Source organism: Triticum urartu, chromosome 6 (genome assembly GCF_003073215.2).
Source record: "Triticum urartu cultivar G1812 chromosome 6, Tu2.1, whole genome shotgun sequence".
Lineage (NCBI taxonomy): Eukaryota > Viridiplantae > Streptophyta > Magnoliopsida > Poales > Poaceae > Triticum > Triticum urartu.
The window spans coordinates 36,072,247-36,144,335 of record NC_053027.1 but is presented as its reverse complement, the minus strand read 5'-3'; the positions used below and the strand labels follow the sequence as shown (position 1 = coordinate 36,144,335).

General features: G+C 44.1%; 1 protein-coding gene across 1 annotated transcript; it reads left to right on the top strand.

Moving 5' to 3' along the window:
- Positions 1-54,087: 54,087 nt before the first annotated feature.
- On the top strand, positions 54,088-57,655 carry LOC125517417 (S-(+)-linalool synthase, chloroplastic-like). Its single transcript, XM_048682613.1, has 7 exons — positions 54,088-54,360; positions 54,731-54,956; positions 55,199-55,571; positions 55,764-55,982; positions 56,384-56,522; positions 56,978-57,217; positions 57,378-57,655. Exons 1-7 carry the CDS (start codon positions 54,181-54,183, stop codon positions 57,648-57,650), a joined length of 1,650 nt encoding a protein of 549 aa, XP_048538570.1. The 5' UTR covers positions 54,088-54,180; the 3' UTR covers positions 57,651-57,655.
- The last annotated feature ends 14,434 nt before the right edge of the window (positions 57,656-72,089 follow it).

The window sequence follows — 72,089 nt, the reverse complement described above, 5'->3', positions numbered from 1 at the left end:
TTTTGCTATGCATGATACTTATGATGAAACTACTTCTACACTTGATACTACTGTGCCACTTGGTAAATTTCTTGATGAACAACTTGCTAGGGTTAGAGATAAAGAAATTATTGAAACTGATTATATTGAAGATAGTGATGATGAAGACTCTCCCCCTAATACTTATGAATTGCCTGTTGTTCCTGAGGGTTATGTTCTGGATGAAGAATCTGCTAGAGCTATTCTTGCTTGTAATGATAGAAGTGATCTTAAGAAATTATTAGCTAAATGGAAGCAGCAATCCCTTAATGCTAGAATGAAACCTGACCCTGCTTTTTCTACCTCACCTATCTGTGTTACTGATAAGGATTATGAATTCTCTATTGATCCTGATATAATTACTTTGGTTGAATCTGATCCTTTTCATGGCTATGAATCTGAAACTGTTGTGGCACATCTTACTAAATTAAATGATACAGCCATCCTGTTCACTAATGATGAGAGAACTCGCTACTTTTATATCCTTAAAATATTTCCGTTCTCATTAAAGGGTGATGCTAAGATATGGTTTAATTCCCTTGATCCTGGTTGTGTGCAAAGTCCCCAGGATATGATTTATTACTTCTCTGCTAAATATTTCCCTGCTCATAAGAAACAATCTGCTTTAAGGGATATATATATATATATATATATATATAGTTTTTTGCAAATTGAAGAAGAGAGTCTCCTACAAGCTTGGGGGATGCTTCTCCAATTACTTAATGCTTTGCCTGATCATCCTCTTAATAAAAATGAAATACTTGATATCTTTTATAATGGACTAACCGATGCTTCCAGAGATTACCTGGATAGTTGTGCTGGTTCTGTTTTAAAGGAAAGAACACCGGATGAAGCTGAAATTCTATTGAATAATATGTTGACAAATGAAAATAATTGGACACCTCCTGAGCCTATTCCTAAACCAAATCCGAAGAAGAGAGGTGTTCTATTTCTCAGTCCTGAAGATATGCAAGAGGCAAAGAAATCTATGAAGAAAAAAGGTATTAAGGTTGAAGATGTTAAGAATTTACCTCCGATTGAAGAAATACACGGTCTTAATTTACCGCCTGTTGAAGAAACATATGATCTTAATCCTTCACCTATTGAAGAAACTGATGGTCTTGATAACCCGACACAGGTAGTAAAGGTAAATTCTCTCTATAGATATGATAGAGCTGAAATCCCATTTACCAAGTTTGCTAGTCCATGCTTACATGAGTTTGATAAATTTATGTTTAAGCAAGAAGATTTTAATGCTTATTTTGGTAGACAATTGAAATACAATTCAAATATGCTTGAACACTTGGGTGATTATATGGCTAATGTCAAAGGTGAACTTAAACTTATTAGTAAACATGCTTCTATGGTTACCACTCAAGTAGAACAAGTACTTAAAGCTCAAATGATTTGCTTAATGAATTGAATAGTAAGAATAATGATTATGCTGTTAGAGTGGCTACTAGAACTGGTAGAATGACTCAGGAACCTTTGTATCCTGAAGGCCACCCTAAGAGAATTGAGCAAGATTCTCAGAGAAATAATATAGATGCACCTAGTCCTTCTAAAAGGAAGAAAAACAAAAATGATAGTACTTTGCATGCTTCTAGTGAACCTATTACTGAAACACGTGAGAATCCAAATGACATTTCTATTTCTAATGCTGAAACACAATCTGGCAATGAACCTGAAACTAGTGATAATGGTAATAAAAATGTTCATGATGATGCTCAACCTAGTAATGATAATGATGTAGAAATTGAACCTGCTGTTGATCTTGATAACCCACAATCAAAGAATCAACGTTATGTTAAGAAAGACTTTGTTGCTAGGAAACATGGAAAGGAAAGAGAGCCTTGGGTTCAGAAACCCATGCCTTTTCCTCCCAAACCATCCAAGAAAAAGGATGATGAGGATTTTGAGCGCTTCGCTGAAATGATTAGACCTATCTTTTTGCGTATGCGGTTAACTGATATGCTCAAAATGAATCCTTATGCTAAGTACATGAAAGAAATTGTCACTAATAAAAGAAAGATACCGAAAGCTGAAATTTCCACCGTGCTAGCTAATTATACTTTTAAGGGTGGAATACCAAAGAAACTTGGAGATCCAGGAGTACCCACTATACCATGCTCTATTAAAAGAAACTATGTTAAAACTGCTTTATGTGATCTTGGAGCCGGTATTAGTGTTATGCCTCTCTCTTTATATCGTAGACTTGATTTGAATAAGTTGACACCTACTGAAATATCTTTGCAAATGACTGATAAATCAACTGCTATACCTGTTGGTATTTGTGAGGATGTGCCTGTTGTGGTTGCAAACGTTACTATTTTAACGGACTTTGTTATTCTTGATATTCCCGAGGACGATAGTATGTCTATTATTCTTGGAAGACCCTTTTTGAATACTGCAGGGGCTGTTATTGATTGCACCAAAGGCAATGTCACTCTTCATGTTAATGGTAATGAGCATACGGTACACTGTCCGAGGAAACAACCTCAAGTCCACAGTATCAATTCTACTGGAAAATTCCATCGATTATTTTTGGAGGTTTTGAATTTCCTCGTCCTACTGTTAAGAAGAAATATGATATTCTTATTGTTGGGGATGTGCATATCCCCGTTGAGGTAACATAGTGTATTTTGATATTTCTCCGGTTCCATGTTATTCTGAATGAGTTCGTTAACAAGACTTGATCAACCTTGTTAGTGGATTCCTTTTGATGAGCATGAAATTGATGAAACTAGAAGGCACAACCTTCTGTACCCCACTTTTACTTTCTGTTATCTATATTAAATAAAATAAAAATAGTATTTTCTGTCTGTTATCTGAATTATCTGTGCAATATAATTTTTTCTAGAATATTTGAGAATATTTGGCACTAAGAACACAACATGAGGAGCTGGCACCTGGCCACCAGGGTCAGGGGCGCGCCCTACTCCCCTGGGCGCGCCCCCTGCCTCATGGGCCCACGGTGGCCCTCCTCCACTTATCCTTGCACCCACATACTCCTTCTTCATCCCACAAACACGAATATCCAGCTCAAACCCGAGTCCAAGCTCATTTTGCTGCCATTTTCGATCTCCTTGCTCAAAGCACCTCTCACAAAACTGCTTGGGGAGATTGTTCCTTGGTATGTGACTCCTCCATTGGTCCAATTAGTTTTTGTTCTAGTGCTTTATTCATTGCAAATTTGTGCTGCCTGGGTGACCATGTTCTTGAACTTGCATGCCAAATTTATATGGTTCCGAGTAGTTTTGATGCATGATATAGGCTCTAGGCAATTGTAGGAGTAGTTGCTATCAATTTTCCTGAGTTTGGTTCACTTTTATTTTGAAGTTACTAAATTCAGAATTTTTTCTAGGAAGAAATATGCTTAGGAAAATGTACCAAGGTGGTTCTTCAAGGAAGCAAGGACCCAGGCTTGCAATGCGTGATGCTGATGAAGAGCCACAAGAGACCGCTCCAGTACGTCCTTGTGAATGGTCTTCGGAAAAATTTATGGATCGAGCGGGAATTAAGGAAGAATTTTAACGCATATTTGTGTAACGCTTGATCTTGTGAGCTTCGAGGAAAAAGTGCCGCCGCCAGTACCACTATCTCACCAGTACCTTTGTGAGGAGGTTTGAATTTTCATCTTCACGTAATTCTCCCAATGTCCTGTTTTTGATCTCTATGAAAAATCTTATACTATGGACTTAGAGGATTTACCACTGCCTGCAAACTTTCCACAATGGGGTAGTGCTCTAGTGAACCCGCAAATCTGAATTTACAGATTTTCTTGCTAGCATAACTGTGGGGGAATCTAGAGATATAACACAAGCTACCATAGGAGCATCACTTTCTGCTATTATTTATTTTGCTCTCTTCATAGGTAGGTGCATAAATGGTAAGATGAGCATTGTCATATGTGTGTCCCTTGACCTCAGTATTCTTAGGAGTGCTTGTGTTAGGGGACAAATCCTAATTTGTGGGAGCCATTGTTGCACGTAGGTGCATTAATAATAGATTTAATGGAGATTTCTTCGGTGGAATTTATGCAACTCCACTTAGCGGATTTTTCTCGGTGTAACCATACGTTGAGGATGATATTGAATTGCCTCCCGCTTACCTAGATTTAATGCTATGGTTCACCACCAGTTTGTTGAGAGGAGTGAATTCACCTCTCCAGTATCGACTAATCTTTGACAGTCGATGTGCTGTCTGTATTACTCTCCCTGCTTTTGCCTTCTTTGATTATCAGGCAAAAAGGAAGATATGTTATTTACCAGAGAGGAGGCAGATGAGTGCGAGAGGAGGGCGAAGGCCGCTCGTCACCACGCTGCAGCTTAGGAGGCGATAGCCGCTTCTCAGTACGACCCCAACTATTATTATGGATATCCGCAGCCGTGGCCATAGACCAACTTAGGCCAAAAGCCTAAGCTTGGGGGAGTACGTATTTCCCACCGACATTGCATTTATGTTCACACACTCATTGCTATATGTCGGTGCTCATACTTTTTCATTGTATCATCCATGCTAGTTTATTTCCTTTTTATGCTTTCTTCTTGTGTGTTTAATAAACCTTAAGAAAAACCACAAAAAATTAGTTATAGCTTTTAGCTAGTTTTAATTTCCGTGCTTGTAGTAGTAATTAAAGATAAAACCCAAAAAGATTTCTTGTTCTTCCTTTGCTTGTTGGGAGCTTTCCCGTGTAAATAGTTTTATTTCCTTTCTTTGGGGGTCGATAAGGAGAAGACCATGATTAAATGTTGAAGTGGCTCATATATGCATAATTGTTGATCTGACAAAAGAGCCCATATTGCCTTGTCTTCTCCTGTGTTATATGAAATGCTTGCAGATTCCCAGCTTAGTCCCAATGCACCTGCAACTCTTAATATTATTCACATTGGTCGTGCAAGTGAAAGGCAATTATGATGATATATGATGGACTGACTGAGATGAGAAAAGCTTGTATGAACTCGACCTCTCTTTGTTTTGTAAATATGATTAGTTCATCGTTCTGATTCAGCCTATTATGAATAAACATGTTTGCAATGACAACTAGAGATCATAGTTTCTTGTGCCATGCTTGATTAGCTAGGAGCTTATAATGGTTTACCTTGCGTGCCAACATGCTATTAAAATGGTTGTGAATGTGGTATGATAGGGTGGTATCCTCCTCTGAATGATTTAAGTGACTTGACTTAGCGCATGTTCACGCATGTAGTTGAAACACAACATCAACATAGCTTTCACGATATTTATGTTCATGGTGGATTATATCCTACCTCATGCTTGCATTCGGTTGTTTGATTTAATTTTAATGCATGTTCATGAGACTGTTGTCGTCTCCTAGCTGTCCGCTTCCCAGTCTTTTGCTAGCCTTTCACCTGTACCTAAGCGTGGAATACTACTTGTGCATCCACTCCATAAACCCCAAAGTATTCCATTGAGTCCAACCATACCTACCTATATATACGGATCATACCTGCCGTTCCAAGTAAATTTGTATGTGCCAAACTCTAAAACCTTCAATAAATATCATGTTTTGTATACTCGAATAGCTCATGTAAATACGGGCTTGTCTGTATCTCCATGTTAGGCGGGATTATTCCTCAAGAGGTGGACTCCGCTCCTCACTCACAAGAAAGGGCTGGCTACCGGGAATGCCCAGTCCCATGCTTTATGCAAATTCAAATCAAAAAATTGCAAACAACTCCCCTGGGACTCTTGTTAGTTGAAGGCACTCGTTGTTTTGAGCAAGCCATGGATTGAGGCTTGTTGGTGGAGGGGGAGTATAAAACTTTACCATTCTGTTTGGGAACGCCTATAATGTGTGTAGCAATGGAAAGATATAGCCATATCTTGGTTGTTATGTTGACAAATGAATGTATAACCCGCTGAAAATATTATTCACCTCTATTTCCAAAACGAGCTCTGGCACCTCTAACAAATCCATGTTTCCCTCTGCGAAGGCCTATCTAATTTAACTTTTCATGTTGAGTCATCATCCTCTTATTAAAAAGCACCAGTTGGAAGAGCACCGCTGTCATTTGCATTTCATACTGTTAAGTTTACATTGAAGTATGACTTGACTTGGATCTCTTTTAACCATGAATTACAATGTCTAGTCAGTCCTTGATCTTTAAAGGTGCTCTGCATTTATGTTTTGCGGTCTCAGAAAGGGCTAGCGAGATACCTTCTTTTTATATCATATTATGATTTGTTTTGAGAAAAGTGTTGTCATCCGAGATTTATATTATGCTCGCTGTTGAGATTATGCCCATTGAATATGAGTAAACATGAGACCTATGCGTATTGGTGAATATGGTTAGTTCATAATCTTTGCCTGAAACTTGAATGCTGGCTTTACATATTTACACCAAACAAGAGAAAACAGAGTTTGTAAAAAGTTTTTCTTTTAATCACTTTTCAGTTTATCAACTGAATTGCTTGAAGGACAAGCAAAGGTTTAAGCTTGGGGAGTTGATATGTCCCATGTCGTATCTACTTTCAAAAACTTTTGGCCCTTATTTTGGACTCTAACTTGCATAATTTGAATGGAACTAAACCCGGACTACACGTTTCAGAGGATTGACCATGGTGTTATTATGTGCAGACATAAGTTCTCTGAATGAACCTGAATCTTCACGAAACGTCTATTTTGGAAAATAATAAAAATCTTGCAAAAGATGAGACCAGGGGGCCCACCACCTGTCCACGAAGGGTGGGGGCGTGCGCCTGCCCGCCTAGGGCGGCCCCCCTACCCCGTGGGCCCCTGGAGCTCCTCCGACTCAAACTCCAACTCTATATATTTGGTTTCGAGGGAGAAAAAATCAAGGAGAAGGAGATTCATCGCGTTTTACGATACGGAGCCGCTGCCAAGCCCTAAAACCTCTCGGAGAGGCTGATCTGGAGTCCGTTCGGGGCTCCGGAGAGGGGAATCCGTCGCCATCGTCATCATCAACCATCCTCCATCACCAATTTTCATGATGCTCACCGCCGTGCGTGAGTAATTCCATCGTAGGCTTGCTGGACGGTGATGGGTTGGATGAGATTTATCATGTAATCATGTTAGTTTTGTTAGGGTTTGATCCCTAGTATCCACTATGTTCTGAGATTGATGTTGCTATGACTTTGCTATGCTTAATGCTTGTCACTAGGGCCCGAGTGCCATGATTTCAGATCTGAACCTATTATGTTTTCATCAATATATGAGAGTTCTTGATCCTATCTTGCAAGTCTATAGTCAACTATTATGTGTTATGATCCGTTAACCCCGAAGTGACAATAATCGGGATACTTACCGGTGATGACCGTAGTTTGAGGAGTTCATGTATTCGCTATGTGTTAATGCTTTGGTTCGGTACTCTATTAAAAGGAGGCCTTAATATCCCTTAGTTTCCGCTAGGACCCCGCTGCCACGGCAGGGTAGGACAAAAGATGTCATGCAAGTTCTTTTCTATAAGCACGTATGACTATATTCGGAATACATGCCTACATTACATTGATGAATTGGAGCTAGTTCAGTGTCATCCTAGGTTATGACTGTTACATGATGAACCGCATCCGGCATAATTCTCCATCACCGATCCATTGCCTATGAGCTTTCCATATATTGTTCTTCGCTTATTTACTTTTCCGTTGCTATTGTTACAATCACTACAAAATACCAAAAAACATTACTTTTGCTACCATTACCACTACTATCATATTACTTTGCTACTAAAAACTTTGCTGCAGATATTAAGTTTCTAGGTCTGGTTGAATTGACAACTCAACTGCTAATACTTGAGAATATTCTTTGGCTCCCCTTGTGTCGAATCAATAAATTTGGGTTGAATACTCTACCCTCGAAAACTGTTGCGATCCCCTATACTTGTGGGTTATCAGATACCTCTGCGATAGACGGAGTGAAAAATTCTAATCTCGATCTATGCCAACTCAACAGACACCATCGGAGACACCTGTAGAGCATCTTTATAATCACCCAGTTATGTTGTGACGTTTGATAGCACACATGGTGTTCCTTGATACGTCTCCAACCTATCTATAATTTTTGATTGCTCCATGCTATATTATCTACTGTTTTGGACATTATTGGGCTTTATTATCCACTTTTATATTTTTTTGGGACTAACCTATTAATCGGAGGCCCAGCCCAGAATTGCTGTTTTTTTGCCTATATAGGGGTTTCGAAGAAAAGGAATATCAAACGGATTCCAAACGAAATGAAACCTTCGGGAACGTGATTTTCTCAACGAACTAGACCCAGGAGACTTGGACCCTACGTCAAGACACAAGAGAGGAGGCCACGAGGTAGGGGGGCGCGCCTACCCCCCAGGCGCGCCCTCCACCCTCGTGGCCCCCCTGTTGCTCCACCGACTTACTCCTTCCTCCTATATATACCTACATACCCCCAAACGATCTGATACGGAGCAAAAACCCTAATTCCACCGCCGCAACTTTCTGTATCCACGAGATCCCATCTTAGGGCCAGTTCCGGAGCTCCGCCGGAGGGGGTATCCATCACGGAGGGCTTCTACATCAACACCATAGCCCCTCCGATGAAGTGTGAGTAGTTCACCTCAGACCTACGGGTCCATAGTTAGTAGCTAGATGGATTCTTCTCTCTTTTTGGATCTCAATACAATGTTCTCCCCTCTCTTGTGGAGATCTATTCGATGTAATCTTGTTTTTGCCGTTTGTTTGTTGAGACCGATGAATTGTGGGTTTATGATCAAGTCTATCTTTGAACAATATTTGAATCTTCTCTGAATTCTTTTATGTATGATTGGTTATCTTTGCAAGTCTCTTCGAATTATCAGTTTGGTTTGGCCTACTAGATTGATCTTTCTTGCAATGGGAGAAGTGCTTAGCTTTGGGTTCAATCTTTCGGTGTCCTTTCCAAGTGATAGTAGGGGCAGCAAGGCACGTATTGTATTGTTGCCATCGAGGATAACAAGATGGGGTTTTCATCATATTGCATGAGTTTATCCCTCTACATCATGTCATCTTGCTTAAGGCGTTACTCCGTTTTCATTAACTTAATACTCTAGATGCATGCTGGATAGCGGCGATGAGTGGAGTAATAGTAGTAGATGCAGGCAGGAGTCGGTCTACTTGTCTCAGACGTGATGCCTATATACATGATCATACCTAGATATTCTCATAACTATGCTCAATTCTGTCAATTGCTCAACGGTAATTTGTTCACCCATCGTAGAATACTTATGATCTCGAGAGAAGCCACTAGTGAAACCTATGGCCCCCGGGTCTATCTTCATCATATTAATATCCCAATACTTAGTTATTTCCTTTTGCTTTTACTTTGCTTTTATTTTACTTTGCATCTTTATCACAAAAATACCAAAAATATTATCTTACCATATCTATCAGATCTCACTCTCTTAAGTGGCCGTGTAGGGATTGACAACCCCTTTATCGCGTTGGTCACGAGGATTTATTTGTTTTGTGAAGGTGCAAGGGACTCGCGCGTAGCCTCCTACTGGATTATTACCTTGGTTCTCAAAAACTGAGGGAAATACTTACGCTACTTTGCTGCGTCATCCCTTCCTCTTCGGGGAAAACCAACGCAGTGCTCAAGAGGTAGCAAAATGGATTTTTGGCGCCGTTGCCGGGGAGGTCTACGCAAAAGTCAATATACCAAGTACCCATCACATACCCTTATCTCCCGCATTACATTATTTTCCATTTGCCTCTCGTTTTCCTCTCCCCCACTTCACCCTTGCCGTTTTATTTGCCCCCCCTCTCTCTATCGTCCATCTCTTTCTCTATTCTCCTTCTTCCCTTATGTATCCTTGTTTGTGTTTCCTTGTGTCTTCTATTTGCTTGCATCTTTTCTTGATAAAAATCTATTGATATGGATCCACTTAAAGTGTTGTACTTAGATCATCTTCGGTCCTTATGCGCTCGTGCTGAAACCCCAACTAGCCTAGTTGATGGGAAATATTAAGATGAGCATGCTCATTTTGTGCGTCACCGTTTGTCTGAAAAAGGGAGACTCTTATGGAATCAAATAAACAGATTGCTGTGTTATGCTTGGAATATTTGTGAAATTTGTGATTTTACTTGTTGCTCTAAGAACCCTGAAAAACACCTCCCCTACCTATGTAAGTTTAATGATATTGAAATCTTATCTTCTTATGCAAAAGGTGTTTATAGTTACTACGATATCAAATGAATTGAAGAATTTGTTGCTTTTAAGGGTGCTTATGAAGTTGCTTCTTTGATTGAAAAATATGATATTACTCTCTGCGAATCTGAAAATTTTTACATACTTAAATATTGCTATGAAAACTATGCTCACAATGTCTATGTCAAAGAATTTATTGAAAGAATGACCGTTGCTTCGGAAGAAAATAATGATATGCATGAATCTATAGATAATTATGATTCCGATGATTTGATTGAAATATCCCTTGATGAACATGATGCTTGCTATTCTTGTGGCCACGATGCCAATATTTATGAAGATGAATTTGCTATAGTTCCTTATGATAAACATGAGATCGTTGCTATTGCACCCATACTTAATAGTTCCTTCGACGAAAAGCATGATTGCAATGATGTTATTATAAATTCCTTTAATGTCAACTGTGTTAATGATATGCAAAACCCTAAGCTTGGGGATGCTAGTTTTGCTAGGACTACTATTTGTTGCAATGATCATGATTGGGGTGATTCTTCTTTTGATCTTGAAAATTTATTTAAGCCCTATGATGAATATGAGATTGATAATAGTGTTTGCAATATTATTGAAAGTGGGTTTGGAATAGTGTCAACTTTAGATCCCGCATATTTGGAGAATGTTCAATCTTATGAAGTTTTTGATAAAAGTGGGCTTGGAGAGGTCATGACTTTAGTTAATGTTAATCCCACTATTTTGGAAGAGTGTCAACTTTGCATGCATGTAGATCATGTTGAAAATATTTTATGTGATAGCTATTTTGTTGAATTTGCTTATGATCCTACATGTAATTATTATGAGAGAGGAAAATATGGTGGTAGAAATTTTCATGTTACTAAATTATCTCTCGTTTTGTTGAGATTGCTATTGTTTCTTTCCGCTTCCTTGCATATGCTAGTTTTTGCTTGCCTTGATAATTTGTTTGCCTATAAGATGCCTATGCATAGGAAGTATGTCAGACATAGATGTGTTTGTCACGTGTTTTATGATGCTCTCTTTGTGCTTCAATTCTTGTCTTTCATGTGAGCATCATTGAAATATTATGCCTAGCTAGGGGTGTTAAACGATAGTGCTTGTTGGGAGGCAACCCAATTTTATTTTTATTCCTTACTTTTTGCTCCTGTTTAGTAATAAATAATTTATCTAGCCTCTGTTTACCTTGTGTTTTTTGTGTTTAATTAGTGTTTCTGCCAAGTAGAACTGTTGGGAAGACTTGGGGAAAGTCTTGTTACACTTGCTGTAAAAAACAGAAACTTTAGTGCTCACGAGAACTGCTGCCAGTTTTATTTGGAAAGTGATATTTAGTTAATTCTTTTTGCAGATGATTAATAGATAAATTCCTCACGTCCAGCAATTTATTTTAGAATTTTTGGGGTTCCAGATCTTGCGCTAGCTACAGATTACTACATACTGCTCTGTTTTTGACAGATTCTGTTTTTGTGTGTTGTTTGCTTATTTTGATGAATCTATGGCTAGTAAAATAGTTTATAAACCATAGAGAAGTTGGAATACAGTAGGTTTAACACCAATATAAATAAAGAATGAGTTCATTACAGTACCTTGAAGTGGTCTTTCATTTTCTTTCGCTAACGGAGCTCATGAGATTTTCTACTTTGAGTTTTGTGTTGTGAAGTTATCAAGTTTTGGGTAAAGATTTGATGGATTATGGAACAAGGAGTGGAAAGAGCCTAAGCTTGGGGATGCCCATGGCACCCCCAAGATAATCTAAGGACACCTAAAAGCCAAAACTTGGGGATGCCCCGGAAGGCATCCTCTCTTTCGTCTACTTCTACTGATAACTTTACTTGGAGCTTATTTTTATTCACCACATGATATGTGTTTTGCTTGAAGCATCTTGTATGATTTGAGTCTTTACTTTTTAGTTTACCACAATCATCCTTACTGTACACACCTTTTGAGAGATCCATACATGATTTGGAATTTGTTAGAATACTCTATGTGCTTCGCTTATATCTTTTGAATTATATAGTTTTGCTCTAGTACTTCACTTATATCTTTTAGAACACAGTGGTGGATTTGTTTTATAGAAACTATTGATCTCTCATGCTTCACTTAGTTTATTTTAAGATTCTTAAATAGCATGATAATTTGCTTAAAATCCTAATATGCTAGGTATTCAAGATTAGTAAAATTTTCTTATGAGTGTTTTGAATACTAAGAGAAGTTTGATACTTGATGATTGTTTTGAGATATGGAGGTAATAATATCAAAGTCGTGCGAGTTGAGTAGTTGTGAAATTGAGAAACGCTTGTGTTAAAGTTTGCAAGTCCCGTAGCATGCACGTATGGTAAACATTATGTAACAAATTTGAAACATGAGGTGTTATTTGATTGTCCTCTTTATGAGTGGCTAGCTAGGCCGCAAGATGAGACCACTAGTCAGTTTCTCTACGACTGAAATAGCTTTGGACGATCGCTCCAGGTCCCAGTATAGCTCCACTGCCCAGGATGGATGGATGGTTAGAAACTAGATCCACGTGTGCATGTATTCCTGCTAGCTAGCCGCACTAGTAGATGTAGATCAAAACCCTAGCTTCATTTCGCTAGCTGGCACCTTTATTTTGATGACATATGTATGTGACATATAGTTCTTTCCTAGATATAAATACCAGTTCGAGTGGAGCACCCAGCTAGCGAAACACAGGTGATCTCCTGCTCTGAACGGCTCGCGGCTCTTCTAACGTACTGCCTACACATTGACGTGTGGATTCGGACCCACATGTGTGGCTCAATGTCAGGGGTCGTACGTCAGGGGATCCGGCTCCCCTGCCGAATGCCATGGCTAGAAACATCACCGTGGACGTGTTCCTATGGCGTTGGCGCTGCTCCTCCTCCATCTACAAATCTATCCTCAAAGCATGTGTGACCACTGAATCTGATTGTGCTGAAGTGATCCATACGTATACAATAACCAATGAATACGGCTGTGAACGGAGACATTTGAAATGCCAGATTTGAGGCATGACTGTAGATGGTCTAGTATGGTAGCCCAACTTGGGCTCAAGTGGGAATGAGATCGAGGCTTGTGGGAAGACTTGTGTCCTAACTCCTAGGGGCATCTCCAAGGCAGACCTCAGACCTCATGTATATGTCCAGACCGCAATATTTAGATCAGTTTTGCCATCCTATCAAGTCTTTAAAATCTCTGTGTATCAGTCTGGATGCCCAAAATCTGATATAGTGGAAGCAAATTTGTGTGTGGTTTACAGGGGTTGGGACATTCCCAACGAAAAGTCCCCACATGATCCTCCTCTCTTTTCTCTCTTCTCTCCCTTCCCAACCACACACCTCAGACACACATGTCTAACCAAAAGCAACCACATGCATGTCTCTGTTTTTTCTCTCTCTCCTCCTAACCGAACAAATGAGGTTTATTAGTGAATAAGCGTTGGATGGCTCCCTCTCGCATCCCTGTCCACGACTGGTTCTATACGATGTCCCATTTGAAGGTCAGTGTTAGAGATGTTCATGTCCAAATCCTTTGTCCATAGCTATGTACGCAAGTCACCGAGTATACATGTGGCGAAATTATTAGCAGCTGGCAGCTGATGTCATACACCACGTTCCTGCCCCGTCGTCACTTGACGCAAGTGCACGGCCAACGGGAGTCTGGTGCCCCCGGCCAGCCATAGAGAGCTGGATCCGGCTTGCCTGCTCCCTCTTCATACTTCCATCCGTGCTCCCACCTCATCCTATGGCTGTTTTTTTTCCTTTTTTTCTAATTTAATCATCTCCCCCTGATTTTAAGAAGGTGGGACCGGGTCTTATTTTATTCCAATCAAATCAAGCCACGTATATTGAAGCACGGATGGGCGCACAAGTAGGGACTAGGGAGCAGGCAAGTCTCGTCCATAGAGAGCTTCCCGTGTGAGCTGGGCCAGGGAAAGAGGATATCAAGCAACCAATAGTAAGAGAAGCTCCTTATCTTCAATCCGTATGTTCCTTTCCAACCTGGAATCCCCCGTTTCTACAAGATGGAGAGATATCCGAGAATGAAAATGGCATATATGCGCAAGGACCAGAAAATGCAGGTGCATTCGGGTTTGTGGTTATTATTATTTTTCGCGGTGTAAGGGTGCCCTACAGCAAGCTTAAAAATCGACAGAAAGTGTGTCTCTCTCCATATCAAATATTTTTCACTGGCTTCTGGTACATCGATCCGGTACACGAAAGATCGAAGGCAATTTCTACGTATCTATAATAAATTCTGAAAAAAAAATCCTGCACGATGTACCCACCGTGTCATAAAGTCCAACCTTCTCCTTCCCCACGGAGTTGTTGGAAGCGGGTCGGCAGTCGATCGGGCGTACTCACCCTCATTTGTCGGGCCGTACCAGAGCTGTGCACCTTCCTATGTTTTGGTCTGCAAGGGCGGAGGCGATGGTGGCGCTGCACGGCCACTGCCATGCGATAGCATAATAGAAGGAAGGCCCCATGTCAGTTTCTCGAATGCAGACCGAAACATAGGAAGGAACTATGCATCATAGAAGGAAGGCCCCATGTCAGTTTCTCGCCTAGGCCTGGGACGCGCTGCTCATGGCCCAGTCGGGAGCAAAGATCTTGTTCTAATGAGCTCTTTTATGGTACCCTATACTGCTTGGCGTGAGCGGACCAGTATAATTAAATCCCACCGTTGAAACGGGATTGTTGATGGACCAAGATGCCAGCCTATTTCGTAGTAATAGCTTGTAATCGGCATCGCCTGCTCGCTCCCATCGCCGCCATGCTCTCCTCACATACATACATGGAACCAACACTTGGTGACCACGGCTACGTCAACGCCCTCCTCCATCCTGCCTGGCCGTCATGGACGGGACGACGAACTTCTGCACATGGCAAGCCTCCGCATTGACGGACAACGGCACCAAGTGGTTTCCTCGCCGCCGTTGTGAACCAAGACAAAACGAGCGCTCAGCCAGCCATGGGAGGAGCCCAAGCCAATGCCTCATGGCCGTCCTGTCGGACCTATTGGAGAAGAAGAGCATGGTCTGGGCCGAGGCCTACGCCACGCAGTCGAGCGCCAGATCCATGCACGGCGGTGGCCACCGGAACTCTACCACAGTCCGTAGAGAAGAACAACGGGCAGGGTGGGTCGGTGCGAGGTGAATCGTATAAGTCCCAGAATGCCCTCAGAACATGTATACTGGTTGGTCCGGTGCTACTAATACTGCCCGCCATGTTGTTGGCCTGATTGCAGCAATACAGGTCGGTCATGGCCATTTGATTTCGCGGATGGACGGCCCTTATTCACTACGGGGTACCCTAAAAAAGCTCTGTTCTAATAGACCGAGTTGTTGAGTTGCTTCCAGTCTGTGCAGTTTGTCCTAACAAAACGAAATTCATCTTCTACTTACGAGCACAAATGAGCTTCCGATGAACAGTAAATTCCAAGAAGATAGAAAACAAATTGAAAAAAACCAGATTTTTTTGTGGTAAACTTTGACAGATGTTTACAGTGTATAAAGTTTCATCAGACAAAATGACATTCGTCCAAGTCGTGAGAAAAATCAACACTCCAAAATGCTTTTGGAAATAGGATTTCTGAAGCATCTATTTTTTTGCCACGACTTCGATGAATTCATTTCATGATGAAATTTATGGGCACTCAAAGTATTTGTCAATGTTTTCCAAAAAATAATAGTTATTTTTTTGCATTCTTTCAGATTTTACTATTCATCTGAGCTCATTTGAGCTCGAGCTCAGAAACACCGCGTCCTTAACAAAACTTCTATGAGAATCAGACGGATTCCTTGGTGACGTCGACAGCAAGGACCTTGTTGCAAGGTGTGCTTGTTCTTTACTCCTTGTACATTCGTGTGCCTACCAACTTTGTACATTGTACTTGTACGCTTTCGTCGATTATCTGAGTAAGCGTATCCTTTCTATAGACAGGTCTTCCCCTCAGTGGCGCTGAAATCAAGCTCGCATATGGCTCCCACCGCAGGCAGCCTCCGGGATGGTTGGCTACTGAACAACCTGCACCGTGAGCCACATGCTATCCACAGTCAGACAGGAATATATCTGAGGCAGCGACTCTAGTTGTGGCCAAACAGTAGCTAGTCGCCTAGTCGGATGCTTCATGCATGACGACCATACATATATATATCACCATGCTTTTCACGCACTGTTGTCATATCTGTGACGCCGGCCATCGCATGACATGCCAAACGTTCGAGATCCACAAGTGCCCAGCTAGCTAGCCACTAGCTAGAAAGTAGAGACATCATTTGCAGATTCCCGGAAATATCACTCGGGGACCAGCTAGCTAGCGACCCCGATATATATATTTTAGAAAACGGAAGATTTTATTGCCTCAGCCTCACTTAACTATTACTACAAATTTAAGTTCATCTCACTAAATCATTAAACGAAGCCCAGTGAGGTTGATGTTTCATTTACGTCTCTCACGCAGCCGCCTCCTTCCCTAAGAAAAGCCTATTGTTTCTCTGCCTTCCGCCGGCACCGCCGCTGGTCCGTCTCGTCTTAGGTGACCTTATGCACATGGCGGCGGTGGATCCGGACCCTTGCCAGCGGGAGGGTTCTATTGTTTGATATTTCTTCGAGTTTTGTTAGGGTTTGTGTCATGTGCAGAAAGATGACATGACGGAGGCTCCCTGAAGATGGAATAAGGTTGTCCCTACCAAGCCCCATTCTCGGTGGGGTGTCTAGCGTCGTCGATGGGCGTGTGGAGGTGTGTCACCGACGACCTGTCCTTGATGGATTTGCTCGGATTTGGTCATAGTTCGTCTATGTTCGTGTGTCTTCAAGTTGAATCCTTCCTATCTACGCTACTCTTCATTGGCGACGGTTGTTGTTCTGCTGCACTGGTCCTATGGGGTCTTAGTATGACGACTCCTAACTGTTTACTACAACAAGTTTTGTCCGGCTCCGGCGAGGGAGGGGCAATGATAGCGGTGCGTCTTCGGCTCGCTTCAGTGCTTGTAATCGTCGCTAGGTGGTTTATGGATCTGCATGTAATTTTTATTATTTTTGATGTCCGTTGTATTGCCATGATTGAAGATGAAATAGACTGAAAGCTTTCTAGAAAAACTCTAGTGGCAGTGCATGATCCAATCCATAAGCCGTTTCTTGGGGCCAAGATCTGTCTGACCTTTGATCTGGAAACGTGATAGGATATTCCACCGTCATAGCTAACCGAGACACAGTAGCAAAACCTGCATAGAGAGAGAACTTTTTTCCTGTCATCGGTTAAGTCATTTTGCATAAGCGAATGAAGATACTTTTTAACATCCTAGTGCCGATACCCAAAATTAAGGGGCATGCTACGAAGAGGAGTAATTGCAAATGCAAAAGAAACAATACACCAAGCAACTCACACTACAGGACAATGTGGAAATAGATGATGAATAGTTCTTGTTCAAAACCAAATGAATAACTCATATACCTAAACAAGTTACATTTAGATGAATTTCTTTAGTGTGGATAACCTCCAAAGAGAGAAAACATAGGAATACCTAAACAGGTAATTAAAGCATCTGATGTCCACCATATACTTGAGCATCAGACATAGCTTCATTCATATCTTTATCTATATCTATATCTACATATACTGCTTAGAAAGAATGTAAGATTTCATATTTTATTTTTCTTTTCACGTGAAAGAGCTGAGCGGGCTGGCCGGCGAAGGCGCCGGTGGCGTACTCTGAAGATGATGATAGTCCTGCTCCAGGGTGCTTTTCTGTTGTTGATGATAGATAGCCCCTCGCCTGCATGTGTCTGTGTACTGCACCGCCCTTCGGTGATGCCGTGTGTGTCAGTTCTGTTTAGTTGACGACCCCGCCGGACGCCCGTGCTTCGTAGACCGGCCGTATCTCCGCTGTTCTTCAAAATCGCTGCTCGTTGTACGAGTATGCCATTAGCCTGTGTTACTTTGTGTTTCCTTTATGAGTAGTTTCACTTTGCTCAATTGTTACGTGCGGGGTCACAACGATCCTGCACGTAGGTGTGGGGTCAACTCCCTAGTTCTGCAATCGCGCTGCTCGGTGCTTTGCTTGCAAGAGACCAAAGTCGCCGCATTTTCTGCCGCGTCCTTGCTCGAGGTGACCGGCTGCGCCCTTGCCGGCAACGCCATTCCGCCGGCGGTCGGCACGCGGGGAGACATACTTCTTGTCTGGGATCCGGACGTGTTCGGCATTGACCAGCTGGAGATTACCGGGCACGCCATCTCGGCGCGGTTCTCACCACGTGATGGAGGAACACCGTGGCACCTGACCACTGTCTACGGCCCGTGTGACGACGCTGAGAAGCTGTTGTTCCTCGAGGAACTAGCGGCGGTCCGTGCCCGCCGGTCGGGTCCCTAACTCGTCCTCGGTGACTTCAACCTGATCTACGAGGCACACGACAAGAGCAACTCAAACCTTAATCACCGCATGATGTCTAAGTTCCGGGCGGCGCTCAACGCTGGTGAACTACGCGAGATCCCATTGCATGGGCGCCGTTTCACCTGATCTAACGAGCATGACGAACCTACCCTCTGCTGGGTAGACCGGGCCTTTTGCGACATGTACTAGGAGCTGCTGCACCGCTTGGTTTGCCTCGCACCTTTGGCCACCGGAACGCCAAAGCCCGCTCGTGCTCACTTGTGAGCACCCCGGCCGGCGTAAGTTCAGGTTTCGTTTTGAGGCTTTCTTGGTTCACCTTCAAGGTTTCTCTGACGTCGTCTCCATGTTCTGGAATGAGCCTTGCCCGCCGTTGGACGCGCTCGCACGATTGGATTTCAAGTTTAAGCGGGTTGCCCGTGCGCTGCGGCTCTAGAATAAATACTCGGTCAGTGACACCAGGCTACAACTTCTCATGGCCCAAGACACCGTCTTGCTTTTAGATGAGGCCCAAGAGTCGCGCCAGCTTGAGCTGGACGAGCTGGAGCTCCGAAAAGCCCTCAAGGCTAGGATCTTGGGGCTTGTTGTCATCGAGCGGATCAAGGCCAAGATGCGGTCGCGTGTGCGTTACCTTCGCTCTGGAGATGCAAACACCAAGTTTTTCCATCTTAAAGCAAACGGCTGCCGCCGGAAAAACTTCATCGCCTCTCTTCGGACTCCCAGTTCGATCGGACAGCCGTCTAGCACGTCGCTCACCCTAGATTGGGACAATCTAGGCCACCGCGGGAAAACCTGGAGGATCTCAAAGCGCCTTTATCTTCAGACGAGATTCTGCAGGCCATCAGGGGCTTGCCGGAGGATCATGCACCTGGCCTGGACGGCTTCTCCGGTGGGTTTTTCAAGGCCGCAGCTCCGATCATCATGCCGGACCTACTACTCGCTTTTTGCCAAGTATACCTATTGAACCGTTCCAGTTTGCAGAAGCTCAACGGGGCACACATCGTTCTTCTCCCTAAGAAAGCGGACGCGGCCGCCATGGGCGACTACAGGCCAATCAGCCTTTTGCACAACATTGCCAAGCTCATCATGAAGGTCCTAGCGACCAGGCTAGCGCGACACATGACTCGCTGATTTCCCACATTTCTGCGTGGGCGGTGCATTCAGGACAATTTCCTCCTCGTCCGCGGTCTAGCCAGGCATTGTCATCGGGTCCGACGGCCGGCACTCTTCCTAAAGCTCAATATCGCCAAGGCATTCGATTCGATGTCTTGGCCATATCTGCTGAGCATGCTGCGTGCGAGGGGTTTTGGAAGGCGGTGGTGTGAATGGATGACCATGATGCTATGCACCGCTTCCTCCCGTGTGCTTGTCAATGGCCAAGTGGGCGAACTCATTCAACACCGTTGCAGCCTTCGACAGGGCTATCCGCTCTCGCCTTTCCTTTCATCTTGGCGATGGAGCTGTTGCAACCCACTCTGGACCTTGCCATCGCCGCGGGCTCCATCTCACCGCTCAGAGGCAGCATCCCCCGGTTTCGTACTTTGCTTTATGCGGATGACGTTGCCCTTTTTCTCAACCCCGTCCGATCTGAGCTGGCTACGGTGTGCGCCATTCTCACTTCCTTCGGTCTGGCCTCGGGGCTCCATGTCAACTTCTCAAAGAGTGCGGTCATACCGATCCACTGTGAGCTTCTGGATGTGCAGGATATCACCATGCCGCTTGGGGAGGAGGTTACCTCCTTCCCATGCAAGTTCCTTGGGCTGCTACTTTCCCTTCGGCGGCTGTGCAAGATCGAATGGATGCCCCTTCTGGACAAGATCCGGGCGCGCCTGGCCTTCTGGAAGGCAAAGCTGCTTTCCATGGTGGGCAGGTTGGTCCTTAATGCGGTGCTCTCTGCCTTCATGGTCTACTGGTTGTCCATGTTCAAGCTGCCACCTTGGGCGTGCGCCGAGATCGACAAGTTGCGACAGGCATGGCTAAGGAGGGGCGAGGAGTCTTTCCACGATGGACACTACAAGGTCGCCTGGGTGATAATCTGCCGGCCGCGCCAGCTCGGAGGGCTCAGTGTGATTGACCTGGTGAGTTTTGGCACCGCCATGCGGCTCGGGTGGCTGTGGCAGGAGCGCGTCTCCCCGGTCAAGCCTTGGATTGGTCTCCCGACGCCATGCACGATCGCTGACAGAGCCATCTTCGCAGCGGCAACGCGGGTGACCATTGGACCTGTTGGGGAACGTAGTAATTTTAAAAAATTTCCTACGCACACGCGAGATCATGGTGATGCATAGCAACGAGAGGGGAGAGTGTTATCTACGTACCCTCGTAGACCGAAAGCGGATCCGTTAGCACAACGCGGTTGATGTAGTCGTACGACTTCACGATCCGACCGAATGCACGGCACCTCCGAGTTCAGCACACGTTCAGCTCGATGACGTCCCGTGAACTCCAATCCAGTAGAGCTTCACGGGAGAGTTCCGTCAGCACGACGGCGTGGTGACGATGATGATGTTCTACCATCGCAGGGCTTCGCCTAAGCACCGCTACGATATGATCGAGGTGGATTATAGTAGAAGGGGACACCGCACACGGCTAAGAGATCTAGAGATCAATTGTTGTGTCTATGGGGTGCCCCCTGGCCACGTATATAAAGGAGTGGAGGAGTAGGGGGCCGGCCAAGAGGAGGAGGCGCGCCCAAGGGGGGCAATCCTACTCCAAGTAGGTTTTGCCCCCCCCTCCTATTCCAACTAGGAGAAGGGGGAAGGAGGTGGTGGAGACACTAGTAGAAAACAGGGCTATGGTCCAGGCCGGCTCAGCCCATTAGTCCCGGTTCAGTCTAGAACCAGGACCAATGTGGGCATTGGTCCCGGTTCGTGAGCCCAGGGGGCCGGCCGGGCCACGTGGGCCATTGGTCCCGGTTCGTCTGGACCTTTTGGTCCCGGTTGGTGGGACGAACCGGGACCAATGGGCCTCGCTCCTGGCCCAGCACCATTGGTCCCGGTTGGTGGCTTGAACCGGGACCAAAGGCTTCCCTTTAGTCCCGGTTCATGTCATCAACCGGGACCAATGAGGTGCCTATATATACCCCCTCGCGCAAGAGCAGAGCACAGTGCTCTGTTTTTTCTGGCCGAGGGGGAGAGGGCTTTGTGGTGCTCTAGCTCCCCTCCTATGCACATGAGGTGTTCGATGGAATGCCCGAGCCACACTACTTAAGCTTTCTCCTCTCGAAGCTCGACCTCCAACCTCCATTTTCCTCGATATTTGTCTAGATTTAGCGGTCCGTCATGCCCCGTCCCCGTCTTCACCGCCGTCGATCACCCGCGCCGATCTCATCACCGACACCACCGTGGTGAGCCTCTTGTTCTTATCTTCTTTCTGAAAGGAAAAATATTCTTACTTGTATGTTTAGATAGATACTTGTATCATTTTCTTACATTTATTATTGCATCTTATATAGTGCTATGGTTTTGGTATCCGCCCCCGTCGGCCCTCGTCCTGTCTATGATTCGGATTTGGTATGTATATTATCTTTATAACTATTGGTTCATTTATTGTTTATGAAAATTATGCCGACCAACGTGACATAGATTTTATTTAACTAGGATGTATGTGAATCGGAAATGCCAACCGACCCTATTGTCGAGAGGTTAAATTTAGTTGAAGAAGAAAACAATTTGTTGAAGGAAAAAATAAAAAAAATTGAGGAGGAGAAGATGATATTTGAGTTGCATGTTGCGGATGTCGTCAGTGATCACAAGATCAAGATGGATGCAATGCGCTTGAAGATTAGAAAGATTAGAAAATATGCCATTCATACCGAGGCTTGGTATCATTATGCCGTTGGATCAATTGTTACCTTGGTTGCGATTATGATCGCATTTGTTTTCGCATTGAAATGTTTTACATAGTTTCAATGTATAGTTTAATTAATTAGATGCTCTGGAGAGCTATATGTTATTAGATGAGAACTATGTATGCACTTTGGTTTTAATGTGATGATGAACTTCTATTAATTTGGACACTTAATTATATATAATGCACGCAGATGAACCGGCAATGGATGTACGGTGACAGACACACCCGCGAGTACATTAAGGGCGTGCATGAGTTTCTCTATGCGGCTGAGGCAAACAAGCAGAATGGTTTTATGTGTTGTCCATGCACTGAATGTGGGAATACGAGGTCTTACTCTAACCGGAAAATCCTTCACTCCCACCTGCTTTACAAGGGTTTCATGCCACACTATAATGTTTGGACGAGGCACGGAGAAATAGGGGTTATGATGGAAGACGGCGAAGAAGAAGAGTACGATGACAACTATGTGCCCCCTGAATACGGTGATGCTGCAACGGGGGGAGCTGGTGAAGATCAAGAGGAACCAGACGATGTGCCCAATGATGCTGCCACGGGTGAAGCTGCTGAAGATCAAGAGAAACCAGACGATGTGCCCGATGATGATGATCTCCGCCGGGTCATTGTCGATGCAAGGACGCAATGCATTGTCGATGCAAGGTCGCAATGCATTAGTCAAAATGATTAGACCTATCTTTTCGCGTATGCGGTTAACTGATATGCTCAAAATGAATCCTTATGCTAAGTACATGAAAGAAATTGTCACTAATAAAAGAAAGATACCGGAAGCTGAAATTTCCACCGTGCTAGCTAATTATACTTTTAAGGGTGGAATACCAAAGAAACTTGGAGATCCAGGAGTACCCACTATACCATGCTCTATTAAAAGAAACTATGTTAAAACTGCTTTATGTGATCTTGGAGCCGGTATTAGTGTTATGCCTCTCTCTTTATATCGTAGACTTGATTTGAATAAGTTGACACCTACTGAAATATCTTTGCAAATGACTGATAAATCAACTGCTATACCTGTTGGTATTTGTGAGGATGTGCCTGTTGTGGTTGCAAACGTTACTATTTTAACGGACTTTGTTATTCTTGATATTCCCGAGGACGATACTATGTCTATTATTCTTGGAAGACCCTTTTTGAATACTGCAGGGGCTGTTATTGATTGCACCAAAGGCAATGTCACTCTTCATGTTAATGGTAATGAGCATACGGTACACTGTCCGAGGAAACAACCTCAAGTCCACAGTATCAATTCTACTGGAAAATTCCATCGATTATTTTTGGAGGTTTTGAATTTCCTCGTCCTACTGTTAAGAAGAAATATGATATTCTTATTGTTGGGGATGTGCATATCCCCGTTGAGGTAACATAGTGTATTTTGATATTTCTCCGGTTCCATGTTATTCTGAATGAGTTCGTTAACAAGACTTGATCAACCTTGTTAGTGGATTCCTTTTGATGAGCATGAAATGGATGAAACTAGAAGGCACAACCTTCTGTACCCCACTTTTACTTTCTGTTATCTATATTAAATAAAATAAAAATAGTATTTTCTGTCTGTTATCTGAATTATCCGTGCAATATAAAAATACCCCGAAAATAGAAGTTCTACAAATGCCCTGAAATTTAAATATGATTTTTCTAGAATATTTGAGAATATTTGGCACTAAGAACACAACATGAGGAGCTGGCACCTGGCCACCAGGGTCAGGGGCGCGCCCTACTCCCCTGGGCGCGCCCCCTGCCTCATGGGCCCACGGTGGCCCTCCTCCACTTATCCTTGCACCCACATACTCCTTCTTCATCCCACAAACACGAATATCCAGCTCAAACCCGAGTCCAAGCTCATTTTGCTGCCATTTTCGATCTCCTTGCTCAAAGCACCTCTCACAAAACTGCTTGGGGAGATTGTTCCTTGGTATGTGACTCCTCCATTGGTCCAATTAGTTTTTGTTCTAGTGCTTTATTCATTGCAAATTTGTGCTGCCTGGGTGACCATGTTCTTGAACTTGCATGCCAAATTTATATGGTTCCGAGTAGTTTTGATGCATGATATAGGCTCTAGGCAATTGTAGGAGTAGTTGCTATCAATTTTCCTGAGTTTGGTTCACTTTTATTTTGAAGTTACTAAAAATTTCAGAATTTTTCATAGGAAGAAATATGCTTAGGAAAATGTACCAAGGTGGTTCTTCAAGGAAGCAAGGACCCAGGCTTGCAATGCGTGATGCTGATGAAGAGCCACCAAGAGACGCTCCAGTACGTCCTTATGAATGGTCTTCGGAAAAATTTATGGATCGAGCGGGAATTAAGGAAGAATTTAATGCATATTTGTGTAATGCTGATCTTGTGAGCTTCGAGGAAGAAAAGTGCCACCGGTACCACTATCTCACCAGTACCTTTGTGAGGAGGTTTGAATTTTCATCTTCACGTAATTCTCCAACTGTCCTGTTTGATCTCTATGAAAAATCTTATACTATGGACTTAGAGGATTTTACCACTGCCTGCAAACTTCCACAATGGGGTAGTGCTAGTGAACCCCGCAAATCTGAATTTACAGATTTTCTTGCTAGCATAACTGTGGGGGAATCTAGAGATATAACACAAGCTACCATAGGGAGCATTCACTTTCCTGCTATACATTATTTTGCTCTCTTCATAGGTAGGTGCATAAATGGTAAAGATGAAGCATGTCATATGTGTGTCCCTGACCTCAGTATTCTTAGGAGTGCTGTGTTAGGGGACAAATCCTATAATTTGGGATCCATTGTTGCACGTAGGTTGCATAATAATAGATTTAATGGAGATTTCTTCGGTGGAATTTATGCAATCCGCTTAGCTGATTTTCTCGGTGTAACCATACGTGAGGATGATATTGAATTGCCTCCCGCTTACCTAGATTTTAATGCTATGGTTCACCACCAGTTTGTTGAGAGGAGTGAATCACCTCTCCAGTATCGACTAATCTTTGACAGTCGATGTGCTGTCTGTATTACTCTCCCTGCTTTTGCCTTCTTTGATTATCAGGCAAAAGGAAGATATGTTATTACCAGAGAGGAGGCAGATGAGTACGAGAGGAGGGCGGAGGCCGCTCGTCGCCACGCTGCAGCTCAGGAGGCGATAGCCGCTGCATCTCAGTACGACCCCAACTATTATTATGGATATCCGCCAGGCCAGCCGTGGCCATAGACCAACTTAGGCCAAAAGCCTAAGCTTGGGGGAGTACGTATTTCCCACCGACATTACATTTATGTTCACACACTCATTGCTAGATGTCGGTGCTCATACTTTTTCATTGTATCATCTATGCTAGTTTATTTCCTTTTTATGCTTTCTTCTTGTGTGTTTAATAAACCTTAAGAAAAACCAAAAAATTAGTTGTAGCTTTTAGCTAGTTTTAATTTCCGTGCTTGTAGTAGTAATTAAAGAGAAAACCCAAAAATATTTCATGTTCTTCTTTTGCTTGTTGGGAGCTTTCCTGTGTAAATAGTTTTATTTCTTTTCTTTTCTTTGGGGGTCTATAGGAGAAGACCATGATTAAATAGTTGAAGTGGCTCATATATGCATAATTGTTGATCTGACAAAAGAGGCCATGTTGCCTTGTCTTCTCCTGTTTATTGAATGCTTGCAGATTCCAGCTTAGTCCAATGCACCTGCACTCTTAATATTATTCACATTGTTTGGTCGTGCAAGTGAAAGGCAATTATGATGATATATGATGGACTGACTGAGATGCGAAAAGCTTGTATGAACTCGACCTCTCTTGTGTTTGTAAATATGATTAGTTCATCGTTCCTGATTCAGCCTATTATGAATAAACATGTTTGCAATGACAACTAGAGATCATAGTTTCTTGTGCCATGCTTGATTAGCTAGGAGCTTATAATGGTTTACCTTGCGTGCCAACATGCTATTAAAATGGTTGTGATGTGGTATGATAGGGTGGTATCCTCCTCTGAATGATTTAAGTGACTTGACTTAGCGCATGTTCACGCATGTAGTTTAAACAAACTCAATATAGCCTTCACGATATTTATGTTCATGGTGGATTATATCCTACTCATGCTTGCATTCGGTGTTGATTAATTTTAATGCATGTTCATGACTGTTGTCGCTCTCTAGCTGGTCGCTTCCCAGTCTTTTGCTAGCCTTCACCTGTACTAAGCGTGAATACTACTTGTGCATCCAACTCCATAAACCCCAAAGTTATTCCATATGAGTCCACCATACCTACCTATATATACGGTATCTACCTGCCATTCCAAGTAAATTTGTATGTGCCAAACTCTAAACCTTCAAATAAATATCATGTTTTGTATACTTGAATAGCTCATGTATCAACTAGGGCTGTCTGTATCTTCCATGTTAGGCGGATTATTCTCAAGAGGAGTGGACTCCGCTCCTCACTCACAAGAAAAGGGTTGGTTACCGGGATGCCCAGTCCCATGCTTTATGCAAATCAAATCAAAATAATTGCAAACAAAACTCCCCCTGGGACTCTTGTTAGTTGGAGGCACTCTTTGTTTTGAGCAAGCCATGGATTGATGCTTGTTGGTGGAGGGGAGTATAAACTTTACCATTCTATTTGGGAACCGCCTATAATGTGTGTAGCATGGAAGATATCGCCATCTCTTGGTTGTTATGTTGACAATGAAAGTATACCGCTGAAAATATTATTCACCTCTATTTCAAAACTGAGCTCTGGCACCTCTACAAATCCATGTTTCCCTCTGCGAAGGGCCTATCTATTTACTTTCATGCTGAGTCATCATCCTCTTATTAAAAAGCACTAGCTGGAGAGCACCGCTGTCATTTGCATTCATTACTGTTAGTTTACATTGAGTATGACTTGACTGAATCTCTTTTACCATGAATTACAATGTCTAGTCAGTCCTTGATCTTTAAAGGTGCTCTGCATTTATGTTTTGCGGTCTCAGAAAGGGCTAGCGAGATACCATCTTGTTATATCATATTATGATTGTTTTGAGAAAGTGTTGTCATCCGAGATTTATTATTATTGGTCGCTGGTTGATTATGCCATTGATATGAGTAAACATGAGACCTATGCGTTATTGTGAATATGGTTAGTTCATAATCTTTGCTGAAAACTTGAATGCTGGCTTTACATATTTACAACAACAAGAGCAAACGGAGTTTGTAAAAGTTTTTTCTTTATCACTTTCAGTTTATCAACTGAATTGCTTGAGGACAAGCAAAGGTTTAAGCTTGGGGGAGTTGATACGTCCCCGTCGTATCTACTTTTCCAAAAACTTTTGCCCTTATTTTGGACTCTAACTTGCATGATTTGAATGGAACTAACCCGGACTGACACTGTTTTCAGCAGAATTGCCATGGTGTTATTTATGTGCAGAAACATAAGTTCTCTGAATGACCTGAATCTTCACGAAACGTCTATTTGGAAATAATAAAAAATCCTTGCAAAAGATGAAGACCAGGGGGCCCACCACCTGTCCACGAGGGTGGGGGCGTGCCTGCCCGCCTAGGGCGCGCCCCCCTACCTCGTGGGCCCCCTGGAGCTCCTCCGACCTCAACTCCAACTCTATATATTTGGTTTCGGGGAGAAAAAAATCAAGGAGAAGGATTCATCGCGTTTTACGATACGGAGCCGCTGCCAAGCCCTAAAACCTCTCGGGAGGGCTGATCTGGAGTCCGTTCGGGGCTCCGGAGAGGGGAATCCGTCGCCATCGTCATCATCAACCATCCTCCATCACCAATTTCATGATGCTCACCGCCGTGCGTGAGTAATTCCATCGTAGGCTTGCTGGACGGTGATGGGTTGGATGAGATTTATCATGTAATCATGTTAGTTTTGTTAGGGTTTGATCCCTAGTATCCACTATGTTCTGAGATTGATGTTGCTATGACTTTGTTATGCTTAATGCTTGTCACTAGGGCCCGAGTGCCATGATTTCAGATCTGAACCTATTATGTTTTCATCAATATATGAGAGTTCTTGATCCTATATTGCAAGTATATAGTCACCTGTTATGTGTTATGATCCGTTAACCCCGAAGTGACAATAATCGGGATACTTACCGGTGATGACCGTAGTTTGAGGAGTTCATGTATTCGCTATGTGTTAATGCTTTGGTTCGGTACTCTATTAAAAGGAGGCCTAATATCCCTTAGTTTCCGCTAGGACCCCGCTGCCACGGCAGGGTAGGACAGAAGATGTCATGCAAGTTCTTTTCTATAAGCACGTATGACTATATTCGGAATACATGCCTACATTACATTGATGAATTGGAGCTAGTTCTGTGTCATCCTAGGTTATGACTGTTATATGATGAACCGCATCCGGCATAATTCTCCATCACCGATCCATTGCCTACGAGCTTTCCATATATTGTTCTTCGCTTATTTACTCTTCCGTTGCTATTGTTACAATCACTACAAAATACCAAAAAACATTACTTTTGCTATCATTACCTTTTGCTACCATTACCACTACTATCATATTACTTTGCTACCAAAAACTTTGCTGCAGATATTAAGTTTCTAGGTGTGGTTGAATTGACAACTCAACTGCTAATACTTGAGAATATTCTTTGGCTCCCCTTGTGTCGAATGAATAAATTTGGGTTGAATACTCTACCCTCGAAACTGTTGCGATCCCCTATACTTGTGGGTTATCAGATACCTCTGCGATAGACGGAGTGAAAAATTCTAATCTCGATCTATGCCAACTCAATAGACACCATTGGAGACACCTGTAGAGCATCTTTATAATCACCCAGTTATGTTGTGACGTTTGATAACACACATGGTGTTCCTTGATACGTCTCCAACGTATCTATAATTTTTGATTGCTCCATGCTATATTATCTACTGTTTTGGACATTATTGGGCTTTATTATCCACTTTTATATTTTTTTGGGACTAACCTATTAATCGGAGGCCCAGCCCAGAATTGCTGTTTTTTTGCCTATTTAGGGGTTTTGAAGAAAAGGAATATCAAACGGATTCCAAACGGAATGAAACCTTCGGGAACGTGATTTTCTCAACGAACTAGACCCAAGAGACTTGGACCCTACGTCAAGACACAAGAGAGGAGGCCACGAGGTAGGGGGGCGCGCCTACCCCCCAGGTGCGCCCTCCACCCTCGTGGCCCCCCTGTTGCTCCACCGACGTACTCCTTCCTCCTATATATACCTACGTACCCCCAAACGATCTGATATGGAGCAAAAACCCTAATTCCACCGCCGCAACTTTCTGTATCCATGAGATCCCATCTTGGAGTCAGTTCCGAAGCTCCGCCGGAGGGGGTATCCATCACGGAGGGCTTCTACATCAACACCATAGCCCCTCCGATGAAGTGTGAATAGTTCACCTCAGACCTACGGGTCCATAGTTAGTAGCTAGATGGCTTCTTCTCTCTTTTTGGATCTCAATACAATGTTCTCCCCCTCTCTTGTGGAGATCCATTCGATGTAATCTTGTTTTTACCGTTTGTTTGTTGAGACCGATGAATTGTGGGTTTATGATCAAGTCTATCTTTGAACAATATTTGAATCTTCTATGAATTCTTTTATGTATGATTGGTTATCTTTGCAAGTCTCTTCGAATTATCAGTTTGGTTTGGCCTACTAGATTGATCTTTCTTGCAATGGGAGAAGTGCTTAGCTTTGGGTTCAATCTTGCGGTGTCCTTTCCCAGTGATAGTAGGGGCAGCAAGGCACGTATTGTATTGTTGCCATCGAGGATAACAAGATGGGGTTTTCATCATATTGCATGAGTTTATCCCTCTACATCATGTCATCTTGCTTAAGGCGTTACTCCGTTTTCATTAACTTAATACTCTAGATGCATGCTGGATAGCGGCGATGAGTGGAGTAATAGTAGTAGATGCAGGCAGGAGTCGGTCTACTTGTCTCAGACGTGATGCCTATATACATGACCATACCTAGATATTCTCATAACTATGCTCAATTCTGTCAATTGCTCAACAGTAATTTGTTCACCCATCGTAGAATACTTATGATCTCGAGAGAAGCCACTAGTGAAACCTATGGCCCCCGGGTCTATCTTCATCATATTAATATCCCAATACTTAGTACATTGGTATGTGATGCGGGAGATAAGGGTATGTGATGGGTACTTGGTATATTGACTTTTGCGAGGGGTTTTGGAAGGCGGTGGTGTGAATGGATGACCATGATGCTGTGCACCGCTTCCTCCCGTGTGCTTGTCAATGGCCAAGTGGGCGAACTCATTCAACACCATTGCAGCCTTCGACAGGGCTATCCGCTCTCGCCTTTCCTTTCATCTTGGCGATGGAGCTGTTGCAACGCATTCTGGACCTTGCCATCGCCGCGGGCTCCATCTCACCGCTCAGAGGCAGCATCCCCCGGTTTCGTACTTTGCTTTATGCAGATGACGTTGCCCTTTTTCTCAACCCCGTCCGATCTGAGCTGGCTACGGTGTGCGCCATTCTCACTTCCTTCGGTCTGGCCTCGGGGCTCCATGTCAACTTCTCAAAGAGTGCGGTCATACCGATCCACTATGAGCTTATGGATGTGCAGGATATCACCATGCCGCTTGGGGAGGAGGTTACCTCCTTCCCATGCAAGTTCCTTGGGCTGCTACTTTCCCTTCGGCAGCTGTGCAAGATCGAATGGATGCCCCTTCTGGACAAGATCCGGGCGCGCCTGGCCTTCTGGAAGGCAAAGCTGCTTTCCATGGTTGGCAGGTTGGTCCTTAATGCGGTGCTCTGCCTTCAAGGTCTACTGGTTGTCCATGTTCAAGCTGCCACCTTGGGCGTGCGCCGAGATCAACAAGTTGCGACGGGCATGGCTAAGGAGGGGCGAGGAGTCTTTCCACGATGGACACTACAAGGTCACCTGGGTGATAATCTGCCGGCCGCGCCAGCTCGGAGGGCTTAGTGTGATTGACCTGGTGAGTTTTGGCACCGCCATGCGGCTCGGGTGGCTGTGGCAGGAGCGCGTCTCCCCGGTCAAGCCTTGGATTGGTCTCCCGACGCCATGCACGATCGCTGACAGAGCCATCTTCGCAGCGGCAACACGGGTGACCATTGGACCTATTGGGGAACGTAGTAATTTCAAAAAAATTCCTACGCACATGCAAGATCATGGTGATGCATAGCAACGAAAGCGGAAGCGTTAGCACAACGCGGTTGATGTAGTCGTACGACTTCACGATCCGACCGAACGCACGGCACCTCCGAGTTCAACACACGTTCAACTCGATGACGTCCCGTGAACTCCAATCCAGTAGAGCTTCACGGGAGAGTTCCGTCAGCACGACGGCGTGGTGACGATAATGATGTTCTACCATCGCAGGGCTTCGCCTAGGCACCGCTACGATATGATCGAGATGGATTATAGTGGAAGGGGACACCGCACACGGCTAAGAGATCTAGAGATCAATTGTTGTGTCTATGGGGTGCCCCCTGGCCACGTATATAAAGGAGTGGAGGAGGAGGGGGCCGACCAAGAGGAGGAGGCGCGCCCAAGGGGGGCAATCCTACTCCAAGTAGGTTTTGCCCCCCCTTTCCTATTCCAACTAGGAGAAGGGGGAAGGAGGAGGTGGAGAGAAGGAAGGAGAAGAGGGGCCGCGCCCCCTTCCCTTTCCCAATTCGGATTGGGGCAAGGGGTGCTGCGCGCCACCTCCTGTTGCCTCTCCTCTTCCACTACTTTGGGCCCATGAGGCCCAATAACCCCCCCCCCCCGGGGGGGGGGGGGGGGGGGCTTCCGGTAACCCCCCGGTACTCCGGTATATATACGATAACCCCCGGAACCATTCCGGTGTCCGAATATAGTCGTCCAATATATCAATCTTCACGTCTCGACCATTTCGAGACTCCTTGTCATGTCCGTGATCACATCCGGGACTATGAACAACCTTCGGTACATCAAAACTCATAAACTCATAATATAACCGGCATCGAAACGTTAAGCGTGCGGATCCTACGGGTTCGAGAACTATGTAGACATGACTGAGACATGTCTCTGGTCAATAACCAATAGCGGAACCTGGATCCTCATATTGGCTCCCACATATTCTATGAAGATCTTTATCGATCAGACCGCATAACAATATACGTTGTTCCCTTTGTCATCGGTATGTTACTTGCCCGAGATTTGATCGTCGGTATCTCAATACCTAGTTCAATCTCGTTACCGGCAAGTCTCTATACTCGTTCCGTAATACATCATTCCGCAACTAACTCATTTAGTTGCAATGCTTGCAAGGCTTAAGTGATGTGCATTACCGAGAGGGCCCAGAGATACCTCTCCGATAATCGGAGTAACAAATCCTAATCTCGAAATACGCCAACCCAACAAGTACCTTTGGAGACACCTGTAGAGCACCTTTATAATCACCCAGTTACGTTGTGATGTTTGGTAGCACACAAAGTGTTCCTCCGGTAAACGAGAGTTGCATAATCTCATAGTCATAGGAACATGTATAAGTTATGAAGAAAGCAATAGCAACAAACTAAACGATCAAGTGCTAAGCTAACGGAATGGGTCAAGTCAATCATATCATTCTCCTAATGATGTGATCCCGTTAATCAAATGACAACTCATGTCTATGGTTAGGAAACATAACCATCTTCGATCAACGAGCTAGTCAAGTAAAGGCATACTAGTGACACACTGTTTGTCTATGTATTCACACATGTATTATGTTTCCGGTTAATACAATTCTAGCATGAATAATAAACATTTATCATGATATAAGGAAATAAATAATAACTTTATTATTGCCTCTAGGGCATATTTCCTTCAGTCTCCCACTTGCGCTAGAGACAATAATCTAGATTACATTGTTATGATCCTAACACCCATGGAGCCTTGGTGCTGGTCATGTTTTGCTCGTGGAAAAGGCTTAGTCAACGGGTCTGCAATATTTAGATCCGTATGTATCTTGCAGATTTCTATGTCTCCCACCTGGACTAAATCCCGGATGGAAATGAAGCATCTCTTGACGTGCTTGGTTCTCTTGTGAAATCTAGATTCCTTCGCTAAGGCAATTGCTCCAGTATTGTCACAAAAGATTTTCATTGGACCCGATGCACTAGGTATGACACCTAGATCGGATATGAACTCCTTCATCCACACTCCTTCATTTGCTGCTTCCGAAGCAGCTATGTACTCCGCTTCACATGTAGATCCTGCCACGACACTTTGTTTAGAACTGCACCAACTGACAGCTCCACCGTTCAATAAAAACACGTATCCGGTTTGCAATTTAGAATCGTCCGGATCAGTGTCAAAGCTTGCATCAACGTAACCATTTACGATGAGCTCTTTGTCACCTCCATAAACGAGAAACATATCCTTAGTCCTTTTCAGGTACTTCAGGATGTTCTTGACCGCTGTCCAGTGATCCACTCCTGGATTACTTTGGTACCTCCCTGCTAGACTTATAGCAAGGCACACATCAGGTCTGGTACACAACATTGCATACATGATAGAGCCTATGGCTGAAGTATAGGGAACATCTTTCATTTTCTCTCTATCTTTTGCAGTGGTCGGACATTGAGTCTTACTCAATTTCACACCTTGTAACACAGGCAAGAACCCTTTCTTTGCTTGATCCATTTTGAACTTCTTCAAAACTTTGTCAAGGTATGTGCTTTGTGAAAGTCCAATTAAGCGTCTTGATCTATCTCTATAGATCCTAATGCCCAACATGTAAGCAGCTTCACCGAGGTCTTTCATTGAAAAACTCTTATTCAAGTATCCCTTTATGCTATCCATAAATTCTATATCATTTCCAATCAATAATATGTCATCCACATATAATATTAGAAATGCTACCGAGCTCCCACTCACTTTTTTGTAAATACAGGCTTCTCCAAAAGTCTACATAAAACCAAATGCTTTGATCACACTATCAAAGCGTTTATTCCAACTCCGAGAGGCTTGCACCAGTCCATAAATGGATCGCTGGAGCTTGCACACTTTGTTAGCTCCCTTTGGATCGACAAAACCTTCCGGTTGCATCATATACAGCTCTTCTTCCAGAAATCCATTCAGGAATGCAGTTTTGACATCCATCTGCCAAATTTCATAATCATAAAATGCGGCAATCACTAACATGATTCGGATAGACTTAAGCATCACTACGGGTGAGAAAGTCTCATTGTAGTCAATCCCTTGAACTTGTCGAAACCCTTTCGGAACAAGTCGAGCTTTGTAGACAGTAACATTACCGTCAGCGTCAGTCTTCTTCTTGAAGATCCATTTATTCTCAATTGCTTGCCGATCAATGGGCAAGTCAACCAACGTCCACACTTTGTTCTCATACATGGATCCCATCTCAGATTTCATGGCTTCAAGCTATTTTGCGGAATCTGGGCTCATCATCGCTTCTTCATAGTTCGTAGGTTCATCATGATCTAGTAGCATGACTTCCAGAACAGGATTACCGTACCACTCTGGCGCGGATCTTACTCTGGTTGATCTACGAGGTTCAGTAATAACTTGATCTGAAGTTTCATGATCATCATCATTAACTTCCTCACTAATTGGTATAGTTGTCACAGGAACCGGTTTCTGTGATGAGCTACTTTCCAATAAGAGAGCTGGTACGGTTACCTCATCAAGTTCTACTTTCCTTCCACTCACTTCTTTCAAGAGAAACTCCTTCTCTAGAAAGGATCCATTCTTAGCAACGAATGTCTTGCCTTCGGATCTGTGATAGAAGGTGTACCCAACAGTCTCCTTTGGGTATCCTATGAAGACACATTTCTCCGATTTGGGTTCGAGCTTATCAGGCTGAAGCTTTTTCACATAAGCATCGCAGCCCCAAACTTTAAGAAACGACAACATTGGTTTCTTGCTAAACCACAGTTCATAAGGAGTCATCTCAACGGATTTCGATGGTGCCCTATTTAACGTGAATGCGGCCGTCCCTAAAGCATAACCCCAAAACGATAGCGGTAAATCAGTAAGAGACATCATAGATCGCACCATATCTAGTAAAGTACGATTACAATGTTCTGACACACCATTACGCTGTGGTGTTCCGGGTGGCGTGAGTTGCGAAAATATTCCGCTTTGTTTCAAATGTAGACCAAACTCGTAACTCAAATATTCTCCTCCACGATCAGATCGTAGAAACATTATTTTCTTGTTACGATGATTTTCAACTTCACTATGAAATTCTTTAAACTTTTCAAATGTTTCAGATTTATGTTTCATCAAGTAGATATACCCATATCTGCTTAAATCATCTGTGAAGGTGAGAAAATAACGATATCCGCCACGAGCCTCAACATTCATCGGACCACATACATCTGTATGTATGATTTCTAACAAATCTGTTGCTCTCTCCATAGTACTAGAGAATGGCGTTTTAGTCATCTTGCCCATGAGGCACGGTTCGCAAGTACCAAGTGATTCATAATCAAGTGGTTCCAAAAGTCCATCAGTATGGAGTTTCTTCATGCGCTTTACACCGATATGACCTAAATGGCAGTGCCACAAATAAGTTGCACTATCATTATCAACTCTGCATCTTTTCGCTTCAACATTATGAATATGTGTATCACTACTATCGAGATTCATCAAAAATAGACCACTCTTCAAGGGTGCATGACCATAAAAGATATTACTCATATAAACAGAACAACCATTATTCTCTGATTTAAATGAATAACCGTCTCGCATCAAACAAGATCCAGATATATGTTGGGGAACGTAGTAATTTCAAAAAAAATTCCTATGCACACGCAAGATCATGGTGATGCATAGCAACAAGAGGGGAGAGTGTTGTCTACGTACCCTCATAGACCGAAAGCGGGAGCGTTAGCACAACGCGGTTGATGTAGTCGTACGTCTTCATGGCCCGACCGATCAAGCACAGAAACTACGACACCTCCGAGTTCTAGCACACGTTCAGCTCGATGACGATCCCCGGACTCCGATCCAGCAAAGTGTCGGGGAAGAGTTCCGTCAGCATGACGGCGTGGTGACGATCTTGATGTTCTACCATCGCAGGGCTTCGCCTAAGCACCGCTACAATATTATCGAGGATTATGGTGGAGGGGGGCACCGCATACGGCTAAGAGAACGATCACGAAGATCAACTTGTGTGTGTATGGGGTGCCCCCCACCCCCGTATATCAAGGAGTGGAGGAAGGGGAGAGGGCCGGCCCCTATGGCGCGCCCTGGAGGAGTCCTACTCCCATCGGGAGTAGGATTCCTCCCTTCCCTAGTTGGAGTAGGAGAGGAAGGGAAGGAGGAGTAGGAGAGAAGGAAAGGGGGGGCCGCACCCCCCAAACCTTCTCCAATTCGGCCTCCTACCCAAAGGGGGCGCACCAGCCCCTTGTGGGCTGGTGTGCTTCCTTCTTATGGCCCATAAGGCCCATAACTTCCCCCGGGGGGTTCCGGTAACCTCCCGGTACTCCGGAAAAATGCCTAAACCACTCGGAACCCTTCCGATGTCCAAACATAGTCATCCAATATATCAATCTTTACGTCTCGACCATTTCGAGACTCCTCGTCATGTCCCCGATGTCGTCCAGGACTCCGAACTTCTTTGGCACATCAAAACTCATAAACTCATAACATAACTGTCATCGAAACCTTAAGCGTGTGGACCCTATGGGTTCGAGAACAATGTAGACATGACCGAGACACGTCTCCGGTCAATAACCAATAGCGGAACCTGGATGCTCATATTGGCTCCCACATATTCTACGAAGATCTTTATCGGTTAGACCGCATAACAACATACGTTGTTCCCTTTGTCATCGGTATGTTACTTGCCCGAGATTCGATCGTCGGTATCTCAATACCTAGTTCAATCTCGTTACCGGCAAGTCTCTTTACTCGTTCCGTAATACATCATCCCGCAACTAACTCATTAGTTGCAATGCTTGCAAGGCTTAAGTGATGTGCATTACCGAGAGGGCCCAGAGATACCTCTCCGACAGTCGGAGTGGCAAATCCTAATCTCGAAATACGCCAACCCAACAAGTACCTTCGGAGACACCTGTAGAGCACCTTTATAATCACCCAGTTACGTTGTGCCGTTTGGTAGCACACAAAGTGTTCCTCCGGTAAACGGGAGTTGCCATAATATCATAGTCATAGGAACATGTATAAGTTATGAAGAAAGCAATAGCAACAAACTAAACCATCAAGTGCTATGCTAATGGAATGGGTCAAGTCAATCACATCATTCTCCTAATGATGTGATCCCGTTAATCCAATGACAACTCATGTCTATGGTTAGGAAACATAACCATCTTTGATGAACGAGCTAGTCAAGTAGAGGCATACTAGTGACACTCTGTTTGTCTATGTATTCACACATGTATTATGTTTCCGGTTAATACAATTCTAGCATGAATAATAAACATTTATCATGATATAAAGAAATAAATAATAACTTTATCATTGCCTCTAGGGCATATTTCCTTCAGTCTCCCACTTGCACTAGAGTCAATAATCTAGTTCACATCACCATGTGATTTAATACCAATAGTTCACATCACCATGTGATTAACACCCATAGTTCACACCGACATGTGACCAACACCCAAAGGGTTTACTAGAGTCAATAATCTAGTTCGTATCGCTATGTGATTAACACCCAAAGAGTACTAAGGTGTGATCATGTTTTGCTTGTGAGAGAAGTTTAGTCAACGGGTCTGCCATATTCAGATCCGTACGTATTTTGCAAATTTCTATGTCAACAATGCTCTGCACGGAGCTACTCTAGCTAATTGCTCCCACTTTCAATATGTATCCAGATTGAGACTTAGAGTCATCTAGATTAGTGTCAAAACTTGCATCGACGTAACCCTTTACGACGAACCTTTTTTCACCTCCATAATCGAGAAACATATCCTTATTCCACTAAGGATAATTTTGACCGCTATCCAGTGATCTACTCCTAGATCACTATTGTACTCCCTTGCCAAAAATAGTGTAGGGTATACAATAGATCTGGTACACAACATGGCATATTTTATAGAACCTATGGCCAAGGCATAGGGAATGAGTTTCATTCTCTTTCTATCTTCTGCCGTGGTCGGGCTTTGAGTCTTATTCAGTTTCACACCTTGTAACACAGGCAAGAACTCTTTCTTTGACTGTTCCATTTTGAACTACTTCAAAATCTTGTCAAGGTATGTACTCATTGAAAAAACTTATCAAGCGTCTTGATCTATCTCTATAGATCTTGATGCTCAATATGTAAGCAGCTTCACCGCGGTCTTTCTTTGAAAAACTCCTTTCAAACACTCCTTTATGCTTTGCAGAATAATTCTACATTGTCTCCGATCAACAATATGTCATTCACATATACTTATGAGAAATGATGTAGTGCTCCCACTCACTTTCTTGTAAATACAGGCTTCACCACAAGTTTGTATAAAACTATATGCTTTGATCAACTTATCAAAGCGTATATTCCAACTCCGAGATGCTTGCACCAGTCCATATATGGATCGCTAGAGCTTGCATATTTTGTTAGCACCTTTAGGATTGACAGAACCTTTTGGTTGCATCATATAAAACTCTTCATTAATAAATCCATTAAGGAATGCAGTTTTGTTTATCCATTTGCCAGATTTCATAAAACGTGACAATTGCTAACATGATTCGGACAGACTGAAGCATAGATACGAGTGAGAAACTCTCATCGTAGTCCACACCTTGAACTTGTCGAAAACCTTTTGCGACAATTCTAGCTTTGTAGATAGTAACACTACTATCAACGTCCGTCTTCCTCTTGAAGATCCATTTAATCTCAATGGCTCGCCGATCTTTGGGCAAGTCAATCAAAGTCTATACTTTGTTCTCATACATGGATCTCATCTCAGATTTCATGGCCTCAAGCCATTTCGTGGAATCTGGGCTCACCATCGCTTCCTCATAGTTCGTAGGCCCGTCATGGTCAAGTAACATGACCTCCAGAATAGGATTATCGTACCACTCTGGTGCGGATTTCACTCTGGTTTACCTACGAGGTTTGGTAGTAACTTGATCTGAAGTTACATGATCATCATCATTAGCTTCCTCACTAATTGGTGTAGTAGTCACAGGAACAGATTTCTGTGATGAACTACTTTCCAATAAGGGAGCAGGTACAGTTACCTCATCAAGTTCTACTTTCCTCCCACTCACTTCTTTCGAGAGAAACTCCTTCTCTAGAAAGGATCCATTCAAAGCAACGAATATCTTGCCTTCGGATCTGTGATAGAAGGTGTACCCAACATTTTCTTTTGGGTATCCTATGAAGACGCACTTCTCCGATTTGGGTTTGAGCTTATCAGGTTGAAACTTTTTCACATAAGCATTGCAACCTCAAACTTTTAAGAAACGATAGCTTAGGTTTCTTGCCAAACCATAGTTCATACGTGAAGGAAATATGCCCTAGAGGCAATAATAAAGTTATTATTTATTTCCTTATAATCATGATAAATGTTTATTATTCATGCTAGAATTGTATTAACCGGAAACATAATACATGTGTGAATACATAGACAAACAAAGTGTCACTAGTATGCCTCTACTTGACTAGCTCGTTAATCAAAGATGGTTATGTTTCCTAACCATGAACAATGAGTTGTTATTTGATTAACGAGGTCACATCATTAGTTGAATGATCTGATTGACATGACCCATTCCATTAGCTTAGCACACGATCGTTTAATATGTTGCTATTGCTTTCTTCATGACTTATACATGTTCCTATGACTATGAGATTATGCAACTCCCGTTTACCGGAGGAACACTTTGGGTGCTACCAAACGTCACAACGTAACTGGGTGATTATAAAGGAGCATTACAGGTGTCTCCAAAGGTAGATGTTGGGTTGGCGTATTTCAAGATTAGGATTTGTCACTCCGATTGTCGGAGAGGTATCTCTGGGCCCTCTCGGTAATACACATCACATAAGCCTTGCAAGCATTACAACTAATATGTTAGTTGTGAGATGATGTATTACGGAACGAGTAAAGAGACTTGCCGATAACGAGATTGAACTAGGTATTGGATACCGACGGTCGAATCTCGGGCAAGTAACATACCGATGACAAAGGGAACAACGTATGTTGTTATGCGGTCTGACCGATAAAGATCTTCGTAGAATATGTAGGAGCCAATATGGGCATCCAGGTCCCGCTATTGGTTATTGACCGGAGACATGTCTCGGTCATGTCTACATTGTTCTCGAACCCGTAGGGTCCGCACGCTTAAGGTTACGATGACAGTTTCATTATGAGTTTATGCATTTTGATGTACCGAAGGTTGTTCGGAGTCCCGGATGTGATCACGGACATGACGAGGAGTCTCGAAATGGTCGAGACGTAAAGATTGATATATTGGAAGCCTATGTTTGGACATCGGAAGTGTTCCGGGTGAAATCGGGATTTTACCGGGTTACCGGGAGGTTACCGGAATCCCCCGGGAGCCATATGGGCCTTCATGGGCCTTAGTGGAAAGGTGAAAGAGCTGCCCACAAGGGCTGCGCGCCTCCCCCCTTCCCCTAGTCCTATTAGGACTAGGAGAGGTGGCCGGCCACCCCTCTCTCTCTTTCCCCCTCGGGGAATCCTAATTGGAATAGGATTGGAGGGGAGTCCTACTCCCGGAAGGAGTAGGACTCCTCCTGTGCCTCCCTCCTTGGCCGGCCAGCCTCCCCCCTCTACTCCTTTATATACGGAGGCAGGGGACACCTCTAGACACAAGTTGATCCACATGATCTATTCCTTAGCCGTGTGCGGTGCCCCCTGCCACCATATACCTCGATAATACTGTAGCGGAGTTTAGGCGAAGCCCTGCTGCTATAGTACATCAAGATCGTCACCACGCCGTCGTGCTGACGGAACTCTTCCCCGACACTTTGCTGGATCGGAGTCCGGGGATCGTCATCGAGCTGAACGTGTGCTCGAACTCGGAGGTGCCGTAGTTTCGGTGCTTGATCGGTTGGATCATGAAGACGTACGACTACTTCCTCTACGTCGTATCATCGCTTCCGCAGTCGGTCTGCGTTGGGTACGTAGACAACACTCTCCCCCTCGTTGCTATGCATCACATGATCTTGCGTGTGCGTAGGAATTTTTTTGAAATTACTACGAAACTCAACAATACGGTGTCGTCTCAACGGATTTAGATGGTGCCCTATTTAACATGAATGCAGCTGTCTCTAATGCATAACCCCAAAACGATAGTGGTAGATTGGTAAGAGACATCATAGATCGCACCATAACTAATAAAGTACGGTTATGACGTTCGGACATACCATTACACTGTGGTGTTCTAGGTGGCGTGAGTAGTGAAACTATTTCACATTGTTTCTAACTGAAGGCCAAACTCGTAATTCAAATATTTTACTTCTGCGATTATATCATACAAACTTTTATTTTTGTTACGATGATTCTCCACTTCACTCTGAAATTCTTTGAACTGTTCAAATGTTTCAGACTTGTGTTTCATCAAGTAGATATACTCATATATGCTCAAATCATCTGTGAAGATCAGAAAATAATGATACCTGCCGCGAGCCTCAATATTCATGGGACCACATACATCAGTATGTATGATTTCCAACAAATCTGTTGCTCGCTCCATTGTTTCGGAGAACGGAGTCTTAGTCATCTTGCCCATGAGGCATGGTTCGCAAGCATCAAGTGATTCATAATCAAGTGATTCCAAAAGTCCATCAACATGGAGTTTCTTCATGCGCTTTACACCAATATGACCTAAACGGCAGTGGCACAAATAAGTTGCACTATCATTATTAACTTTGCATCTTTTGGTTTCAATATTATGAATATGTGTATCACTATGATCGAGATCCAACGAACCATTTTCATTGGGTGTGTAACCATATAAGGTTTTATTCATGTAAACAGAACAACAATTTATTCTCTTACTTAAATGAATAACCATATTGCAATAAACATGATCAAATCATATTCATGCTCAACGCAAACACCAAATAACACTTATTTAGGTTCAACACTAATCTCAAAAGTATAGGGAGTGTGCGATGATGATCATATCAATCTTGGAACCACTTCCAACACACATCATCACTTCACCCTTAACTAGTCTATGTTCATTTTGCAACTCCTGTTTCGAGTTACTACTCTTAGCAACTGAACCAGTATCAAATACCGAGGGGTTGCTACGAACACTAGTAAAATACACATCAATAATCTCTATATCAAATATACCTTTGTTCACTTTGCCATCCTTCTTATCCGCCAAATACTTGAGGCAGTTCCGCTTCTAGTGACCAGTCCTTTTGCAGTAGAAGCACTCAGTCTCAGGCTTAGGTCCAGACTTGGGCTTCTTCACTTGAGCAGCAACTTTCTTGCCGTTCTTCTTGAAGTCCCCTTTCTTCCCTTTGCCCTTTTTTTGAAACTAGTGGTCTTGTCTACCATCAACACTTGATATTTTTCTTGATTTCTACCTTCGTCGATTTCGGCATTACGAAGAGCTTGGGAATCGTTTCCGTTATCCCTTACATATCATAGTTCATCACGAAGTTCTACTAACTTGGTGATGGTGACTAGAGAATTCTGTCAATCACTATTTTATCTGGAAGATTAACTCCCACTTGATTCAAGCGATTGTAGTACGCAGACAATCTGAGCACATGCTCACTGCTTGAGCTATTCTCCTCCATCTTTTAGCTATAGAACTTGTTGGAGACTTCATATCTCTCAACTCGGGTATTTGTTTGTAATATTAACTTCAACTCCTGGAACATCTCATATGGTCCATGACGTTCAAAACGTCTTTGAAGTCCCGATTCTAAGCGGTTTAAGCATGGTGCACTAAACTATCAAGTAGTCATCATATTAAGCTAGCCAAATGTTCATAACATTTGCATCTGCTCCTGCAATAGGTTTGTCACCTAGCGGTGCATCAAAGACATAATTCTTCTGTGCAACAATGAGGATAATCCTCAGATCACGGATCCAATCCGCATCATTGCTACTAACATTTTCCAATATAATTTTTCTCTAGGAACACAATAAACGGGGAGCAACATCGCGAGCTATTGATCTACAACATAGATATGCTAATACTACCAGGACTAAGTTCATGATAAATTAAAGTTCAATTAATCATATTACTTAAGAACTCCCACTTAGATAGACATCCCTCTAATCATCTAAGTGATCACGTGATCCAAATCAACTAAACCATGTCCGATCATCACGTGAGATGGAGTAGTTTCAATGGTGATCATCACTATGTTGATCATATCTACTATATGATTCACGCTCGACCTTTCGGTCTCAGTGTTCTGAGGCCATATCTGCATATGCTAGGCTCGTCAAGTTTAACCTGAGTATTCTGCATGTGCAAAACTGGCTTGCACCCGTTGTAGATGGATGTAGAGCTTATCACACCCGATCATCACGTGGTGTCTGGGCACGATGAACTTTGGCAACGATGCATACTCAGGGAGAACACTTTTATCTTGAAATTTAGTGAGAGATCATCTTATAATGCTATCGTCAATCAAAGCAAGATAAGATGCATAAAAGATAAACATCACATGCAATCAATATAAGTGTATGATATGGCCATCATCATCTTGTGCTTGTGATCTCCATATCCGAAGCACCGTCATGATCACCATCGTCACCGGCGCGACACCTTGATCACCATCGTAGCATCGTTGTCGTCTCGCCAATCTTATGCTTCCACGACTATCGCTACCGCTTAGTGATAAAGTAAAGCATTACAGCGCAATTGCATTGCATACAGTAAAGCGACAACCATGTGGCTCCTGCCAGTTGCCGATAACTCGGTTACAGAACATGATCATCTCATACAATAAAATTTAGCATCATGTCTTGACCATATCACATCACAACATGCCCTGCAAAAACAAGTTAGACGTCCTCTACTTTGTTGTTGCAAGTTTTACGTGGCTGCTACGGGCTTAGCAAGAACCGTTCTTACCTACGCATCAAAAACCACAACGATAGTTTGTCAAGTTGGTGTTGTTTTAACCTTCGCAAGGACCGGGCGTAGCCACACTCGGTTCAACTAAAGTTGGAGAAACTGACACCCGCCAGCCACCTGTGTGCAAAGCACATCGGTAGAACCAGTCTCGCGTAAGCGTACGCGTAATGTCGGTCCGGGCCGCTTCACCCAACAATACCACCCAACCAAAGTATGACATGCTGGTAAGCAGTATGACTTATATCACCCATAACTCACTTATGTTCTACTCGTGCACAACATCAACGCATAAAACCTAGGCTCGGATTCCACTGTTGGGGAACGTTGTAATTTCAAAAAAAAATTCCTACGCACACGCAAGATCATGGTGATGCATAGCAACGAGAGGGGAGAGTGTTATCTACGTACCCTCGTAGACCGGAAGCGGAAGCATTATCACAACGCGGTTGATGTAGTCGTACGTCTTCACGGCCCGACCGATCCAGGACCGAAACTACGGCACGTCCGAGTTCTAGCACACGTTCAGCTCGATGACGATCCCCGGACTCCGATCCAGCAAAGTGTCGGGGAAGAGTTCCGTCAGCACGACGGCGTGGTGACGATCTTGATGTTCTACCGTCGCAGGGCTTCGCCTAAGCACCGCTACAATATTATCGAGGATTATGGTGGAGGGGGGCACCGCACATGGCTAAGAGAACGATCACGAAGATCAACTTGTGTGTGTATGGCGTGCCCCCCACCCCCGTATATAAAGGAGTGGAGGAGGGGGAGAGGGCCGGCCCCTATGGCGCGCCCTGGAGGAGTCCTACTCCCACCGGGAGTAGGATTCCTCCCTTCCCTAGTTGGAGTAGGAGAGGAAGGGAAGGAGGAGTAGGAGAGAAGGAAAGGGGGGGCCGCACCCCCCAAACCTTCTCCAATTCGGCCTCCTTCCCAAAGGGGGCGCACCAGCCCCTTGTGGGCTGGTGTGCTTCCTTCTTATGGCCCATAAGGCCCATAACTTCTCCCGAGGGTTCCGGTAACCTCCCGGTACTCCGGAAAAATGCCTGAACCACTCGGAACCCTTCCATGTCCAAACATAGTCATCCAATATATCAATCTTTACGTCTCGACCATTTCGAGACTCCTCGTCATGTCCCCGATGTCATCCGGGACTCCGAACTTCTTCGGTACATCAAAAATCATAAACTCATAATATATCTGTCATCGAAACCTTAAGCGTGCGGACCCTACGGGTTCGAGAACAATGTAGACATGACCGAGACACGTATCCGTTCAATAACCAATAGCGGAACCTGGATGCTCATATTGGCTCCCACATATTCTACGAAGATTTTTATCGGTCAGGCCGCATAACAACATACGTTGTTCCCTTTTTCATCGGTATGTTACTTGCCCGAGATTCGATCGTCGGTATCTCAATACCTAGTTCAATCTCGTTACCGGCAAGTCTCTTTACTCATTCCGTAATACATCATCCTGCAACTAACTCATTAGTTGCAATGCTTGCAAGGCTTAAGTGATGTGCATTACTGAGAGGGCCCAGAGATACCTCTTCGACAGTCGGAGTGACAAATCCTAATCTCGAAATACGCCAACCCAACAAGTACCTTCGGAGACACCTGTAGAGCACCTTTATAATCACCCAGTTATGTTGTGATGTTTGGTAGCACACAAAGTGTTCCTCCGGTAAACGTGAGTTGCATAATCTCATAGTCATAGGAACATGTATAAGTTATGAAGAAAGCAATAGCAACAAACTAAACGATCAAGTGCTATGCTAACAGAATGGGTCAAGTCAATCACATCATTCTCCTAATGATGTGATCCCGTTAATCAAATGACAACTCATGTCTATGGTTAGGAAACATAACCATCTTTGATCAACGAGCTAGTCAAGTAGAGGCATACTAGTGACACTCTGTTTGTCTATGTATTCACACATGTATTATGTTTCCGGTTAATACAATTCTAGCATGAATAATAAACATTTATCATGATATAAGAAAATAAATAATAACTTTATCATTGCCTCTAGGGCATATTTCCTTCAATATAATGTTCATGCTTAACGCTGGCACCAAATAACAATTATTTAGGTCTAAAACTAATCCCGAAGGTAGATGTAGAGGTAGAGTGCCGACCGCGATCACATTGACTTTGGAACCATTTCCCACGCGCATCGTCACCTCGTCCTTGGCCAGTGTTCGCTTAATCCGTAGTGCCTGTTTTGAGTTGCAAATATTAGCAACGGAACCAGTATCAAATACCCAGGTGCTACTGCGAGCTCTAGTAAGGTACACATCAATAACATGTATATCACATATACCTTTGTTCACCTTGCCATCCTTCTTATCCGCCAAATACTTGGGGCAGTTCCGCTTCCAGTGGCCAGTTTTCTTGCAGTAGAAGCACTCAGTTTCAAGCTTAGGTCCAGACTTGGGTTTCTTCTCCTGAACAGCAACTTGTTTGCTGTTCTTCTTGAAGTTCCCCTTCTTCTTCCCTTTGTCCTTTTTCTTGAAACTGGCGATCTTATTGACCATCAACACTTGATGCTTCTTCTTGATTTCTACCTCCGCAGCCTTTAGCATTGCGAAGAGCTCGGGAATCGTCTTATCCATCCCTTGCATGTTATAGTTCATCACGAAGCTCTTGTAGCTTGGTGGCAGTGATTGAAGAACTCTGTCAATGACACTATCAACAGGAAGATTAACTCCCAGTTGAGTCAAGTGATTATGATACCCAGACATTTTGAGTATATGTTCACTGACAGAACTATTCTCCTTCATCTTGCGGCTATAGAACTTATTGGAGACTTCATATCTCTCAACCCGGGCATTTGCTTGAAATATTAACTTCAACTCCTGGAACATCTCATATGCTCCATGACGTTCAAAACGTCGTTGAAGTCCCGATTCTAAGCCATAAAGCATGGCATACTGAACTATTGAGTAGTCATCAGCTTTGCTCTGCCAGATGTTCATAACATCTGGTGTTGCCCCTGCAGTAGGCCTGGTACCCAGCGGTGCTTCCAAGACATAATTCTTCTATGCAGCAATGAGGATAATCCTCAAGTTACGGACCCAGTCCGTGTAATTGCTACCATCATCTTTCAACTTTTCTTTCTCAAGGAACGCATTAAAATTCAACAGAACAAAAGCACAGGCCATCTATCTACAATCAAACATAGACAAGCAAAATACTATCAGGTACTAAGTTCATGATAAATTTAAGTTCAATTAATCATATTACTTAAGAACTCCCACTTAGAAAGACATCCCTCTAATCTTCTAAGTGATCACGTGATCCAAATAAACTAAACCATAACCGATCATCACGTGAAATGGAGTAGCTTTCAATGGTGAACATCAATATGTTGATCATATCTACTATATGATTCACGCTCGACCTTTCGGTCTCAGTGTTCCGAGGCCATATCTGCATATGCTAGGCTCGACATGTTTAACCTGAGTATTCTGCGTGTGCAAAAACTGGTTTGCACCCGTTGTAGATGGATGTAGAGCTTATCACACCCGATCATCACATGGTGTCTGGGCACGACGAACTTTGGCAACGGTGCATACTCAGGGAGAACACTTTTATCTTGAAATTTAGTGAGAGATCATCTTATAATGCTATCGTCAATCAAAGCAAGATAAGATGCATAAAAGATAAACATCACATGCAATCAATATAAGTGTATGATATGGCCATCATCATCTTGTGCTTGTGATCTCCATATTCGAAGCACCGTCATGATCACCATCGTCACCGGTGCGACACCTTGATCTCCATCGTAGCATCGTTGTCGTCTCGCCAATCTTATGCTTCCACGACTATCGCTACCGCTTATTGATAAAGTAAAGCATTACAGGGCCATTGCATTGCATACAATAAAGCGACAACCATATGGCTCTTGCCAGTTGCCGATAACTTGGTTACAAAACATGATCATCTCATACAATAAAATTTAGCATCATGTCTTGACCATATCACATTACAACATGCCCTGCAAAAACAAGTTAGACGTTCTCTACTTTGTTGTTGCAAGTTTTACGTGGCTGCTACGGGCTTAGCAAGAACCGTTCTTACCTATGCATCAAAACCACAATGATAGTTTGTCAAGTTGATGCTATTTTAACATTCGCAAGGACCGGGCGTAGCTACACTTGATTCAAATAAAGTTGAAGAACTGACACCCGCCAGCCACCTGTGTGCAAAGCACGTCGGTAGAACCAGTCTCGCATAAGCGTACGCGTAATGTCGGTCCGGGCCGCTTCATCCAACAATATCGCCGAACCAAAGTATGACATGCTGGTAAGCAGTATGACTTGTATCGCCCACAACTCACTTGTGTTCTACTCGTGCATATAACATCAACGCATAAAACCTGGCTCGGATGCGACTGTTGGGGAACGTAGTAATTTAAAAAAAAATCTACGCACACGCAAGATCATGGTGATGCATAGCAACGAGAGGGGAGAGTGTTGTCTACGTACCCTCGTAGACCGAAAGCGGAAGCGTTAGCACAACGCGGTTGATGTAGTCGTACGTCTTCACGATCCGACCGATCCAAGTACCGAACGCACGGCACCTCCGAGTTCAGCACACGTTCAGCTCGATGACATCACGCGAACTCCAATCCAGTAGAGCTTCACGGGAGAGTTTCGTCAGCACGACGGCGTGGTGACGATGATGATGTTCTACCGTCGCAGGGCTTCGCCTAAGCACCGCTACGATATGATCGAGGTGGATTATAGTGGAAGGGGGCACCGCACACGGCTAAGAGATCTAGAGATCAATTGTTGTGTCTATGGGGTGCCCCCTGGCCACGTATATAAAGGAGTGGAGGAGGAGGGGGCCGGCCAAGAGGAGGAGACGCGCCCAAGGGGGGCAATCCTACTCCAAGTAGGTTTTGCCCCCCCTTTCTTATTCCAACTAGGAGAAGGGGGAAGGAGGAGGTGAAGAGAAGGAAGGAGAAGGGGGGCCGCGCCCCCTTCCCTTTCCCAATTTGGATTGGGGCAAGGGGGGCTGCGCGCCACCTCCTGCTGCCTCTCCTCTTCCACTACTTTGGGCCCATGAGGCCCAATAACCCTCGGGGGGTTCCAGTAACCCCCCGGTACTCCGGTATATATCCGATAACCCACGGAACCATTCCGGTGTCCGAATATAGTCGTCGAATATATCAATCTTCACGTCTCGGCCATTTCGAGACACCTCGTCATGTCCGTGATCACATCCGGGACTCCGAACAACCTTCGGTACATCAAAACTCATAATATAACCGACATCGAAACGTTAAGCGTGCGGACCCTACGGGTTCGAGAACTATATAGACATGACCGAGACATGTCTCCGGTCAATAACCAATAGCGAAACCTGGATGCTCATATTGGCTTCCACATATTCTACGAAGATCTTTATCTGTCAGACCGCATAACAACATACGTTGTTCCCTTTGTCATCAGTATGTTACTTGCCCGAGATTCGATCGTCGGTATCTCAATACCTAGTTCAATCTCGTTACTGGCAAGAGTGTTTACTCGTTCCGTAATACATCATTCCGCAACTAACTCATTTAGTTGCAATGCTTGCAAGGCTTAAGTGATGTGCATTACCGAGAGGGCCCAGAGATACCTCTCCGACAATCGAAGTGACAAATCCTAATCTCGAAATACGCCAACCCAACAAGTACCTTTGGAGACACCTGTAGAGCACCTTTATAATCACCCAGTTACGTTGTGACGTTTGGTAGCACACAAAGTGTTCCTCCGGTAAACGGGAGTTGCATAATCTCATAGTCATAGGAACATGTATAAGTTATGAAGAAAGCAATAGCAACAAACTAAACGATCAAGTGCTAAGCTAACGGAATGGGTCAAGTCAATCATATCATTCTCCTAATGATGTGATCCCGTTAATCAAATGACAACTCATGTCTATGGTTAGGAAACATAACCATCTTCGATCAACGAGCTAGTCAAGTAGAGGCATACTAGTGACACTTTGTTTGTCTATGTATTCACACATGTATTATGTTTCCGGTTAATACAATTCTAGCATGAATAATAAACATTTATCATGATATAAGGAAATAAATAATAACTTTATTATTGCCTCTAGGGCATATTTCCTTTAGGACCATGCCTGCTTCTGGTTTGACAGCTCGCTCAAGGGTTGCGCGCCGTTCACCATGGCGCCCGAGCTATTCGCGGTCTCCACGCGCAAGACTCGCTCGATCCGCGAAGCGTTGCAGGGCGGACGTTGGGTCTTGGGTCTCCGGGGACGGATCACGTCTGACACCCTGCCTGCCTTCGTGCATCTCTGGTCCGTGTTCAGCCAAATCGCGATGCGGCATGAGGAACCAGATGCCTTCTCGTGGAAGCTTAATGAGAGCGGCTGCTTCTCGGTCGCGTCCACTTACAACATTCAGTTTCTTGGCTCCATGATCTCGCCATTGTGGCCCTCGGTCTGGCAAGCTTGGGCTCCGGCGAAGTGCCGACTGTTTTCCTGGCTCTTCGGCAAGAACATGATCCTTACTGCTGATCGCTTGCTTGCTAGGTAGTGGCCGAACTCCTATTTCTGCCCGCTTTGCCGCCGGGACATGGAGACCACCGAGCACCTCCTAATCACCTGCCCGTGGTCACAACAGCTCTGGGCGTGGGTCGCTGCTCGTTTCCGCTTGTCGGGATTGCTACCTGCCTCCTGGCCATCATGGGCGTCCCTTCACGAGTGGCTCTTCAACCTCTCGGTTGGCACGGCTCAGATCAAGCGCAACAAGTCAATGGCGTTGATGGTATTAGGGTTCATCTGGAAGGAACGAAATGCTCGCATCTTCAGGAGCAGTGAGCGGTAGGTTGAGCAGGTGCTGGATCAGCTGATTGATGAAGCTAGGCTATGGGCGTTGGCCAGAGGCTGACACTTGGGCTGGGAGTAGTAGCCTAGCTCTTTCCCTTTTTGTCTTTCTCTTTCTTTCTTCGCCACTGTATTTTACGGCTGGTCCTTTGTACAGTTGGCTCCGGCCTTTCTCTTCCGCTTAATGAAATCATAGTTCTCTTGCGCTCTTTCAAAAAAGCTTTTCTTTTCACCACCCCTTCGTCCATCCTTCACTGTATGATAATCTCAGTCACCTTAAATATTTACCTTGTAAATCAGTTCCACTTTAATTTACTTATCAAACTACTCATCAAAATATAAGGTAAATCACGCAAGGGATTACATAAACATACATAGTCGCATTGATATGGGCATGTAAATCACAAGCTAACACACTAAAATATTTATTTATATCGCGTTGCCATGCAGGACGCGTCATCCTACTAATGTATGGAAAAGGCTTCTGAAGCATGAAGGTCCTAGGAAAAGATATCATTCTAAAGCACGAAGGTCCCAGGAAAAGATATCACACTCCGGAGAGAGCATGGTATCCAGGACCCTAATCACAATTTGGTGCCAATTAGTCAATTTTTGCCCCATTAGCGTTCGACAGGACTATATACATAGAAGGCGATCTGTTTACAAAACTTGATGACCTGTGACATCTCCCCCAATACAATATGATGGAATATAATATGACATAACTGCCTAAAACATAATAAGTACATGTTATTTGTTTCTATATATACTTCACGATGTGAATGTCACCTTTTTTAGTTCATGGGGTTTGCACATACCAGCCCAAAATACAACGGGCTAATTGTAAGGTGAAGAACAGGATTTTTGCTTGATTTTATTATATGATGTAATTCTTCAAACATTTCTTTATTAACCACCTTCAATGATATACAGAAAACTTGTTTATAGCTTGCATTAATACATTACATGCCCAATATTAAATTTTGCAATAGCTCCAAATTTCTAGGTATAGTGTCAAGGTGTGGTGGCCACCCACCGCAAAATTGCTCAGATCAGATCCAAGCATCCAGAAGAAGACGCCATTGTCGGTCCAATGAACATGCATCTATCATTTTCTGCTTCCTAGTCATAGATCGCTCTCCTCCTCATATATGGGACCTCTCCCTGAGATTCTTTTCTTCTGGTAGAATGCCCCCGAGACAGGGATGACATTACAAAGGACCAATACCTTACTGCAGTTGTGTGGTGTAACTTAAGGCTACATTAGTACCTAGGGCTCAGTCAATTGAGAATTAAGTTATCCTATTTTACAAATTTGTTCATCCAAGTCTGAAAAATATATTCTCTGTGTTATAAACCTTTATTAATCTAGTGCGAAATAAATTATAGCGTTCATTTTCACAGCTCGAAAAAATGCACAAATCTCAGTGCCTTGCAAGAGGGAGAAGAAGAGTCCGGCTGGCACCGATGCTGTGCGGGCTTGTTGTGGAGTCCTCAGGCGGTGGCCAAGAGAGGAGGATGGGGTGGGGTGGTTGGCAGGTGAGTAGGGTTTGCTCCGGGGCCGTCCGCGAGGGAGGGGCACCAGAAAGGGCTTGGTACAATAACACGGTAACTCTGCCCAAGGCCTTCATCTTATGATTGTGTTGTTTGGAATCTATATGTTCTAGAAATGGAGATGAACATCTTTTCTTTGGTCGCCCATTTGCTCCTTGTTGCGGGAGATATCTCTGCCCAGATGTCAATCTTGATTATTACTTCTGTCCCTAGGAGCATTTGGATCCGCCGGAATGACGTCATCTTCAAAGGGATCCTTCCTAGCCCTATTTACGGGGGAGAACTTTCAAAAATCAATTCATATACGGTGTAGTTGCTTGGTTACATAGGTACATGTAACTTCTTTTCTTTTGCTCCAACAATTTCTACTTCACTAGAGTTTTGCAGTAGATAATTAATTCACATAAGTACTCCACTGGTAACAATTTGGACGAAGAATTGCCAGTGCACGCGCATTGCCAGTACGAGTCGTGTACACACATGTTACATGTCTGGGGGTTCTTTTTTTGTTGTTGCTGTTGACCGCTCTCTATCAGTAGCCAAGTAGTACTTCCATTTTCGTGAGCTCGACGGGCTGCGAGCTAGGCAACAGCCGTTCGAAAACTTGCCCATCGGTAGACTTTTCATTGCCCGCTCGAGACCAACAAACTCTTTCTCTCCACGCGGCAGATCGAGACGTTCACGTGGCAGAACGCGCCATGCGACAATGACGCATGTTCCTATACGCGTACACATGTACCAGGAAGTACACATGTACTCTATACGCGTACATGCAGGGACAAACCGTACATGTACTGCAGTGTGCACGATGTTGCCATATTTGTCTGGTCCATCACGACCGTATACACACACATCGTACGTACACGCGCTCAGAGCAAGTGGGAACCGAGTGAACATATATGATGCACCTGTTGCTCGTAAAAATACGAGAAGAATGCTCATCGTAATTTCTTGACGCTTGCTGCTGCTGCTGACAGCAAAGATGCATGGTGTGCCCGCCAAGCGAAGAATATATACAATGGCTCTAGACGACAAACTAAATTTGATGAGTGCATGCATCACGTGACGCGTGTGAGCGAGGTGAATTATTAAATGTTCATGTACTTACGGAACTTCGACTGACTAACTGATCAAGCATGACGTACGCTACAATCGTTCACGTTTAGTGAATTTTCCACATGGGCTCACCTGGGGTGCATGCATAGTCCAACTTCAAACACCACTCACTCGATCGGTGGAGGATGGATCGACGCAGCTGGCAACCACTCCTATCCCCGTCCCTATAAATCTAGAGGGCATGCCTGCAATTCATCTCATCTCACCCAAAGACGTAGCAGCAGCAGCAACTTGTTCATCTCATATCACCCAGGCCAAAGACATAGTCGTTCTGTAACACGACACACTTAATTAAGCAACCGATGGCTGCTGCGCATGTCTCCTTCCCCTTCTCAGTTCAGCCACTGCACCATTCGGCTTCACCGCTGGCCGGAAATGGTGGCCGGAGCGGACGCAACCGTGCCTTCTTCCGCCCATCAACGGTGATATGTCCCGGGCGGGAGCCTGCGTCACATGTGCTGTCCGATGATTTTGACTTCGAGGTATATATAGTTATCACCCGTATATGCAATTAGCATGCGTGTTTATGTCCTTTTTCTAATTATTACACAAGGGATCGAGTTCAAACCTATCAGAGCTATAATATTGAGCCTGGCACAAGCCTGTCGTCGTAAACGTCACCTTCCACCAAAAGGAAAGAAACGATTTGGTCCCTTGTGTAACCAGATTATCCCAGTAATTTTTGAAAGATTTTTATAAAATATATAAACCTACATTATTATGAAAGTATTTTTAATCGTAAATATAAATATTGCAACTGCTATCACCCAAAATCCTATATTAATAGTTGAAGTTCTGTAAACTTTGTATTCTTTTGAAGAACAAGTTTGATGTCTCTGTGCAACACACCAGGAAAGCCTAACGAATGTTCAAGCATTGCTGCATCACCATCGGACGAGTCGACGAGGCTTATTGACCACTGTTGATCACCTCAAGCGCCTCTGCATCGACCACTATTTCCAAGACGAGATCGACACCATCATGGACTCGTGTGCAGATCTCATCCATAGTGATGATCTGCTTGATGCAACCCTTTCCTTGAGGCTGATGAGAGAAGCTGGCTATTATGTTTCGGCAGGTCAGTAAAATACAAGTTTGGCGTCTCGAGGCAGATAAACAAACAAGTTTGGGAATCTTGAGCGCAATTTGGTCTAAGAAATGAATTTTACGCGATAACTTTGCTAGAAAAATATCTTAGGGTAGCCAAGTCTAAACTAAGGCTTAATGTTTCCTTGTGGACCGTATAAGAACCTCCCTCGAGATGTATTGTACTAATTATTTATAACATGTGCCTAAGGCCCCTTCTTAACAAATTGGCAGACGATGTTCTTCGGAAGTTCAGAAACGATAATGGTGATTTCAACCTTGGCCTCAGCAAAGACATTAGAGGGTTGCTCAGCTTGCAAGACATGTCACACCTCAACGTAGGAGAATCATCACTCTACAAGGCAAATGAATTCTCAAGCAAGCATCTTAGATTTGCAATTAAGTATCTGGAGCCAAACCTTGCAAGATATGTAAGGCGGTCACTAGACCATCCCTATCATGTGAGCCTGATGCAATACAAGGCAAGGCACCAACTGAGTTACCTCCAGAACATGCCCACTAGGAATATGGCAATTGAGAATTTGGCACTTGCAGAGTTTACGATTAAGAAGTTGCAGCAACAGAGAGAAATGCAAGAGGTTAAGAGGTATAAATATAATAAAATACTAGCCCTCAATGATTAATTTTGTAAAAAGTGGAAAATATGTGCATTCTTATGATAAGAGGGAAATGCAGAACTCTTGGCCAAATTTGATAAATTAACATTTTTGATTACTCACGTACTCCCACAATTAAAAGAGTGGTGGTTTTAAGTATATGAAAATTCCTTTTCACACAGATGGTGGATGGATCTAGGATTGGCTCAAGAAATTCCGGCCGCAAGGGACCAAGTTCTTAAATGGTACATGTGGCCCATGACCGTCCTCGAGGGTTTCTCCTTCTCTAGATATCGGATTGAGATCACAAAGATCATATCCATGGTCTACATTGTGGATGACATCTTTGATCTTGTCGCCACACAAGAGGAGCTTTCCCTCTTTACTGAGGCGATCAAAATGTGAGCATTGTTGTTTTCATAATATATAAGGTTAATACGATTAGGGGAGCAATATAGTTTCTTTTTTGGTAATTAAATGGCGTATTAAATACATCCAATGAGATATTCATACTTCTTTAACTTTGACATATAATATATGCAGATGTTTTAATGTTGGTTTGAAATCAACATTGTGTCTTTATGAGAAATATTTTAAAATATTAATAGTTTTCTAATTATCTATTCTATATTCAAGCAAAAAGCAAAAAATATTGCATATTAGAGATTGTTTAGGTCCAAAATGGCATCTACTTTGCTAATGGAATAAGAACTCAATGATTACTTAAGCTTAAGACCATATAAATGCTATAAAAATATTGTTTTTATCAAAGTTTCACACAAAAATTGCACATTATTGACAGGTGGGATCTTGCAGCTGTTGATTCACTCCCGAGCTACATGATATCATGTTACAAGGCTCTTTACACTATCACAAGTGATATCGCCGATATAGTCAGAAAAGAGCATGGATTGAGCCCTATCAATCATCTCAAGAAAGCAGTATGTCTCCTAGAATGCTTCTTTATTTCTCTTTAATTTGATTTTCCTAAGAAACTAAATATAACAACGGTACCACCTATGTTCCTATCTTCCGTCCATCATCTCCATCCCCACACCACCTCCTCCGTTCCCTGTTTTACTGATTTTCCCAACCAAATTTCCTTGAATCGTCTTAACTATCCCATGTTTTATTGGCTTATCATACAAAATCACATTATTTTCTTTGGTAAGCCAATAAGTAATAAGTACTGATTCAGTTATCAGCTAAAGTTTCTTTTTGGTATGTAGTCGCACTAACACTAAAATGGCATGTAAATCGCGATGATTACATACAAAATATATGTGCACCTGTTGCAACACATGCACAATTACCTAGTTGTATTTACAAAAGTAATAGAAAGTAAAATAAGAGTGGAAAAATTAATCCGACATGCTTGCCTTTTTTCTTCTTACAGTGGGCAACTTTGTTTGATGGATTCATGATCGAGGGAAAATGGTTATCTACTAATCAGATCCCTACATCCGAGGACTATCTAAGAAACGGGATTGTCACTTCAGGAGCTCCACTTGTATTCATGCATCTTTTATTCATGTTGGGGCATGAATTACCAGAGGGCAACAATGACGACATCCATCGGATCATCTCCTGCCCTGCAAAGATAATGAGGCTCTGGGACGACATGGGCAGTGCAATGGTCTGAACACACCAAGAACTTGATCACATAAGAACATAGGATTAGCACTAACAATAATTTTAGATAAATTCATTCAGTTCATAGCATGGCGGGTCAACATCCACGTCAATATTGACCAAATAAGGCATGATCTAACATTTTCATTCTTTGTCTCATGCAGGATGAATCCCAAAATGGGCTAGATGGATCATACAAAGAGTTGTACCAAAGAGAAAATCCTCGTGGTGATGCAGAGAAGCACATGTTGGAGATGATCAGGAGTGAATGGGAGGGTCTGAACAGGGAATGCTTCTGTCGGACAAAGTCAACACTATCGCATAGCTTCATGACAGCATCACTAAACTTTGCGAGGATGGTCCGCGTCATGTATGGCTACGACGATGAGCAGAAGCTCCCCGTCCTTGAGGATTATACAAGGATGTTGCTCTTCTAAATCAATCATGCATTCTATCACATTATATTGCATATAAATCTTATAAATGTAGTGCATTAGTTTTTGGTAGGGTCGTCACGTAGGATGTTGACTAACATCCTGCACAATTCGCATATGTGTTTCACATGATAAGATGATGAACATACATGGGAACAGCCTACAACTCCATGCAGTGTTGAAATGTATGATGAGATGCATATGAATTGATAGGCACTGGACGCTGCGAAATACTTTGTATATGAAATTGTGAATGTATGAAAAGATTGTTGGTTTGTGCAACATTCGGACGATATGCAGATAGTTCTGGTGCCTGAGATGGCTTACATTTAGTTCTAGCAATGCTCTCTGTACACAATAAGGCAGATGGGTAGACACGAAAAATATATTTGAAAGGATACCAATCTCATAAGGGCAAAGAAAACCACCCATTCGCAGGAGACCCACATTGCAAACAGGGTTTTGGTTTTCCCAATTTATGACGGGGACCATTCATAGACAAGTGAAATAAAATTAAGAGCTGATACCCACATCACTGACAGAAGTATGTTGGTAGTTGCTAGAACCTTCTCCGGTGGGATTTTTGTCTCATTAAAGAAAAAATAAATTGTAGACAGAATTACCCACACACGTAGCAAAGAAGTGTAAACTGGATGGTACACTTAAAATTCACTGGAGTGCAAATATATTATATAGCGGATTATTTGATTTCTGTCTAGCATTTCACACCAGCTAGCAATTACGGGTGCATCATTCAAGAGGCCGCACGGATATTGGATATATATTAAGACAGTATTTTTCTTGTAGCTGTGGCGGCGGGCACAGTCGCGCCGTAAGAAAAAGGAAAAGGCGTGCCGCTTGTAAGACTTCACGGCTGATCAGCAGTAACTGCCTAGTAGCACAATATATTCGACCAGAACATCAGATGGGAGCCACGCCAAAACTTGCGCATCAGAGACTATTCCCGTGTCCTCGAACAATTGACGACACCCCATCAGTATTAATATAGTGTTGGTGCCGCCTCCTCTCAGCGCCGCTTATCTGCTTCCTATCCTCTCAACTCTCTCTTGAGTTTATATCTACTCTCAAGAACACACAATGGAGAAGAGTTAGGCATGCAGACTCAGCTGGCATGCAGACTAAAAATGCTCAGTCCACGGCCTACTTTGTAGCTAGTCCACTAACTAACTCACAGAATACTACTCCCTCCGTTCCAAAATAGAGATGACTTAACTTTGTACAAAGTTAGTATAAGTTAGGTCATCTATTTTGGAACGGAGGGAGTACCTAGCTCTACCGATCAGCTTTGCATGATGCACGTGATCACAACTTAACATGCACACCCTGCCGCAGCTTGAACTAAATGCATGACTCAACAAAAACAAATAATCTAAACTAGCGCTAACAACAAGATTAGTTCTGACATATAGAACTGGACCGGATTTTCTCTGAAATATAGCCTAGAATGATACAGTGTCATTCTCTAGACGAACGTGGAACATACCATTGGGTAGGGCTTTGGTAACTAAATCTTGAAAGTTACTTTTGCTTCTCTCGGGTCTTTTTTCTCTCCTATTTTTTACTGTCATGTTTTTTCCTCCTATTTTTTGATTTTTATTTTCAAAATAGGAAGGGCAAGATAGAATTCTAGCACTATAGGGAGGGCTATTACCATAACATAAGACACCTCCCCCAAATTTTTTTTTGCCGGAAATAGAAAGATTTCATTACTCAAGGCAGCTTTTCAGCCATACACAAATTTACGACTTCGTTTGTGCCCGTACCAAACCAAATGGCGGTACGGGGTGTGCTCGGCCCGTAAGCCGTGAGACTATGATTAACTTTATTTTGAGTACGTCTAATATGCGTAATTGAAATCTTCCATGGGTTCTCAGAAATCAGTAACTGAATGTCACACACAAGAGTCCTGTATGGAGAGCGGTACCCATGACTCGTATTTAGCATCAAGACTGCCTGAGCGCAGTCGAACTCGACCGTAATGGGTAATCCGGTCCGATGAAGAGCAAGATCAAGGCCTTCTCTGCACGCCATGAGCTCTGCCTCTAGTCCGTCATCACATGTGGTGATCTGCCTGCATGCATGCAGTAAAGATAATAGAACCGGTGTCGCCACGTAGCACCATTCCACCGCCAGCCGCCGTTGTTTCATTGATGTAGCTCCCATCTATATTTAATTTGGTCCAGCCATGGGCGGGCGGCGAACGGGGCATGTCCAGTCGCTGATCCTTGGCCTGTTGCATGTCGCTGCTGCTCTTGCTAGCAAGTACGTGCACCACCATTTTACCGTTCTCAATATTCCCCGATGGAAGCTGGTGAATGTACAAGAGCGATAATCCTAGACCTGCGTACCTTTACGAAACGTTTTATGTAACCTTTCCAATAACTCCCCCCCCCCCCCCCCCCCCCCCCCCCCCCCGATTTTCAGGTGGGTGGGGCCCCTTCCTCCCCCTTCTCCAATCACAATTGTCCATGTAGCAGGTTATGTAAAACACGTAAAATTCTTTACATGGATGTAGCATTACTCGCACAAGAGCGAGTATATATACCCATGTAGGAAACGACGTGATGCTTCCGTCGGAGGGGCTGACTTGCCATGCATGAGTTCGTTCCGGACGTACCACACGCGCCACATAGTCATCAGGGCCACCATACGAATATTGTCCGAGAGCGGCTCAAGCAGTGTAAAGAGCCACTCCGGCCCGGTACTGCGGACATCATCAATCTCTGGCAACGGCCAGTCCGAGGCCATGGCACGCCAGAGGTTCTTCGCGAGGGGGCACCTACACATTGCATGGAAATTGTCCTCTCATTCGACACCACAATGGGACACACGTCAGTATGTTCGAGGTGGCGTTAAAATTTATTTTCCCAAGTGGCCAGAGAATTGGAGACAAGCCTCCATGCAAAAACGTGTACCTTCGGGGGAGTAAGGCACCTCCATATGATCTTCCAGATGGCGCGATGATCATCCGGTGCTCTGCTTGTGGCGGTTGCCGATGGACGCTGGCGCTCGTCCATGGCTAAGCGATAGACGGATCGGACGGTGAAGATACCGTTCTTCTCCGGCGCCCAGGTGATGATGTCATCAGTGATACGTGGCGATGTGCGAATGCTGGTGATGGTGTCAACATCCACCGGGAGGAAATGGCGTCGAAGAAGGTCCAGACGCCATGCGCTAGACTCGTCCAAGAGCTCCGCCACTCTCCTGAGGCGGCAAGTACCTTGCTGTGAGATGGGCTGGCGCATCGGCTCCCTAGGCAGCAAGGGGTCTAGCCAAATTCTGATTTTTTTCCCATCCCCGAGACGCCACATGATGCCTTTCTTCAGCAACTCGAGGCCATACTGAATGGCCTGCCAAGTGGGGGAAGCGTTCCCCGAGAACCCCGCGTCTTTGAGGCGGCCATCCGGATAATAACAAGCCTTTAGTACCTTTGCACACAAGCTATTAGAATTAGTGAGCAAACGCCACGCCTGTCGTGCAAGAAGGGTTTGGTTGAAGAGACGGAAGTCCCTAAAACCCAGACCACCCTTCGTTTTATGTGCCAAGATTTTCGGACAAGCCATCCAATGAGTTTTCCACTTGCCTTCAGAGGAACCCCATCAGAAATTCCGAACCATCCTGTTCAGATCACCACGCGCTGACGTTGGTAGTTTAAATACACCCATGATATAGGTCGGGATGGCCTGTGCAACAACTTTTATCATAGTTTCCTTGCCAGCAAAAGAAAGGGTGTCACCCCAAGCAATGATTCTTTTCAGGAGCCTCGACTGCAAATTCTGAAATTTACCTCGTGACATACGGCCATCAGGCGTAGGCAGCCCCAAATATTTCTCTTCAAAAGATTTTTTTTATTTTTTTTCGAAAAGGTGGCGTACCCCCAGTCTCTGCAATTTCTCTTCAAAAGTTGTCAAGTTAACTTTTAGAATTATACGGACTCTCACCTGTACGTCCATGGTACAAGATTTGCCAAACAAAACGATGCACTTACCACTTAGACGGATTGATATACCTCCCCCAATTCTGTTCCGACATATCAGAAGAGGAACACGTACGGGCGTTACAAATGTGCCATCTGATGGCGACTCCGGTTGTGACTCCGGACTAAGTAGTTAGCTAGGCCGCAAAATGAGACCACCGGCCACTCGCGATACGACTAAAATATTTGGACGATGGTCCGTGTCCCAGCGTGTCCCAGTCTAGCTCCACTGCATGGATGGATGGATGGTTGGCCAAGAACGAAGGGCAATATCAGCCGCAGCAGGGCTCGCCACACAGACTAGGCGCCAAATATGTCGGTATCAACAACGTACGTGCTCTAGCTAAGCCATGCATATTTTTCACACATATCTAGAGCGACCGCGCCAAGGTATATATATACACACATATCGCACATTTTCTGATTAACGTGATTTCTTATAACGAGTGTAGAATTAATTAAACCCATTAAGCATCAGGAGAAGGGTGACCATCTAGCTATGCCACGTGACGCAAGCTGTTTGCCAACGGTGAGAAAGCTTTTAGAAAAAATAGATGAAGGTGAGGATTTTTTTCTGAGATGTTTTTTAATATGTAGGCGAGGATCCCATGTATTTTTTAAATGAAAACGTATGCACAACTTTCTCTCAAGAGATGCTACAGGGTGGCGCCCCAACCACAAGTATAGATAACAGATGGGTAGACGCTCCATAACTAAGCATCATAGTCCATATTAAACTAGATTCCACTTACTTGGAGCTAAAATGAGCTATACTAAAGTTAATAATACACCAATCCCAGACGAAGTCGAGGTTGATCACCGACAGCTTGTCAGAGCCTGACGCCCTTGCTTCGTGGATGCCTTGCCATGGCACCAAGGCATCGCCCTAGTCGTTGACATCGAGCTAGTCGAAGAGAGTGTCACACAGTCGCGCCGCCTCGATTAATAACCATCGGTCCGCCTCCGCCTCGTGTTCTCGGTGATGGACCCTGCAAGCTGGAACCACCTCCGGGTCAGTGGCAAGCCGGCCGGGCAACATCCTCCGTAATTTGGGCGTCCATATTTCGGTGCTCCTCCTCCTCGAGCAACGCTCGCTCATACTCTTGTTTCTCCTCCATCGCAATATGGCCGCCAGCGTGTCCTCCTCCTAGGATTCCTCTGCTATGGCGCTGCCAGCTGTGCCTCCTGGCACTCGTTGTCCGAATCGTCTTCCGAGGAAGAAAAATCGATAGGATGACATCTGCCGTGGAGAGACCCCACCACACTCCCCACAAAGGCAGTGAGCCATGGTGATTATAGCGGCGACAGCCAAGGTTTTTAATTTCGTAAACAAAAAAAAGGCTCATTGAAATATGCAAAATTTCAGAAAAATCAATATTTGGATTTTAAATTTCATTGCATTTTAGCCTAATTTAAATTTAGTTTGGATCTGACTCAAAATTATGGGATTAAAAATAGATCAGATCTTAATATGATTTTTTTAGAAATTGCATTGATTTTTTTTACCCTGGCAGTAGCGACGGCGATTCGGGGCATTGGCGCTGGCGAGTTGGGGAGAAATGTGGGAACCGGGGAAGGGTTAGGGTTTGGGTAGGGCACTGGAGTGATTTTATAACAAGGAGGAGGGGTTAATTGGACGGCTTGCCGCTGGTTGAGCTATTTCTCCAGTGAGTGAAGCCGAGAGGAGATTTGAGGAGAATGGATGTACATTATTAAAAAAGGATAAATTTGAGGGCAAGCTTCTCAAATTTAAGCAGAAAAGGGGTTTTTTGGGTTACGCGAGCGGAACCATACAGGTCGTCATCGTCTTCACGTCCCCTGATTCTATTTTTCATGGCAGCACATTGGCATGTATACACGTGGCTGAATTACAAGCACTTGGCAGCCGACATCATACAGCACGTCGCCACCCCATCGTCACTTGGGACGCAAATACACGGTTGACGACGGTCAGCCATCAGGGAAACGCTCTTCCCGTGTGGTCCGGGCTAGTGAAAGAAGATACCGAGCAACCAATAGAAGGGGAGAAGCTGCTTATCTTCACTCCGTGTTCTATTTCAAACCTGCAATCCCTAGTTCCTACAAGATGGAGAGATATATAGCCCAGCATGAAGATGCCACATGTATTGCCAAGGACGAGAAAATATCAGATGGATCCGGATTTGTGGTGCAACGTGCACTAAGGCAAGCTAAAATATCAGTAAAAGTTGTGAAAATATCAAAACTGGAGAAACAGCCAAGGATGGAGATGCCATATAGCTTACCAAGGGAAAAAAAATATCATGTGCATCTGGGTTTTGTGGTACAACCAGTTGTATCCCGCTAGAAAATCAATTAAAAAGATTTATAAAAAATCTGACATATTGTGCTAGTGACATAAAGGCAATACAATCAATATAGAGTGTGTAAATTCCAAATTTGTCGCACAGCTCAAGAAAGAAAACTGACCATTGTCAGCGTCCATAGATTTAAATTCATGGCTGATCTGAACAATAATGTTTTGGTACTAGAACAAGCTGGTTTTTTATTCTGTTGCTATTTCAGATTTTTTTAGAAACAAAATACACATGCAAACGCTCACACCACACACACACACACACACACATCCATATGAAAACACACATACAACCCTACCCTATGACCACATTCGAGAGACTAAGCCGGCATATCTTAAGATCGATGAAGTCGTCATAGGCACCATGTAGTCCACATCCACACCATACCACTAGACGAATAGCGACGAAGAGAGTCAAATAAATCCAAAAATATGAGAGCACTCATGTCAAGTCTAGAACTTAAACCCGGATGGGCTGCTTCCACCACAAAGAACTCGACCATCTAATCTAGGCTCAGATTTAATTTTGAATTATATGACATGTGGGCGTGGTGTATAAATGTCATACCATGTTTTTCTTTTCCAGAAAATTGTATAACTACTATAAGTTGCCTTTTAAGATTTGGTGTACTAGATACCACAAGCCCGCCACAAACCATATCCAAGTGCTATCCCTTCCACTTTGGCCGCTACATCGATATCTTGGGCCATAGAGAAGGGGATACCGTTGTCTTGTTTGGTGCATTCGTCAGTCCTTCCCATAACTAAACTTAGTTATTTGGATGGTGGCGGTGAGATAGCGGTGGTGCCTCTCTGTCCAAATAAATGAGTCCACCCTTCTCCATATCCATTTCAACATGGAGTTGCTGGAGGTGGGGGTCAGGTGGACTCATCATGGTTTCTCCACCCTCATGTACTTCGGTCTAGAATAGCGGGGTGATGCTGGCACACGCCCTCGAAAAATGGTGGCCTCACATGGTTTTGGATTCGGCGAAATTAAGATCGGGTCTTCTCTTTATGATGCAACCACATGGAAGCGGCATGACAAGATCAGTTTGAATTCCTATCTCATATAGTAGTTGACCATCGATTTTCTGCTCCCACCTCTCACAGTGAGCTCCAACCATGGCTACAAAAGCCTTTTTTTCAAAGTATACCAGATTATACCGCGTCTGGCTTCACAAGGAATGATGTGAAAACACTGAGACTAAGCCTGGCTTGGCCCTACACAAAACACATGAGCATTGTATTTTTTATTTAATTTAATTATTCCTACGACTTAGAAATAATCTATTCTAAATAAAATACTACTTTTTTAGCCATTTCAGTATTTATTTTTTGTTTTCGGGCTAGACTTCAGGTGGAAAAGTAGAGCTTCAGCCCGCCAGAAGCCAGGCTTCATGCCTATGCTGCCCATGCTTAGGTCTAGTGCCGAAGGGCTGGTCTTATGGATCGAGGCGTCGAGTTACTTAAGGTCTCTGCAGTTCATAATAACAAACTTGACAATCAAACAGATTCTTCCGTGACGTCGACGGCAAGGACCTTGTTTCATTTTTTTGCAAAACGTAGTACAAACGTAGACTTTCACATATACGTACATAGATTGAGCCCTATGAACGCAGAAATGCACACCCATTTGCTGTCAATGGGCACGTCGCTCACAACTAAAAGAATAAAGCCGTTAGATTTAAGAATAAATCCAAGAAAGTGCGAGCAGCTATGTCAAGTCTTGGACTTGAATCTGACTGGGTAAGTTCTGCCACAAAGAACCTAATCGACTTGTGTTTGCTCTTTGTTTCTAGTTTATCACTATGTCTACCACCATTCTACTTTGTACTTACAAGCTTTCGTCGACTATCTACGTGAGTGTATCCTTTTTCACGAAAGTTTTTCACTCTGTGGTGCAGTAATCAGCTCCGATATGACTCTGCAGCCAGTTTCCAGGATGGTTGGCCACGGAAAGAACTGCACAGTGAACCACATACTGTCCAGACAAGAATATATCTTAGGTAGCGACTCTAGTTGAGGCCAAACGATACTTTCCACACATAGGTAGCTAGTCGCCTAGTCAGATGCTTCAGGCATGATCACCATACATGTATACATCACTATACTTTTCACACACCGTTTGTCATCTTTGTACATGAAGAGGACCGTCGCATGACATGCTAAATGTAGGAGATTCTAGCTAGAACGTAGAAACATCATCGGATGTCACGGAGTACTACATTTGTAGTTTCCCGGAAATATCGCTTGGGGACCAGCTAGCTAGAAAACATCCACCTGGGCAATATTTCAGGCACTCTTTCAAAAACTCCTTTCCTATGATTGTGTCCTTCGTAATATATACATGTTTCAGAAACGGAGGCTGGCAAAATTTCTTTGACTACCCATGTGCTCAGAGTTTATTAAGTTATGTCTATCACCTTAATAAAGGAGATTATTGCATTTGTCACCTGGAATATTTAGCTGCCCCCGAATGACTTCTTCTTCAAGGGATTGGTCCTGGACAAAAAAACTTTCGTTCCCTCCAGCCCCTCCCGCGTCACCTTCAAATGGCGACGAGGAGGGAACCCTAGCGCGCCGCCATTGTTCTCCTCTCCTCCTCCCTCCATTTCCCTCGCTGTTGCTAGAGGGCTCCGTAGGGAAAAGCTCGGCAGGAGCCGGCGGTGGAGGGGCTGCTCCTTCCCCTCGCATGCGGGGGGCAATGCGGGGTGGCTTTTGTGGATCAGCACGTGGAGCATGCCCTGGTTGCTGTGGCACAGTGACGCACAGGCGCGGAGGTGATGCAAAGGTGTGGCGTCTGGGTGTTGGGCGGCGCAGCCGGTGCCGGGGCATGTTGGTGGTGGCGTTGGCGATAGTGCGGGCTTCGTCCTGATCTGCGGTGTGGCAGCCATTGGCGATGAGGGCTGCGGCGCACGCTGCTAGCCCGTGGCTGTTTCTATGCCTTCGGCATTGGTGGCCAGCGACGGCAGTGGTCTTGGGCCCGCACTTGTTCAGATCTGGGATATGAGGGCTCGCGGACGCGCCCGGTCGATCCGCCATGTAGAACGCGACTCACCCTGTACCACTTCCTCTCTTTCTTTTTTTTCATTTTTTCATTTCCCTTTATTCATCTTCAGCAATCATGTGCAAGTGACCGGATATATGAGGAAGAAAATGAGAAGTGTGGTTGCATAAATAAATAAATAGGGGCTCAAAACGGAAACACCCGGCATAGACATACCGGGCACGTCCGCAGACGTTTAGGGGGCTAGATTTGGTAAATCAGGCGGTAGATACTCTTACACACCGATGATGCTCTTTTGTCAATTATCCTCTTTATTAAAAGTAATAATTCACCTCATGTTTCCCAAATAAAACGAATTAACCAGGTGCTCCTCCAATAATAGTTTGGCATCAGACGACAAATTTGAGTGTGTTGATCTATTTTTATTTTTTGTGAGGAAGGTCTAGGTACACTAGCATTGCCAGTACCAGGCGTGTACACACATGCTACATGTTTGGGTAATTCTTTTTATTTGACCGCTCTGTTAGTAGCTGGCTAGTAGCATTTACGGTTCAGATGAAACCGACCGGCCTAGATGGGGTCAAATTAACCTTTTTATATATTTAAAAAATATATTCACTAGTTTTCTACCCTATTCAAAAGACCATTCTACGTACCTACCTACATTCTACAACAATATGCTACCTATCTATTCAATATGCTACCTATCTATTCTATTCATAAAAGCTCCATTCTACCTATATTTTCTACTTTATTCTATTCAAAATACCTACATTTTGTTCATATAACTTATATGTTCTATTTTATTCAAAATAACATAGATGGGGGAGGGAGGAAGGGAGGAGGGAGGAAGGGAGGGAGGGGGGCAGGAGAGAGGGAGGGAGGAGAGAGGGAGGAGGCCGAGATGGCGACAGATGGAGGGGGGAGGGGGGAGGGAGGAGGAGGATGGAGCAGGGGCGGCGGATGGAGGTGGGGCAACGGCTGGAGGAGAAGGGAGGAGGGCCGCCGGAGAAAGGAGAGAGGAGGGCGACGAGAGGAGGAGGAGGGCGGCGAGAGGGAGGGGAGAGGAGAGTGGAGAGGAAGGGAGGGAGGCAGATACCTTGGGGGCGACGGCGGGCGACGGCGCGCGACGGAGAGAAATCGAACGAGTGAGAGTGTGAGGGGAGAGTGAGGACACGGGGTGTGAATATGGTGCCTGTAGTAGTAGCGCTGTTTCGTAACCAACGCTACTGCTAAGCTCCATAGCAGTAGCGTGTTAAGTAAACCAGCGCTACTGCTATGATCAATAGCAGTAGCGCTTTTAGACAACCAGCGCTACTACTAAGTCTAAGCATGTAAAAAAGCATTGGTCATCAATGATCTTTTTGTGTAGAATCTAAATTGTCGGTATGAATCCTACACATAGAGTGCAATGAAGACCATGTGGTTGTGATAGTTTGAGAAGCACTATATTTAAGGTGGTAAACACTCTGTTCGAGGAGCGAGGTGGGACTAAACTTTAGTCATAGGAGGGGATTAGATTTAGTAGTAGCGCTGGTTGGGAGAAAGCGCTATTGCTAAGTACAATCGCAGTAGCGCTTGTTCTATATGAGCGCTACTAGGATACCTAGCCTACCGGCACCAGTCTGGCAATTATAGTAGTAGCGTGTTTTATAACTACAGCGCTATTGCTATGTGCATAGTAGCAGCGCTCTGTCTACCCAAGCGCTACTGCTAAGTTGTAGGGGCGTGGCCTTTTAAAAAAGCGCTAATGCTAAGCTCCTGTGTATAAGGTTTCCCTAATAGTGAGATTTTCTATAAATTTCCTGTAAAGCAAATTCATTGCACCAACTCCTTCTAAACAAAAATCGTTAGCATTGCCTACATCTATGGAATAGAATAATAATATGTGGGCTTGGTGATTGAAAACTGAATGCTCAAAAAGGTTGAACAAAATATTATTTTTTGGATGTTGATAGTGATTAGAGGTAGCCTGGCCCACTCCTTAGAGGCTTACTACATTGCAAGCAAAATAAATAAAATTAGAGACAAGCATATGAAACCCACGTTGGAGGCAGGTTTAGAGGTACAACCTGCATCCTCGAATCCTTCTCAAAGAGTCCGCGGACACCCCCGGTCCATGAAAAAAGCGACCCAACCGGATCCATCATCATACAATCACGTCTGGATTGTCCGCGAACTATCATATTAAGGATAAATGTAGGGAGGATATAAGGGCTCGCGGACGCGCCCGGTCGGTCCGCTATGTAGGACGCGACTCACCCCGTACCACTTTCTCTCTTTATTTTTTTCATTCTTTTATTTCCCTCTCTTCATCTTGGCAATCACGTGCAAGTGATCGGATATATGAGAAAGAAAATGAGAAGTGTGATTACATAAATAAACAAATATGGGCTCAAAACGGAAACGCCCGGCATAGACGTGCCGGGCGCGTTCACAGGCGTTTAGGGGGCTAGATTTGCTAAATCAGGCGATAGATACTCTTACACACCCATGATGCTCCTTTGTCAATTATTCTCTTTATTAAAAGTAATAATTCACCTCATGTTTCCCAAATAAAACGAATTAACCAGGTGCTCCACCAATAATAGTTTGGCAGCACACGACAAATTTGAGTGTGTTGATCTATTTTTATTTTTTGTGAGGAAGGTGTAGGTACACTCGCATTGCCAGTACTAAGCGTGTACACACATGCTACAGGTTTGGGGAATTCTTTTTATTTGACCGCTCTGTTAGCAGCTGGCTAGTAGCATTCACGGTTCAGATGAAACCGACCGCCCTAGATGGGGTCAAATTAAGTTCCCCTAGGGCATCTCCAATGCCGACCCCAAAATTATAGTATTCATTATGGACTGGTCCGAACCATTTCATGAATAGTGATATGGAAGCAGGCAATCCAACCGTGTCCATATACATTTTAAATCGAATTTCAAAAAACCGGACGAATTACATACAAATTGAATGATTTTCATATAAGGCGGACAAAAAATTACATTTCCAACATATTTCTATTAAACTATAGTGGACTAGGCTCTTTTTGCCTAGTCTAAATGATTGCGGGCCGCGACGGCACCCGTTTCCCGCAACATGTCTTCCCCAGGTTTAGCAGTAAGCTCACTGGCTGGCTCGACGGGAGGGAAAGCTCGACGGGAGGGAACCCTGGAAGTGGAGCTTCAGCGGGAGGGAAAGAATAGTAGTTGCCTTCTCGAAGCTTCGGCAAGCTCTTCGACTGTGAGGCCTGACAACGTCTGCCTAGGACCCAATGTTGGGGATCGTAGCAGAAATTCAAAATTTTCTACGCATCACCAAGATCAATCTATGGAGTAATCTAGCAACGAGGGGAAGGAGAGTGCATCTACATACCCTTGTAGATCGCTAAGCGGAAGCGTTCAAGTGAATGGGGTTGATGGAGTCGTACTCGTCGTGATCCAAATCACCGATGATCCTAGTGCCGAACGGACAGCACCTCCGTGTTCAACACACGTACAGCCCGGTGACGTCTCCTACGCCTTGATTCAGCAAGGGGGGAAGGAGAGGTTGGGGAAGACTCCATCCAGCAGCAGCACGACGGTGTGGTGGTGGTGGAAGAGCGTGGTACTCCAGCAGGGCTTCGCCAAGCACCGCAAGAGACGAGGAGGGAGAGGGGTAGGGCTGCGCCAAGAAGGAGATGTTCTCGTGTGTATGGCAACCCAAAACCTCAAATATATATAGGGGAGGGGAGGGGCTGCGCCCCCACCTAGGTTTCCACCCCTAGGGGTGGCGGCCAGCCCTAAATCCCATCTAGGGGGGCGGCCAAGGGGGGAGAGAGGGGGGCACACCACTAGGTGGGCCTTAGGCCCATCTGAGCCTAGGGTTTCCCCTTTTTCCCTTCTCTCTTCGCCTTGGGCCCTGATGGGGGGGCGCACCAGCCCACCTGGGGCTGGTCCCCTCTCACACTTGGCCCACGCAACCCTCTAGGGCAGGTAGCCCCACCTGGTGGACCCCCGGGACCCTCCCGGTGGTCCCGGTACGTTACCGATAGCACCTGAAACCTTTCCGGTGACCAAAACAGGACTTCCCATATATAAATCTTTACCTCCGAACCATTCCGGAACTCCTCGTGATGTCCGGGATCTCATCCAGGACTCCGAACAACATTCAGTAACCACGTATATCTATTCCCTATAACCCTAGCGTCATCGAACCTTAAGTGTGTAGACCCTACGGGTTCGGGAGTCATGCAGACATGACCGAGACAACTCTCCGGTCAATAACCAACAACGCGATCTAGATACCCATGTTGGCTCCCACATGCTCCACGACGATCTCACCGGATGAACCACGATGTCAAGGACTTAATCAATCCCGTATACAATTCCCTTTGTCCAGCGGTATTGTACTTGCCCGAGATTCGATCGTCGGTACCCGATACCTTGTTCAATCTCGTTACCGGCAAGTCTCTTTACTCGTTCCGTAACACATCATCCCGTGATCAACTCCTTGATCTCATTGTGCACATTATGATGATGTCCTACCGAGTGGGCCCAGAGATACCTCTCCGTTACACAGAGTGACAAATCCCAGTCTCGATTCGTGCCAACCCAATAGATACTTTCGGAGAAACCTGTAGTGTACCTTTATAGCCACCCAGTTACGTTGTGACGTTTGGCACACCCAAAGCACTCCTACGGTATCCGGGAGTTGCACAATCTCATGGTCTAAGGAAATGATACTTGACATTAGAAAAGCTTTAGCATACAAACTACATGATCTTTGTGCTAGGCTTAGGATTGGGTCTTGTCCATCACATCATTTTCATAATGATGTGATCCCATTATCAACGACATCCAATGTCCATGGTTAGGAAACCGTAACCATCTATTGATCAATGAGCTAGTCAACTAGAGGCTTACTAGGGACATGGTCTTGTCTATCTATCCACACATGTATCTGAGTTTCCTATCAATACAATTCTAGCATGGATAATAAACGATTATCATGAACAATGAAATATATAATAATAACTAATTTATTATTGCCTCTAGGGCATATTTCTAACAGTCTCCCACTTGCACTAGAGTCAATAATCTAGTTCACATCGTCATGTGATTGACACTCACA

Excerpts from the sequence above, each read along its gene's own strand:
- LOC125517417 (XM_048682613.1), top strand. The coding sequence starts at position 54,181 with ATGGCTGCTGCGCATGTCTCCTTCCCCTTCTCAGTTCAGCCACTGCAC. Across the intron at positions 54,957-55,198 it reads TGGCTATTATGTTTCGGCAG|ACGATGTTCTTCGGAAGTTC; the intron begins GTCAGTAAAATA and ends ACAAATTGGCAG. Across the intron at positions 56,523-56,977 it reads TCAATCATCTCAAGAAAGCA|TGGGCAACTTTGTTTGATGG; the intron begins GTATGTCTCCTA and ends TTCTTCTTACAG.